At 44.5% G+C, this 71262-nt stretch overlaps 2 protein-coding genes and 1 pseudogene across 6 annotated transcripts; 1 reads left to right on the plus strand and 2 right to left on the minus strand.

The window, feature by feature from the left end:
• Positions 1–11443: 11443 nt before the first annotated feature.
• On the minus strand, positions 11444–43368 carry Syce1l (synaptonemal complex central element protein 1 like). Of its 4 annotated transcripts, none has more exons than XM_059263956.1 (11): positions 43119–43363; positions 34332–34394; positions 32563–32622; positions 32323–32397; positions 31749–31796; positions 31447–31501; positions 30791–30854; positions 29976–30045; positions 29812–29896; positions 29623–29695; positions 11460–11959 (listed from the first exon to the last, which is right to left on the minus strand). In XM_059263956.1, the coding sequence occupies exons 1-11, from the start codon at positions 43354–43356 to the stop codon at positions 11744–11746; spliced, it is 1047 nt and encodes a 348-aa protein (XP_059119939.1). In that variant the 5' UTR covers positions 43357–43363; the 3' UTR covers positions 11460–11743. The 4 variants fall into 4 exon arrangements, with proteins under 4 accessions (XP_059119940.1, XP_059119939.1, XP_059119942.1 ...); XM_059263959.1 differs by lacking the exon at positions 11460–11959 and adding an exon at positions 23313–23523 and having other exon boundaries at positions 43119–43359; XM_059263958.1 differs by lacking the exon at positions 11460–11959 and adding an exon at positions 29296–29436 and having other exon boundaries at positions 43119–43360.
• LOC131910358 (phosphatidylinositol N-acetylglucosaminyltransferase subunit P-like) lies at positions 36299–36717 on the plus strand (annotated as a pseudogene).
• Positions 43369–44016: 648 nt separating the features above from the next.
• On the minus strand, positions 44017–52490 carry Mon1b (MON1 homolog B, secretory trafficking associated). 2 transcript variants are annotated; one of them, XM_059263954.1, is made up of 6 exons: positions 52115–52490; positions 51550–51707; positions 49786–50145; positions 48443–49262; positions 48005–48152; positions 44017–44418 (listed from the first exon to the last, which is right to left on the minus strand). In XM_059263954.1, exons 2-6 carry the CDS (start codon positions 51695–51697, stop codon positions 44218–44220), a joined length of 1677 nt encoding a protein of 558 aa, XP_059119937.1. In that variant the 5' UTR covers positions 51698–51707; positions 52115–52490; the 3' UTR covers positions 44017–44217. The 2 variants fall into 2 exon arrangements, with proteins under 2 accessions (XP_059119937.1, XP_059119936.1); XM_059263953.1 differs by lacking the exon at positions 52115–52490 and having other exon boundaries at positions 51550–52096.
• Positions 52491–71262: the final 18772 nt, after the last annotated feature.

Here is a 71262-nt window from a genome sequence, read left to right on the forward strand (position 1 = left end):
TGAGCTAGAAAGTATGTGTGCAGACTCAACAGCATAATGTGTTTTCAGGCTTGAGTTGTAGGGAGTTATTTCCCATGGCATTGTCTACACCCACCCATATTCAAAGCTGACTTTTGGAGCTACCAAAGAACATCTCCCTTCCCCTTTCAGGACTTGCATCCACCAGATACTTGCTGGAGGACTTCCTGCCACTGCTTGAGCTCCTTCATGGATGAAGAGCTTTTCTTCAGGTGAAGCAACCATCAACCTGTCACTCTGAAGATCTAGATAACTCCTACAGAGCTGACAAGCTCTAGGACTGGAAGTTTTAGGGTCCAGGTGTACTAGGAAACAGATAGGATTCTGTCACCTGTCACCAGTCTTTTTGTTCTCTAGAGATGAGTAGCAGTCTTATCTGTATCCCATCAGTAGTAAATCTTTCAGATTCCCAAGCCCAGAGATTCTTATTCATTCTAATAGGGAACTGAGAAGTTGAATGGTTGAAATCATCATTTTCAGATCAAGACATAAAATTGAGCATTGGAATCACTGAAAGAAAAGCTAACCCTGCCTCAGCATCCCTACTTGAGCTTCTTTTTAAAAGAACTTAGAAAAGCATATGAAATGTAGCTAGGTTAGTGGAGTGTTTCCTTAGCACGTACAAATCCCTGGGTTTGGTCTCCAGTACCATGCAAACCAGTGAGGTGGGTAGGCTTGTATCCTTGTGGAGGCGCAAGGATCATCTTCATCTTTGTAGAGAATTTGAGACCAACCAAGGCAACGAGACCCTCTCAGACAAACCAGAACAACAAAAGGCCCTGATAGATATCCAATTCCAAGTGGTCCCCAAATTCAAATGCATATGAACAACACCAAATCAGGGTTGGAGAGAGAGAGACAGACAGACAGACAGAGAGACAGGAGAGAATTAGAAGAGGCTTTGCAATTTTTTATTGCTTTATAGTTTTGTAAATACCCCCAGAGTCAACACTGTGTTGGATCTTATGCCATCTACTTGATGGTACTCAAGTATATGTGGCTTAAAGGCTGAGGTCCCAGGATGTCTAGAATGAAGTCATAGTTAATCAGGACTTGGCACAGACCAAGCCCTGGTAGAGGAAGCCTGAGAAGCAATCCTGTTTGTATAAATCCCTCGCCTTCCAGCCCAAGGTTACAACACTTGGCAAGCATTCCAGCCTGTTAAGTGACTTGGACGTCTGTACAGTTGCTTAATCAGTAGGCTCAATCATTTGGGGGTTTTAATAACTTTCAATTATTTTTTGCATTATATGATCCCTGTAGGTCCTGCCAAGACAATTCTGAGAAGGGGGAAACAGAGTAATGGGTGCAAGATTGTGAACCAGAAAGTCACCTTGCATCTTTTCATATATGTATGGCACTAAAATTTAAGCTCCTATTTATATCAATATCATTCTGATCTTAGTCAGGCTTTTTATCTTTGAAACTTTATTTTGAAATGTGTGCCAGGCTCCTTAAGATCTAGAAATGGTCAGAGTGACCCGTTTTCAAGTCATGGCTTTATGGAAACATCTTAACTCAAATTTGGCAAGGAGTCCAGGCACCGGAGAATTTTTAGATTTGGTGCTTTGGGTACTTAACGCAGCTTCTGAACATTACAGGGACACTGGAATGGACACTTTCCACCCAGTATGGGGCATCTGTAATGGATCACTCTTTTTTCCAATGTCCCTGGTGAATCAGTGGATACTCTATCAGAGCTGAATCACAGCCTTTGGCTTACTCTGTGCACTCCTGACCTACACTGAAGCCTGAAGGATTTCCCTGCAGAAATTTTCCATCTCCTTTCTATCTTTCAGAAGCATTTCCCCAGTGAACCATCCACATTACTAACCCCATCTCAGTGCTTGCCTACCAAAGGTTTCATGTAGCATGAATTGTTAGAAGGTCTTATTAATAAAGGTTTTATTAGTAACTGCCATGGTGAGTTACTTAGACACGTTTGAGTTCAACCCCCTTGCTCTTTCAAATTACATTGCTACCATATATATCATCTGAATCTGGAGAGGTTAAATGAGGTAAAAATATCTAAAGTGAATCAGCTCATATTAGAGATTCCTGTACCTCTTTCTTTCTCTCTCTCTCTCTCTCTCTCTCTCTCTCTCTCTCTCTCTCTCTCTCTCTCTCTCTCTCTCTGTGTGTGTGTGTGTGTGTGTGTGTGTGTGTGTGTGTGTGTTTTCCTATGACTCACTGGCAGGAGCTTTTCCTTCTCCCTTTTTTAACTACTGGTATATTGAAATCAGATATATTTTCAAGCATATTCACTAACTCTGATACTGATACTATACGGGGGAGAAAGTCTAGAAATACACAATCATAATTGTCTCTGTGAGCATCTCGAGAATAGGAACTTTGGATATTGTTTTCTGAAAAAATGTAAACACAAGATCTTTGAAGATATCGTCTAACTCGGAACGTCAAGAGACATTACCTGAGGAGAAAATACCTGGTTAAGTCTCGAAGGATGACTACAGCAAGTCACCAAGCTGAAGAAGAAAGTTGTCAGGAAGAATAGAATATACCTGAAACTTTAGGACTCAGAAATCTGAGGCAGGAGGATCATGATTTCAAACTATCCTGGCCTTAACTAGACTCTGTCTGAGAGAGGATGGGGAAAGAGACTAAAGGCACCACCAAAGAGCATGGTGAAATCAGATAAAATGAAAATTGTCCATACACATTACACAGCAAACAGGAGAATAAAGAAGTGTGTCCCAGAAGAGTGGGGGTGGGGGTGTATCATGGGGAAACTTTGACCCATTTTACAGAAAAGAACACTTAGCAAGTCCCTGAGTGCTAGAAAGTCTGGCCCAAAGTCAAACAATGGTAAAAATCTTTGAGATACAACTCCTCTTTGAGTCTATTCTACCTGAAAGGGATGGAGCTTAACCCCGAGGGGTCTGAGATGATCCAGGTAAGGTCATGAGGTCTTAATTAGAGGACATCCTTTGGGAGCAGGAAGGGGATACTGGCAACAACCTCAAAATTTGGTGCTTAAGGCCTTTTCTGAGAGAGTCTCTCAGAAAGTCCATAGTTTAAGGAATGTGCGCACGCTTTGAAAGGAACAGCGGCCAATGTACACATTCACCGCCTTCAATTCCCCTGAATCAATTAGGCTTAAGTGATGTTAAGGGCCTGACAGAGCCACAAAAGAAAGAACAATCTTTAACCTCAGAATCGAAGCTGATCCCGGTACCCTAATCTAAGCCATTGTGTCTGGCCTTATTTGCAGGCCCAGGTCTGGTTCTCATTGACTTTGTGGATTTAAATAAAATCCTTCACATAACTTGAATTAGGGTTTGTGTCAATGACATTTCTTTTATTATAAAATAAAAGAAGAAAGAAAAAAACAGTCAAATCCCTACAATCCAAGCCACTGGTCTGGTGGGCACAGGCTGTCCCAATAGTTGAAGAGAATGATTACCTAAAAAAAAATGAGGGTGACATCATTGTGGGCAATGCCACTCGAGGGGTGAGGTCCAGCTCCATTTACAGAGCCAGATGGGCTTGAGCTGTTCCCACCCCCTGCTAGTGTTTGTTGGGATGAAGTCTCTAATGTGAACCACATAGGACCAGGCGGCTACTACAGGGGACTTGGTGACAAACTGCGGGACTGCTGTGGAGTCAAAGCAGGGTTTGCATGTCATTTATCTAGAAAGAAACCACATGCCACGCTGGTTGAGAACACCAAAGCTCACGCGGCTCAATGCCTTTACTTTCTACATGAAGAAATGAATGAGCAAGGTTTGATTGGACAGGTGATTCTCGGCAAATCAAGGTCGAGTTCACAGCACAGGCAGAATTTGAGTCCAGACTTTCTGGTTTCCAGGCCATTGCTCTTATTTGGCTCAGCTACTCAGAGGCAATGAAAAGCTTCTGGTTCCAAGTTTTTATTTCCATTTGGGTGAGAAAAGGGGGATAGGATTCTAAAGAATAGGCTGCCCAGGGAATCGGGGTGGGAGCAGCACTGGCTGCAATAAAAATGCTGAAAGCATGGCTTTAGATTTTTACACGGATGTCATCATTGCACACACACTGATGCATGCGTATCTTCCTCTCGTGGCTCTGGGTAACTATAGATCTGTTGGTTGCCTAGCCCTCCTTGTTAGTACTGAAGAGGCAGCTGCTGTTGACGACTGAAACTTTTCTCACGCCTGATGCTGTAGCTAGCTAAGGAAGCACTAGATACAGGTAACGATGTAGGAAGAAAAACATCAAAGTTAAAAAGACCCTCAGGAGATCAGCTCGTTCTGAGGGACAATTCATGGGAAGGAAAGAGAGCTGGTGGCCAAATGGACAAGCATGGTCTAACCCAAATGTAAAAGGACCTTGATGCAGAACATCTCAGGGGCTTTACAGGCATACTCATGATGTGCATTGAGGATTTTCAAGAGAGAAGAGAAGACATGGATTTTCTCAGACTAGGTCATCTTTCATTCAAAGGTCAATGACATGACTAATGTTTCTTAGAACATTTAAATATTGGTCATTTCCAGAATCATGCAAGGAAGATGGTCAGAGCAGTGACATCCTTTAGGTCATAGAACTCATCAGCGATGGACCCAGGACTCAAACCCAAACCTTCAGTCAAAAGCCACAGAGGCAGATTCCTCTCTCTTGCTGTCAGAGCCCTAAAGCTCTGTTTCTAGTGGACTTGCCAATCAGTGGTAAGGCTGGCACTTAAAACAGCTTGTTGTTTTACCTACATTATCTTCTATGGGCTTCTGTAGCCAAAAGCCCAAGCAGACAGTCTTTTACCTGTTTACAGATAAAAAATGAGGCCCTAATAGAGTAGCACCTTGGTCAAGAGGTAGTGCTAGGATAAAGAATAAATGAAAGAGTTGGAGAGATGGCTCAGCAGTTAAAAGGCATACTGGTCTACCAGAGGACCGGAGTTCAGATGGCAGCACTCTCATCTGGAAGCTCACAGATGTATGTTACTACTACGTCAGGGTATCTGATGCCTCCTTCTGGCCTCTGTGGACACCTTCACACATATCTGCATTTACACACACACACACACACACACACACACACACACACACACAAGAAATCTTTGAAGAAAAAAATTAAGCCAGTTCATCCATCAGGAGACTGAGGCAGGAAGATTTTTGTTTGCTATGGCCACCTGGGTTTTTTTTTTTTTTTAAGTGTCAGCCCATTCAGGAATACATAGCAAGACCCTAGAACCTGTCTCAAGAACAAAACCATCACGATTACAACAATAAAACAAAACAAAACAAAAAAAAACCTAAAAAAAAAAAGTCTAGATCTTTTATTTATTGACTTAAGCAGTTTGGTCACAAGGAATCCTGGTGGATAAAATAGTCCTTTGGAGGTGACATGATGCACCTATGCACTTAAGTTAGTGAGTTCTCCTCTGCTGTCAGGAGCCTATGAGCTAAGGATTATCATCACTATGGGCAAATGGAGTAATGAAATGACATGGGGGGTGTTTTTTCTACTACTGAGATAAATAACTAGTCCCAATGCTTTTCCAAAGAAAGGCTACAGTGACAAAGGAATAGATAACAGAGCTTTGAGGATTCCTTGTCACCACAGCAGTCATTTCTGCCAAACTGGAGCTGACATAAGACTTCCATTCACATCTCAGATCCAGGAACTCCACAGCTCAGTCCCACAGCCACACTGTGCACACATTAGTAAAGCCAGCCTCTCCCAGAGACTTCCCATCAAAGCCCATCCCCGCCATTCGGAAGGCATTAGCTCAGCCCTCCCACACTTCTATTGTCTTTTAAAAATCTGTCCTGGCACCACAGAAAACCCATCTCTTGGGATTTCAAATTGCTTGCAACCCTTGGCCTTAAATTCTCTCTTCCTGTCTCACAATAGAAACCCCCTTACAAGTTAATATTAGAGGACATGGGATTGGACTTTGGCTCTGAGCTGCACATGCTATGAGAGTCTAGGTATTACCATCAGCAACATGGTCATCATGAACATCATCACCTCCATTTCTGTGCTTATTGCTGGCTTCAACCATTGTCAGCTGTGGCAATGACTTATTATTATCAGTTGGGGCAGCTGTTACAATTGCTGATATTTTATGGATCAGAAAATATGACCCCAGAAAGACTAGCCTAGATCTTTCCATCTTTTGACTTGAGCAGATAGGAGTTTGGTCACAAGGAATCCCGATGGATAAAACAGTCCTTTGGAGGTGGCATGATGCACCTATCCCCTTAAGTGTTAGTGAGTTCTCCTCTGCTGTCAGGAGCCTCTGAGCTGAGCATTATCATCCCTATAAGATGAAGGGACCAAATCTCACATCCAGCCGAAAAGAGTGGTAGACATGAGTCTAGAACTAAGACCTGTTTGTCCCCCTAAACCCAAACTGTTTGGGCTCTACTCTGGGCATCTGTCCAGGCCACAGTCTCCTTGTTCATGAACGCAGGTAATAACAATGCTGTTCTCAAACTGACTGCAGTGAAGATCAAAGGGGACTGTGGTCTGTGAAAGATCTCATAAACCAGGTGATGATAACGGTTGCCTGTCTCATCTTGGTCTACGCAAACCTGCTTCGGGAAAGGAGTCGTCTTGGAGGAGTGCCACCTGCTGTCTGGGTTCATGTGCTGGCTGGACAACAGATTCACTCACCTCATTTTTTAGGGTCTTGTAAAAGGTATGAGGTAATTTGTCTTTGTTAGTGAAAGATTTAGTGATGAATTCACCCTGTGGTATAATCAGCCCCAGGCCTGCCTGTCCCAGAGGGGATCCCTTCCTATCTTACCAAAACACAGGCAACCTGAGGCTGAGGGGTATGTCATTCTGTGGAGTCCAGGCTAATCTGGCAGAAATGCTTTGAGTCTACAAGTCTTTACTCCTACCACCTCTGAAAGCCTGCATTTCTCCTCAAAGTCAAACAAAAGAGTACCTTGTGCCAGCATTAAGGTTGAGTGAATGACATAAACCCCAACTAATAACTTTTAAGAACTGCTAAATTCTTGATCTGTGTTCTGTGTTGCTTCCTTAGTTTGGGGAGTGGGGGAAGGAATAAAAAAAAAAAAACAAAGGGGTGTACTTAGAAAGCAGGAGGCACTTGTCATAGCCATCCTTGCCGAGGGGATGTGCCTCTACTTGATTTTCAAAACAGTCTCATCATAAAGACTAGGGGGCTGCCAGCTTACCTCAAAAGAAACGACAGACAGGAGGGTTTGCTTGAGGGAGGCTGTACTTTCCTTTTCAAACCCTGTTTTGTTCCCGACCACAGAGCAACCCAAAGTGGGAGTGAGCATTTGCTGTCCCACTCCAACCACTTAGACCATTTGACTATCAAATGACCTCAGGGCAGCTGACTGACTCCATCCTTGGCTTTGCCAAAATGTTGATTGCTCTGTACATTTTTTTTTCTATGGGTTCTTCAGTAGTAAAACATCCTTTGCCCAGTGGTTGAAGATAAATAGGAGAAAATAAAATTCTATGGGAACCTAACATGAGTGGGCTCTGATGGCTTCTTCCTTCACACGCTCAAGTTCACATAATGAGTCGCATGCTCAAATCTACTATAATGATCCTTGAAGTCACTCATTTCAGTGTTCACAATGAAGCCAAATACGGTCTTTGCAGACTATCAATTTGCAAGCAGAATCTCTCCTTTACTCCAAAGGAAACACCGTAGGAACCAGGATTCAGAGACAATGGAAGCAGAGGTCCAGCATGTACCATAATCACAGTAGTGACCAAATTCACGGGCATGAAGAAAGTCTGGGTTTACTTTCTCGAGTGCCTATGAAATGACACTTCAGATGCACAAACTCAAACCTCGCTGTCTAAATCCCATGCTGTAAACATTTTCATGCTGGACTCACATTCATCGTGATCTTACGTACAAGGATAGTAGTTCTCACCTCTGAGACAACCAAGTGTGTAGCGGGCACAGACTGGTATAGGTGTAAGCATGGTTTTCCTGTATGCCTTCTCCCATAATTTCTCCTCTGATTCTCTGATACTAATTTTTGAGAACTTCTCTGAGTAGACTAGCTATGTTCTCCCACTTCCTATCCGGAAGATATTGTGGCCCCTTCCTTCCATTCTCCCAATCCTCTTTGTCCCTCAAAAATTTACTTCTTGGATTCACTTTAAATTTACTACAGTTCTACAGTTTTTTTTTTTTTGTTTTTTTGTTTTTTTTTTTTTTTTTTGGGCGGGGAGTTACTTGTTTGTTTTTCCAGAAGAAAAAAAGTAGTAGTTTAAATGAGATGGTCATAAGATTTTCCAGAACCTATCACCGATATCATTGCAAGTTGGAGTCAGTTTCCTCTTTGGTCAGACCTGGACTAGGAACAGACTTGCCTTGAGCAATGGAAACTGTTTAATCGAAAGTTGGAATGTTCATTCTACAACCAGACTCCCCAAATGTCTTCAAACACCCTTCTTTGGCCTCTTGAAATGGTGGAGTGAGACCACAATATAAAGATACTATGTCTACCGCATTTAAGGCTAAGAACATGGGTAGGAAATAACTAAGGGACCAGGGGATTCCAACACCAACTACCAGAAACATGAAGCCACCTGGACCACACACACACATGATAGCAACTTCATCAATGATACCAGATAGATCAAAAGGAGAAACACCTGGCTGAGACTATTCCAGGCTAGGACTTTTGAGCTAACACCATCATGACTCCCAACTGCAACATTGGGCTCTCCTTAGGTAGCCACAGACAGTTTCCCTGAGTGCGCTGGAAAGTTTACAAATGTATGGCCCTTCACAGGTACTTTTGTGGTTGAGAAGGCAGATGGTTCCCATGAGAAAACCCTCTTCCCTTTGTGCTCCTTATCCAACTAATACCTACCGACTGCTGTTGAAATTTGCAGGCAGCCATTGGCGTGGACAAGGCTCCGACACTGTCCTCACCAGACCAAACCAATGCAGACTTTAATGACAGGAGCTAAGCTTTGGTTAATTGCAGGCTGCTCTGAAATCACTTACCCAATTAAGCTGTTCCCAGTTCAGGCCTCTATGCTGCACTCCCGCTCTAGATAAATGCTGTCAGCCCGTGCTTTGGTGGGAATTCACAGAACGTTCTTTTAGTTCCAGGAGCTGCATGTTTCGTGAATTACTTGGTTTTGTTTTGCTCAAATAAACTCTACCACATTTAATTGGTCTGAGGAATTTTCCCTTCTTAGTGCTATTCAGGTCTCAGATTGGACACCGTTCCTCTGGGAATTGTTCTTGCTCCTTCACCCACCCACCCACCCACCCACCCCTCACCCCCGTGAAAGTGTTCTCATGGCCCCCTCGGTGTTTTGCTCCTTCCTCTGTTTTTTTTTTCCCAACTATTATTATCACATTCATTTATATATTTTCTCTGTATCTGTCTCTCTGTGCCTTTGTTTATGTGTGTGTGTGTGTGTGTGTGTGTGTGTGTGTGTCTGTCTGTCTGTCTGTCTATCTGTGCAATAAAGTACAGTGAGCATGTGAAGGTCAGAGAACAACTTACAAGTGTCTATTATCTCCTCCCACCATGCGGGTCTTGGGGATCCAGACCAGGTAGTCAGGCTTGGCAGCAAGCTCTTTTCCCTTCTGAACCATCTCACTGGTCCTCTTTTCTCTGTAACACACCATGTGTCTCCCATCCTGAGGCTGTACTATGAGTTTCCCTCCCCAGACTGAAGGCTTGATAAAGCAAGGCCAGTACCTATCTTGACTAGTACTGTATCCCAGCATCCAGCTTAGTACAAGCCATTTGTAGAAGATTCCGTTATGTTTGCCATCAGTCCAACGCCATCAACCCTCTGATCAGGACACCAATTTGATGATGGGTTCCTACTGTGGATGTAAGGCAGTGGTTCTCAACCTTCCTAGTGCTGTGACCCTTTAATACAGTTCCTCATGTTGTGTTGACCCCCCACCATAAAATTATTTCGTTGCTACTTCATAACTGTAATTTTGCTACTTTTATGAATCGTAATATAAATATCTGATATGTGACCCCCAAAGGGGTTGGGACTCACAGTGTTAATCCCACCAATTGAAATAAGACCACTACCACAGTTTAAAGCCAAATTTGAAGCAAGCTGTAATTAAATACTGACCAGGTGAATGGGCTGTGGCCAAGTCTATACCCTGGTTCCCAGAAAAGGGCCCAGAATCACAGTTTGCAGCAACTTTAAAAAAAATAATAATAATAATTCATTGCATTTTCCATCAGGTCCAATTAGGAGCAAGCATACACCCTGACGGACCTCCAGCCTACAACCAATCAGGGGCAAGGGTACATCCTGATGAATTTCCGGCCTGTGAAACTCCCGCCCACATGTGATCAAGCACATCTGGTGCAGATGGCTCAAACGAACTTGTTTAGGGGAGTGAAAACATGTGGCTTGTTGTCTCCCATAAACAACAGCCTCCAGCATTTCAGGAACTGTCTGTCCTTGGGCAGGGGGCTTGCAGATCAGAGGCATTTTTGTTTCATGGATCCCTAAGGCATAATAATTAAAACTTAAAGTGTAACTTTGGCTCTCACAACAGGTTGAGAAGGGCTGATGTAAGGGATCTACTCCACCTCTGTGTCTACCTCTGTTCATAGGTCTGTATCTGACCAAGTCCCCCCCACACACACACACACACACACTGGAGTGCAGGTACAAGGCTCTCCCCATTACCTCTCCCCCAGCCTATAGTGTAAGGAGCAGCTGCACCCCCAGTTCGGGAGGCCTGGCCCAGAGTCTTAACCAACTGGCCTGATGCTCTTCTGATACTTTTCTGGTTGCCAAAACAGATTTTCCAAAGGTTGCAACTGAAGCTCAGCACCACCGTCAGTGGTCTGACCATGGCAGGGTAGAAAAAACTGATGGCATCTGCGACTTAGAACCCTGTCCCTTTATTAACGCCACTTGGAACCCTCACTGATTTACTAGGTAGCCTGATTTTGCTGATTTACACTGGCCTCGTTGCCAGCAATAGCCTGAGTGAGAAGAGACTTGGTATCCACTGGCATCCCACCTCAGCCAGAGGATGGATTAACATTGTAAGTAATAAGTGTGGCCATTTCATTTAGCCTTGTTTTAAAATGCATATAATTGGGCCTTTTATATATTGTTATTTTTTTTGACTATAGTATGCAAGGCTCCTGAGAATTCCATCGAGCCAGAATTCCATATCTCATTCAACTTTATTAGAACTTGCCTTTGGCATAGACATTTCTGTTCAGCTCTTGGGAAAAACTTTTATTTACTCAATGGCATTCTATTTGAAAAAGGAAAATGAGTTACAAGTGACACTAAATTCCTTTCAGATAAGTGAATATTCTCTTACGTTGTAAGGAAAGCCAGAGCCATAGAACAAATCTGGGCGTGGGTACCAAGCAAACTGGAGCTTAAATTTGTTGATGTTTTATGACATTGGGGATCCAACCCAGGGCCTCACACCTGCTATGCAAGTACACCAAGCCCTCAGCTCCACGGCTGAATCTTTTTTCTATTCTGTTTACAGTTTTATTTAGAAACAACAACAAAAAGTGTCTCGGAGGTGACATTAAAACTCACCTTATCAAAGCATAAAGAAATGAAGATATATTGCTTGTGGTGTCAATTTATATATCTACATTGATGTAAATCGATACAACCTCATTTGATACAGCATCAGGGACCACGGCCATGGTGGCAGGTACAGTGTAGGAGCAGGCATCGGATTTGTCCTCATTCTTTATTTGTTTCTTGGTTCCTGGGAGAGACAACTCCTATCCAATTTTTACTCTCAGTGCTCATGATGTCTAATAAACGCTGACACTAAAACTGGATTTGGGGACCAGGGAGACGTCTCAGTCAGTAAGAGTGTGTACTGCTCCTGAGAGGACCCAACTTTGGTTCCCAGAAGCCAGGTCAGGCAGCTTCTGACTGTCTGTGACTCCAGCTCCAGGTGTCTGATGTCCTCTTCTGTCCTCCGCAAGCACTTGCACTTATGGGCACGTACCTAAGGACAGTCACGCGCACATAATTAAAAATAAAAACAAACTTTAGGAAGAGAGAAACAGGTGTTTGGTGCAGAAAGCTTTCTCTGTATGACTACTGCAATGCAAAAGGAAAGGTGAAAATATCCTGTCTGAAAGATTAGACGTTATGTCAGGATGGAGAAGAAAGGAACATAGAGCAACGATTTCCTAAGTACAGAGTTTCTGTTTTGTGTGATGGAAAAGCCCCACAAACCAACAGTAGTATCAGGACATAATATCATGAATGTAATAAATCATATCATAAATATAGTTATTTAATGAATACTGCGAATGTAATCAATGAATACCACAAATGTAATTAATATCATGAGTGTAATTAATGAATATAATGAGTATAATTAATATCTTGAATGTAATTCATGCCACTGAAGTGTGAGCTTAAAAATGATTACAATTGCAAATATTATGTTCATTTAAAAAAATAAGGAATGTAATCACTAAAAAATAAATAAAGTGAGCAAAGATGAGGCTAGACAAAAATAAATATGGTGTCTGTCTTTTCTGTTTCCCTCTCTCTGTGTATATTTCTCTCTCCTCTCTCATCTGTCTCTCTCTCTCTCTCCTCTCTTTTTGTCTCCCTCTGTGTGTGTGTCTCTCTCTCTCTCTCAGAGCTCAGAAACTTTGTCTCAGCTTGGAAATGTTATGTGATGGCATGCACATGTGGAACAGTCACACTGATGTAGAAAACCGTAGACACAAAGGCTATTCTTACAAGAACCTCTAAACCAGCCCTTGCACCCAGTAATGGAACTTTCTCGCCCTCTGCTGTTCGTTAAACATAGTACATGGCATCCTGAGGTATTTAGGGGGGGTTTGTGTGTCTCTAGGCAGATGCTGCCATCTTCTGGTCACACTTACACTTAGCAACCCTGCAGAGGCAGACTAGAAGCTTCAAGGGTCTATGTGACCCATATCTCCAAACAGGTCTTGGAAGGTATGAAAGCTCAAGAGACAAGCAAGATGACCACTGCGAGAACTTCCAATGGCCTCAAAGTGCCTTCCTGTCTGGTGGGAGCTCTTTCCTTAGAGTTGAATGTTCCCTTTTGGAGGGAGCAGGAGGCTCATAAGACTGCATGCTCAGAAAATCATTAGTAACAAAGCCCCTCCCCCAGGTAATAGAAGCAGTAACAGCTGCAGGGGTGTGGACAGACTCCACTTGAGAGCTGCCTGCAATCTGTGCAGCTCCAGGAAGCAGCTTGCACGAGCTGTCCCCCACACTGGAGCAGGCTTTTCATTGACGCAGCTCCCTTTTTCACCCCTGCTGTTTGAAGGGACCCCAGTAAATGCATAGCTTACCAGGCTAGAACTGGGTGGAATCTTTGATCTACAATCATTGTTCTATCCTGGGTGAGGAGATGTTTGTCTACAACTCCCAGGGAAAGTCATACAACACTGCCACCCACATATCAAACTAAACTCAGCTCATAGTTTTCTGGTCTATGAAACATCTTTCTAAGGCTTACAGGGTTCTGAAGGATCAGTGTTATGGATGACGTCATTGTAGAAAGGGTAAGAGGGTAATTTTACCAATAATTAATTTTTACATGTTATCTTCACATTAAAACAAATACATGTGTATTCATATATATTCTCCTTTAATCATTGATTTTACAATATGTAGCTATTGTTTTTCTCTCTGGGTCCCACCAAACCCCGGCAGTCCCATAGCCCACTTGTAAAATTAACACACAGATGCTTATATTATTTAAACTGCTCAGCCATTAGCTCAGGCCTGCCATTGTCTAGCTCTTACACTTATACTCAGCCCATTTCTGTTAATCTATATGTCATCACGTGTTCCGTGGCTTTACCTGCTGTCTATACATGATGTTCCCTGGACGGCAGGCTGGCGTCTCCTCCAGACTTCCACCTCCCAGCCTCTCCTCTCTGTTTGTCCTGCCTATCCTATACTTCCTGCCTGGCTACTGGCCAATCAGCGTTTTATTTATTCACAACATACAGGACATCCCACAGCAACAATATATGTTATATATTATTGATTTGATAATATATACATTATATAATCAATGATTAAAGAAGAGGAGGCCATGGATTGGGGAGGGGGTAGGAAAAACATATATGGCAGGGCTAAGAGAAAGGAGAGGGAAGGGGAAAATAATATAACTATGTTTTAATTGAAATTTAAATGAGGGAAAGAAAAAGCAAATACGCATGTACTTTAGTGTATAATGTTGTCTTAGTTGGGTTTCCGTTGCTGGGATAAACACCATGACCAAAAGCAACTTCCGGAGGAGAGGGTTTATTTCATCATACAGCTCTCAGGGCATACTCCATCACTGAGAGAAACCAGGGCAAAACCTCAAGGCAGGAACCCAGAGGCAGGAGCTGATGCAGAAGCATGGAGGAGTGCTGCTTACTAGCTTGCTTTCTGTAGCTTTCTTGGCTTGTTTTCTTATACAACTCAAGACCACCTACAATGAACTGGAGTCTCCCATATTGATCATTAATCAAGAAATGCTCCACAGGCCAATCTGGTAAGGACATTTTCTCAACTGAAAGGATTTGAAATTTTTTTTTCTGTGAAGAAATGACTGGAGACACAGATATGCTTATCAAGATTTAAACATCATATACAATATATTCAGGTATCCAAACACCATGTGGCAGCACTCCATCATATGTACAAGTTTAATGTGTCAATTAAAACATTGTAAGAGACCAGTATGAAGGCACACACCTGTAACCTCAGTACTTCGGATGCCGAAACAGGGGGATTGCTGTAAGTTCAAAGTCAGCTTGGACAACACAACACATGCCAGGCCAGCTAGGACTAAACAGCAAGACCTTGTCTCAAATAAAACAAACAAATAGAAAATTGTCATATGTACATGAGTATGGTACCCAAAGTAAGCACAAATAAAAACTAATCTCTACCTTGGGAGATTTGGAGATGGGCAAGCAGGATGCAGAGCAGTGAGAGAGGCACACTTGCATAGGACTAGGAGGGAGGGCCTGGCTTTCTGGAACAAGGATTTGGGGCTGAACCCTGCAGTTCATAGGAAATCACCAATGTAATAAATTGGTATCAGTTCATTGTTTCTGGCCATGCTGTGGTTGATAAATGCTCATTTGATGAGACTAGAGGCAAAGTGAGGAATCAGATTCTTAGAGATGCCAGGCAAGGGCAATGACAGTCAGGGAGGGTGGTGGCACGAGGCGAAAGACGACAAGAAGGTAGGTGCCAGACGCACACTTGACAGACAGGAGGGGGATGGTCACTTATGCTATGAATTTTATGTCAGATTCAAACTCCTCTCCTTGCAATGAGAAATAAGAGCACTGTGACAAACAGACGGGCGGCAGACCCGAGAGCGCTCTTGAACTGCATAGCTTCCAGGACTCCACACTAACACAGCTCAACACCAGCCAAATCACCAGCCAATCAGGAAGGCTGATGGAAGGCCAGTCATCTGTGGGACCGTCTGGAAAAGACCCTCTGGTCTTTTAAAAGTCCCTCACATCGCAAAGCTAAAGGGCCATCAACCCACTCTGAAAATGGAAATGGATGCGGTAGGGTTTGCCGGACACTGCCAGCAGTACTCCACCTCCTGGATAGTTTTACAGTATGGGCAGCGCTAGCCCATTCGGATGAATGTTTCTCAGTTTCACTCTGATCCAAAGCAATCATTCAAGGGCCTAGAGGTTTATAAAGAATTAAAACTGGGCAAAGGTCATTCCTCTACATTTAGCAGACTCCCATGGGATAGTACAAGTTGCATAGCTTTTGGACTCAGGTGGACCTAGCTGGGCTTCTCTGTTCTGTTACTGGCTTTGAATAAAAAGATATAATCTCTCTGGAATTCAGATCTCATTTATCAAAAAAAAATGGGGAACTAGGACTTGTTGGTACTGTGACAGGAGGTATCAAGAAAACATAAAAAGCTGGTTGCCAAAGGAAGACAGGAATTCCCCCCACAACCCCCATGCACACCCCCAACTATGGTCTACATATAACACAGCAGAGCATGCCCAGAACAGCCCACTACCTCTTAATTTTGGTACTCACGGCATTCTATTTATGCCATCAGGGAACCCACCAATATTTAAGGTGAGTCTTCCTATCTTAATTGATATAATCTACATAATCCTCCACAGATCTGCCCAGAGGCTTGTTTCTACAAAAAATTTTAGAATCTGTCAAGTGAACAATCAAGATTAGCCATCATAATGATCTTGGGATCAACTCCTCTGGAAGGGGAGGAAGCAGGACTGAGCAGGGGGGAGAGGTTTTAATGAAAGCATCAACTAATCTCCCCCGGAATTTTGAAGATACGATGACTCTTTAAACTGCTCCAAACCAAGCAGGCCAGGTCTCTACACCTCACCTCCAGGGCTCATTTACACCTTCAGGCCAGTGACCACTAGATGTGGGCAGCCCCAGGAAATGCGCAGGATCTTAAACCAGCTCACTGCCTCACTGAGAGAACTCCTGAAAGTGGATGACAACAGAGGGTATAACACCGCATTTCAAAAGTGGGATGGGATGGTATAAGTGCAATGCTCACAACCTGCTGCACTTGTGTTAGAAATGTGTGGGTGCCTCAGCAAACAGTCTCTACTGAGTGTCCTAGGGGTGGGGAGGAAGGTGGCACTTAAATTGAAGATGACTTTTGCTAAGCCCTCAAGTTCTCTCCCATAAAAGCTGCTGGTGACTTCACCCAGAAGCCATAGGAAGGGCACACAGCTGGATGGTGTGTGCTTCTGTCTAGGTCATAACTCACAAAGAAATGGAAACTCGGAGCTGGAAGGGAAGAGGGTTTAGAAGAAGACACAACCAAGGTTGGATAAAGCACAGGGACAAATAGCCAAACGAACGGAAACACATGAACTATGAACCAATGGCTGAGGGGTCACCAACTGGATCAGGCCCTCTGAGTGGGTGAGACAGTTGATTGGCCTGATCTGTTTGGGAGGCATCCAGGCAGTGGGACCAGGTCCTGTGCTCATTGCATGAGTTGGCTGTTTGAAACCTGGGGCCTATGCAGGGTCGCTTGGCTCGGCCTGGGAGGAGGGGACTGGACCTACCTGGACTGAGTCTACCAGGTTGATCTCAGTCTGCGGGGAAGGCTTTGTCCTGGAGAAGATGGGAATGGGGGGCGGGCTGGGGGGAAGGTGAGGGTGGTGGGAAGGGGGAGAACAAGGGAATCCATGGCTGATATGTAGAACTGAATTGTATTGCAAAATAAAAATTAAAAAAAAAAAAAAAGAAGAAGACACAGCAATGGAGAAGACTAGTAGATTTGGGCTTTTATGGGCTACGGATCTTCCGGAAGTTACAAGCCTTCACAGACCTCAATATCTCAGTTTCCTCGTGGATGAGAGTATTGGCGTAGACCACATGGTGACCATTGTTGCTTGGCAAAGTTCCAGTATTTCAACTTTGCAGATCACAATTTCCAGCACCCTTTTGAAAGGATGAATGGCGCTGGTTGGTCGGTGGAAAAGCCACAAGCCATGGCCATGACTACCAGAGTTATAAAGAGCTTTATTAGAATGAAATAGGGGATAGGAGGGAGGAGCCAGGCCTGGTGGGGGAGGGAAGCAAGGAGCAGAGCAGAGAGCAGAGAGGAAACAGAAAGAAGAGGGTGGGGGTTTGAGTCCAACTTTTTAAGGCGGGGATTTCATCAGCGCCTGCTGCTGATGTAAGATGTTAGATCCAAGCTGCGCATGTACAGAATCTTAACATTCTAGACTTTTTGCTTATTATAAAAAGCAAGTGAATAGGAATAGTGGTGACATTTCTCCCAGAAAAACTGCTTCCAGCTGACTTTGTGGGCATCAGTTGGCTCTTGGGGGTAAGGAAGGGGGTCTTCCAGAGGAAGACAGGTATTCTGGGGTGATGGGCTGCCCTGCTGCCTTGGAGCTGTCCATCCCTCTTGGCTTGTCACTCTGGCTGCTTTTGTATCTGACAGGATGCTGGTGAGACAGGAGAAGCCTGAAGTAGATCTGACCTGTCCAGAAGGATTTAAGCTGTTTTCTGGAGCTTGGGAGAAATTTTGAACATGTTAAGGAGCAGCCATGAGAAAGTTAGTGACCATGGTAGCATTTAGTACTCTGTTTATATTGGTTAGTGTTAATGAGAGAGACGGAGAGATTGGAACATGTTTTAAGCTTTACCAGAGACAGATTATTTTAAAGTCTGTTTTTGTGGAACCCAGATGCTTTTGGGTCTGGGGGTGTAAATACCTTTTAGCTGTTACAGTTTCTTATTTGATGATCTCTGGACTCCAGTTCTGTGGTGGTTCTGTACCATTAGCTGAGCAGTAAGTTAGAAGTGGGAACTGGGAAGAGAAAAGCTTGTGGTGCATGAGAACTTCTTTTTTTTGGAATTAGGGACAAGGCAGAGATCAGGGCCCTGTCTGTGTACACGAGGAGAAGAAGCACAGGCAGGTGGGTCTGGAGTGAGGCACATGGAAGGAGCAATGAAATGAAAGCTCCTACCTTAGCTGGAAAATCTTTTCCCATTAAGTAACCCTGAAAGTGCAATTAAATCTGGTGAGGTGGGTAAGGCTGTCCTGTCTACCCCGACAATCAGGAAACGAGGAGAGGTGAGACCCCAAAACTCCCAAAGTGGCTCTGGTGTCCAGCAGGAAAGAAACAGACCACTTCCATGCTGCATTCTGGGTTCCTTGCACGCCTGTGGCCAAGCCTAGGTCTGCTGGAGGTCTTAGCTTGATGTTCCCATGCAATATTGGTACCAGAGGGCAGTCAGCTGACCAGTTGTCTTCCTAGGCAGCACTTTCAACAAGGCTCAGCTGATAGCCTGGCAGAGCACTCACTAGCCCGCATGGCCTTTTTCCTCACTTAAAACAGGGACCCAACAGCTTTCAGGAGCCAGCGTGTGCCAGTACTTGGCAATCTTGTTCTCAGGTTTTTAATCTCTTCCCTGATACACCTTGAATGCCACAGATGAAACTTTTGCCTGTGGGGTCAGGAGTCTTGCTCTCCAGATGCTTAAGTTTTAGTCCCATGTCTGTGCCTCTCAGGCAGCTTGAGAATGAGTGGGAGGAGTTAAGGTGAGCTAGGGTGAGAGTCAGCAGAAGCAGCCTGCCCAATACTGGAAAGCAGAAGTCAGATAGACAGAAGTGGATGCACATGGCAGGGGGCTGTAGGGGAAGGGAGAAGGGCTCAGAGCTTTGGTAGGAAGCTTGGGGATAAAGTAACTCTTTTCATTTGCCCATTTTCTCGCAGAAATTTCCATGAAGCCAATATGCAGCCAAATTTACTGGTATCTGCCCCTATGTCCCATGGCTACAGCTGAAAGAGAAAAAATAAAAGAATAAAATAACAAACCGGGATCCTAAGCTCCTATCTCAAGTGTCCTTGAGGTAGAAGGATCTAGGAATCAGCAAAGGTTACTCAAACTGTCGTCACAGTATGAGTAAAGGCTGGGAGCGTAAACAGCACATGGACCACCCAGTGGTCTGACAGCATCCTATACTTTATCAAGATAGAATGTGTCCTTGCCAGTGCAGCCCAAAGACCTCCCCCCGCCCCCCAGGTCTGGCGAAAATAACATAGGTCAGGCTGCAGCCACGGGGAACGGTGGAGGACTCACATGTGGTGGGGAGACACGGCGGTGGGCGGGAGCAGTGTGTGGGTCCAGTGGCTGGGAAAATGAAAAAGCAGATCTGGCAGTCACCGGGCAGTCGCAGGTCCTTGGCTAGGTTCCTGACATTCAGCCCCAGACGCTGAGTGCACAGAATTTCCTATCCAAGTCACAGCACCAATGAAAGGATGAACACGGTGCTGGTTGGTTGGCAGAAAAGTCATGGGCCACAGTCATGACTACCAGAGTTATAAAGAGCTTCATTAGAAGGAAATAGGGGATAGGAGGGAGGAGCCAGGCCTGGCAGGGGAGGGAAGCAGGGAGCTGAGCAGAGAGCAGAGAGGAAACAGGAAAAACAGGGTGGGGGTCCAAGTCTGACTTTTTAAGGCGGGGATTTCGTCAGCGCCTGCTGATGATGTAAGATGTTAGATCCAAGCTGCGCAGGTACAGAATCCTAATACCTTTTACTTTCATTTTTAATGATTCTCACTATTATGCCTTTTTCTTCGGGAAATTTTGTTCGGCTTTGGTGAAGGATGAAATGTGTACAATGGTAGCCCCTCTAAACAAAATAATTCTTTGGAAAAATCCCCGCCACTGGGGAACCATATAGCGCGATAACTCTACCTACTCCCACACAAGTTAATACCAAGCTGCTAGAAAATTTAGGGAAGTAACATGTACTTGATGTTTGATAATCAAGATTTATAAATTCCTATGGTCTACTGAGGTTCACAGTAGTATTTCTCTAGCTTTGTCTTTGCTCACTTTAAGCTTTAGCTGTTTGGATAAACTGAGTCATACAAGAAATGGCAATATTCTATAATGGAATTTCTGATCCCCCAAGAAAGTCCTTTCCCAAGGCCAGGCCTTTAGACAAGTCTCCATTTCCTCAGGGGCTTGAAGAATGTTCTTGCTTGCTAAAAAGGAGTCAAATTCTTATCTCTGGCAAGAGGAACTTGTTGGTCCTTCATTAACATATGACTGGTGCCTACTGTTAAGGTCACTGCTAGATTCCTGAACCCCCATCTCTAGCTACATCCCAGCTCACATTCCTCCTTTCTTCCATTTAATCCGATGTGCAACTATACAGTTTAAAAGGTGTATTCTTTTTTCAATAAACAGGATGACAGTCATCCTGATTCACCCTCAGATAGGGTCAGTCTCCTTCCCCCCACCGACTCCACACATCCTCTTTGGGACCTGAACCCCACCAAACTGGTTTCCAGCAGAGTACGTCCCATGGTGCTGGTCAAATAACCAAGAACACAACAGTTAACTTTCCATGGATGAATTTCTACACCAACTTCTATAGCACTCACACTCACTTTCACCCACCAGACCTTCACCTTAACATCCCAACTACTGCATACATCTGCTACTCACTTGTCAGCTGCTGCCTACGCAGTTACCTCTGGTAGAGGAGCTTGTCATATCCAACATGGCATCTGATTCTTCTATTGGACAGTAGTATTCATGAGCAAGTCTTCACTCACCTCTCTGCTTCCTTTATCATACGGCAGATGCCTGCGTGCAAAATACTCTCAAACCTTCAGCCTCAGCTCTCCTGGCAATTTGTTTCTAACTTTTGTTCCACTATTGACCCCATCCTACTCCCATTTGAAAATGAAGATTTTGTGAAAAGTCAACTCAAAGTGAGTTGTTAGAGTTCTATCAGTGTGTATAAAGATGATTAAATGTGGTTATAAAGGGATGCTGGGGAAGTGAACCAGGCAGTAGAGTGCTTGCTGCACAAGCATGAAGACCTAACTAAGTTCAACACCCATAACCCATGTAAAAAGCTATTTACGATGGGATGTGCTGGTGATCTTAATGCTAGGGAGGTAAAGCCAGGAGGATCCCTGGGGCTTGCTGGTCAGCTAGCCTACCCCAATAGGTGAGCTCAGGTCCCAGTAAGAGATCTTGTTTCAAAAACCAACATCTGAGAAACAGCATCTGAGCTTGATCTCTGACCTTGGACTTCCCCAGGCTCATTTACCTGTCCACATATATACACTTAAAGGAATATACATAGATAAATAAGTGTTTAATGTCATTTAAACACTGTATCTCCTTAATGAGAATGTCCAAGCTTTCTTCATACAAGACTAATCTTTTAGACTTATATAAATTATTTACATTTATCCCATGATAGGATCAGTTCTGACCTGTGTTTACAGTTCCTATAGATTCACCCTCACTTCTTTCTGACTCTGACAATTCAAGGCTGTGCTTTTTAGTCAGCTTTCCTAAGTACAGGAAATACTGTTATGCTTAGATCATGGGGACCCCAAAAGACCACCATGGAGACCAAATCCTATATGTAAAAACAAAGAGCCTTTATTTCAAGCTTGAGCTTGGTGTCTCTGTCTGTCTGATGCAGTGGTGAGAGCAGAGAGCCCTGAGCCCGGGCTGTGTAGGGGTTTTATCATAGCAGAGGTTGGGGTGAGGGGATTTTCAGGGTTCAGGACCCTGATTGGCTGGCATATGTCTAGGGGTATCTTGGTAAAAATGGGAAATAGGTGTGACTTATGCTCAGGGACATCTGGCTATCTTATCTAATCTTATCTAACCAGTGGAATGTTTGGGATGTCAGGTACTTCACCTTAGATGCTGGCCCATCCCTGGGTGGATCCCTGGGTGGTGTCAGCTTATGGCTTTTCCTGGATCCCGGGGTTGCCTGGCAGTAAGCCTGTCATGGCAGCTGTGTGGTCAAGCTGTTCTGCCCCCTCCTCCACTAACTTTCATGTCAGCCCTTCTTAGCCACAGCCATGTTGATCTCATTCATTTTATTTGAAATATTCCTTTCAAGAAACTTATTTTTAAAATATAAATTCATTAAAGGGAATGTTATTTCTAAATTTGGCTACTAATGTGAATTGGCTTTGGAAGTAGAGTACAAAAAAAAAACCCAAATAGAAGGAAAATAAATCAAATAAGTTATATTCTAGGAAAAAAAAAGAGCTGCTTGTCCATGGTTTTATTTAAAAGGGGATATTCAAAGTTTAGAGTTGTGTTTCAGGCATCTTGACCCAAAATACAGGTTTATTTCTTAAAACTTTGAAAGGAGATTAACATTAAGTTAATTAAGATAAACATTAAGTCATTCAATGTTATTGTGTCACCTGGGCCACATAGAGCATGGTAACATTTGCCCCACACTGATCTAAGTTACTCATAAAAAGACTATATTGCTGGGGTGTGAATGGAACATGTATACCTTTAATTCCAGCACTCGGCACGCAGACGTCACTTGATCCCTATGAATTCAAGGCCAGACTGGTATGCACAGCAAGTTCTAGGCCAGCTAGGGATGCATAGTGAGACTTTATCTCAAAAAGAATTCTATTTTGACAGATTTATATGTTTGTTGTTTATAACTGGGATCTAGCTTAAACACAGACATGCCTGTTATGAATTACTGTGCAGGGGAGACCCTCGAGGATATCCCATGCCTGCAAGGAAACATGCGGTAGCTGTGGCGGCAGCAGCCAGTAATTCACAACCCAGATGCTGCATCCTCATGAAGAGCTTATTATAATAGAGAGATGAAGAGAAAGATAGGAAAAGAGAAACAGAAAGAGAGAGAGAAAAGAGAGAGAGAGAAGTCAAGGTTACCACCCCTCATTGGAGGAAAAGCGGAAGGGAGAGAGGAGGGGGAGGAGTTTGTCCTTAGAATGAGGCTTTTATGTCAGAACGCAGATGGTGCCAAGGGGGTGGATTTCAAGGGGCGGGTCAGAATATTAACATTCCTCCATTTTGATTATTATTAAAAGAGGTGAGTTATGGAAGCGAGTGGGGGAACAAGGGTGCTGAACTCTCAAGGCTACTTCAGCTGACAGGGGGTAAAGTGGGGAAGGACTACTGGGAGTCACACATGGTGGGAGGCAGGAGTGAAGAAGCATTCAGTTAGCTGTCATTGTGGAAATCTCAAGTGTCTGTTCCTTGAGGTTGCTAGGAGAAAAAAAAATAGATTGTCCACGTTCATTTTTTTTTCCAAAATAAACTGAGCAGATAAGGAACAGATAAATTGAAGCATTTAAAAGTCAGTCAGAAAGAAATATAGATGGCCATATCAATCATACATTTCCATTCGCACATAGGAAATAGACTTTGTGAAAGAAAGTAGCTGTACATCCAGGCAGGAGAGAGGAAGCTGCCCCCTGGACTGTGGCATGGGGTGAGCAGCCGCAGGGCAACGAACCCAAGCCATGGGTCGGCGGCAGTGGTGGGGACAGGGAGCCACAGGTGCATTTTTTCACAATGAGGTATAAGGCCCAGAAGACTGACATACAGCATCCCAGAGGGTTAGCAAGGGCCAATAATAACGGTGCAAGATAGCCAATGGACCATCATCACAAAGGCTATGGGCCATGGAATTGAGAGGGCACAGGCTATCTCCATATACTGTCGCATAGGGATGGGGGTAAAGGGCTATGAGCCTAAAAGACATGTGGTATGAGCAAGTGAAATGAGATGAATCTGACCTCCAGCATCCCAGAGAGTCAGCGAGGACTAATGAATGGCACAAGATAGCCAATAGACCATCATAACAAAGGCTATGGTCTGTGGAATTGAGTAGCACAAACCGTCTCCGTATGCCATCACATAGGGATGGGGATTGAAGAGCTTAGAGCCCCAAAGACATGTGGTACCAGTGAGCAAAATGAGATGAATCCTCACTTGTGGGAAAATGGCCAGAAAGGAAGGGAGGAATCTTACCGATCCAGTAGAGTCCCTGATGGTGCTCCAGCCTGAAAAAATGGTGGATGGTACAGGATCTCAGAGTTCCTCAGACTGCCAGCAGGCAGGAGAAAGCAGTGGGATTGACTGGCAATGTTGGGCACCAATGATACAAATTATTGTGTGTGAGTATCCCACAGGTGCAAGGAAACATGCTGGGCAGATGCAGCGGCAGGCTGGGCATGGCGGCAGTGGTAGCAGTAGCCAGTAATTCACAACCCAGATGCTGCATCCACATGGAGAATTCATTATAATAGAGAGATGAAGAGAAAGATAGGAAAGAGAGAGACAAAGAGAAAGAGAGAGAGAGAGAGAGAGAGAGAGAGAGAGAGAGAGAGAGAGAGAGAGAGTCTGAGGGTGCACACCTTGTGGGGAGGAAAAGTGGAAGAGAGAGAGAGGGGAGGAGTGTTTCCTTAGAATGAGGCTTTTACGTCAGGGCACAGAGTGCTGCCAAGGGGTGGGATTTCAAGGGGCGGGTCAGAATATTAACAATGCCTGTCATTCACACCAAATCCCTTATGAGGAGGAGAACATTTGCACTGCAGATGAATCAGTTGGGATTGGGTACTCCACAGTCCTCTATTCTCTGTGATCAAAATGCATCCAAAAAAACCCACATATGGTTGCATGAACAAGACCTGCATAATGACAACACCAGGTTGCATACCAATGTGCACAGGGGAAATTCCACATGGCCCCATCCCTAGATGAAGAGCTATCTGTGGTCAATGGCTGCACAGAAAAAGGGATGACTACTTTTCTCTGTAGATGGGTTCCCATATAAGATGTCCAATCCCAAGTAGTCAGCCCTGGACACATGTACATATGAGCAATGCTGAATGGACTCGGTAGGTTGAATATACATGTGTGCATATACACATACATAGACACACAGGCATATGTATACACATGTAACAGTAATAATTAAAAAGAGAACATGAATTTGGGAGGGGAGACGGGTGGAATTTGGGAGGAGGGCAAAATGGAAGTGATATACAGTGCTCATGAAATAAAACTTCTTTTAAAAGAGGAAAAAGAAAACTGGCATTTTACATAACTCTACTGAAGCTATTATTTTAGTCTCCAATTTGCAGATGAGGTACAGATTATGGGTGTAAATAATTTTTCTTGGGTTGCACTTTGTTGTTTTCAGACAGATGGTTGTAGAATGTGTTATAGAACAGTTCTTACTGGCCCATGGCCAAACATCTAATCTGACAAATGACCAGTTGTTCCTTTCTCAGGAAATCTGTCTCTATGTATAATTCAGCATGGTCTCAGACTTTCAATCCTCCTGCCTCAGCTTCCCAAAAGATGGAATTATATGCATGTGTCACCATGCCTGCTCTCTTGAGTTGCACTTTATAATAAGAGGGTGCCAGGCTTGGATCAGGAATGTCTGGCTCCAAGAGCCATCTTTTGAAAAACTCTACCACAAGAATACAAATGAAAAGCAGACACCAGAAGCTCTTTTCTGGAACAGTTTGGTTCTCAAACTTGGACAGTAGAGCCACCCGGTGGGCCTGTGAAACTCAGATCTCTGAGTCCACCTGAAGTGTTCCTCTCAGTAGGTCTGGGATAGTAGCCAGCATCTTGAGTTCCCAGCCAGTTCCCAGGTGCTGCTGATGCAAGGGAGTCCATATATCACTTTTCCTGGAGCTTGACCTCAATCAATATTCTTTCTTATTTCTGGGTAAGTGCTCTGCAAGGCCAAGTGCACATCATCTACTGGAAATTTTTTAAGCAAATGCACTCATAGCTGAGATACTCTGTCCCAAAGAATCTTGCCCTTTGAAGGCAATTCTGGGCATCTCTATTCTCATCAGGCTGCTGTTGACTTCTGCCTGCAGCCCAGTTAAAAAAAATCAGTGGTTTGTGGAATATACCCATGAACACAAATATGCTTTGGGCGGCTGGTACCATGTTTTTGTCTTTGTGATATCTTTAGTAGACTGCCTGGGCTGTGGCCCCACACATTGACTTAAAGCCTATGTAATGGGAAAACTGTCTTCTTGGTTACATTTTGTGTGGAAGTCTCCTGGGTTGGCAGAGGATTTTGTTTTCACCATTTCCTCGTCAAGGTCACACAGAACTGAGTCACAAGGGAAGTGCCCCGTTGCTGATGAGGTGCTTCCCCACTGGCACGCTTGTTTCTAGTACTCAGCACATTTCCTCCTGCCTAGTCTCTAAGCTCTGTGATGGCAGAACCTGCGAGAGCAACATTTTCTATAACTTTCTCAATAACTAGCAAAGTACCAGGAATGTTGTGGGAGGTCAAAGCAGGTTGAACAACAATTCAATTGAGTTGGGACAATTAAATAATCCTGTTACCATTTGAGAGTCCAAGTTTTTATGAGCTGAAATATATCCCTTTTAGGATTGGAGGCTCAGTAGTAGTATGCTTACCTGGCACACTCAAGGGCCTAGGTTCCATCTCCAATACCACCAAATAAACAAGCTTCATTTAACTGCTGTATGAGATTTAATTGCCATCGTGAAGGGGTGAGAGGATGGACACTTGATGGGACTCTGATGCTCAGAGTCCTGGCTTTTGGAAAATAACTAGGATTCACTAAGATTGCTAGGGTGGGCTTCCCATGCTTTAAAAGAACAGGAAAAGACCAGAAGGGATACACAGGCATGCCTTGTGTCTCCAGTTATCTGAAGTCCTGTCACCTCAGGACTTTGCCAGGAAGAAGGCTATCACCAGGCATGGCTTCTCAGCCTTGTGCCTCCAGGACCATGAGCCAAAATCAACTTCTGTCTTTATAAAGTTCCCTAGCCTCTTGTGTTCTGCTTCACTGTTGAAAAACAAAATGGAGGTTACATTCACTTACAAGATGGAGAGAAAGGCTAAATGATATGAAAGGTCTTCATAATAATGATGGCTACTGCCTTCATTGTCTTTGCAATAGGCTGATAACTGTTATAAGCACTTCCCATGTGTTATCAGTCTAGGTCACTGGTTCTCAATCTTCCTAATGCGAGACCCTTTAATACAGCTGCTCATGCTGTGGTGACCCCTAACCAGAAAATTATTTCATTGCTACTTCATAACTGTAATTTTGCTCTTGTTGTGGATCATAATGTAAATATCTGACATGTCGGATATCTGATATGTGACCCCGAAAGGGGTCACAACCCATAGGCTGAGAACTGTTGGTCTAGGTCCTTCACACAATAGCTGTGTTTTACAGATGAGGAAACTGAGGTGGAGGGAAATGATTTGCTTAAAGCCAGAGAGCTTGTATGCAGCAGGGAAGACAGTCCGGCCCCAGGTTCTTTTCACTAATGTGCCCAGTCTCTGAAGAGAGGCACATTACCACCAGGGGGACTTGAATGAGAATGCTGCCCCCACCCCCATAGACCCATGTATTTGGATACGTGGGCCCTAGGCAGTGGCACTGTTTGGGAAGGTTATGGGACTTTTAGGTACTGCAGCTTTGCTGGAGGAAGCATGTCACTGGTGGTTGGCTTTGAGAGTGGATATCAGTGGGAGTCCAGCTCCCACCTTTTGAAGGGTTCTTGAGTAGAGGAAAGAGAGGTAAGAAAATAGCAGATAGAAAGACAGACCTAGATGACGAGAAGAAAGACAGAAACACAGGATAGCTTCAGGAGGGCCTAAGTCAACACCCAGTCACCCAGAGATTTATTCAAAAGGGCTTTTTATAATATGCCAAGGGGAGAGGCAAAAGACCTCCCCCTTGCAAGATCAAAGCACACTGTACAGCCAAGTGCAGACCCTTCCAAACACCTGGTAAACAAGCCCATGGCCAAATCATCTCCTTATGCAGCCCTGCTGGGTAAAGCAATCCCAGATTCTCTGACCCTGAGTATGTTAGACCTCCACAGTTCCCCCTTCTTAATAATATGTGAGGTTCAGAGCTTAACTCTATGCAGCTCCGAATCAGTGTTCCACTAAACAAATAGCTGGAATAATTATAGCAATCCTTCTCCTCCTTATGGCTGCTACACCTCCCAGTAAAAGAACAGAGGATAATAAAGATGGAATGGCCTTTTTGAATGGGTCTAAGATGATGATAGCAACAGAGACTTCGGACTCCAGCAACAGGTAAAGCAAGCCCAGATTCTCTGACCCTGAGCAAGTTGGGCCCCCGCACATATCCTGGTCACACTTGCGTTCTCTGCTTCCTGCATATGAGTAGAAATGTGATCTCTCAGCTTCCTGCTCAAGCTACCTGCTGCCACTCTGTCCCTGCCTTATGGACTCTAGCCCTCTGGAATGGTAAGGCCAAATAATCTGTTTCTTCTGTAAATTGCTTTAGTCATGGTCTCTTATCACAGCAACAAAAAGTAACTACTATATCCCTGCCCCGCTTCTAAGGAAACCCACTTTCCCAGCCTCATCCTGTCCAGTGGCTGCCTGCCGGGGCTATGCTCTGAGCACTTCCCTGACCAGCCTCCACTGGATCCTTTCCTAGTCTTCACAGTTGGTTTCTTTCTACCTTGGTTCTAATCTATATTAATTAACAGCCCTGTGGTGACTGCCAAAGCCTCCAGGAGACCCAGTGCTGTGGGCACTCCAGATGAAGCCTTGCTCTGATAGGATGTTGGCCTGGAGATCTGGACAGCAATGAAAGGCCTCTTTGGGACAAGAACCCAGCTGTGAGAGGGACCACAGGAGAAAGGGACAGGTCTGAGATGTCAAGGACCCTGCAGGGAACAATAATACCTGGGGGGGTGGGGAGCTGGGACTTTTCTGGAACACAGGAGTGCTGGCCTGGATCTCTGTTGATGAGTTGATACTTCTGTACCCCTGGGCGTGCCCAGGGAGAAGGAGTAAACTCTCATTATCTGACGTTCATTCACTGGGCTGCTCAGGAGCATTTATTGAGAATTTGCTGTATGCCTATGGCTGATGAGTGAAGTCCAGCTGATGTTGTACCCAGAGATGCCCTGGATACCTGCCCACCACATGGCTGGGGCCTCTTCCTTCCAGCAACTTCACATGCACAGACTCAGTGGACTCTAGGAATCATCTTTATTTTTTGGTAGGCCTTAAAGGGATGTGAGCACTGGTGGGTCCTCGTGGCCTAGCAAGGGCATCCTTGTCCCTGGCAGCTCTCCCAATGGCTCCAAATGATGCTGCTCCTCTTGGCCAGCCTAAGGGCAGCGGGAGCAGGTTTACTCAGACACCCACTTGTCTGCACCTGCCAGCTCCTGGTGGCTCCCTCAGCATGTCCCAGTACTGGAGCTACCTGGGCCTCTCTAAATCCCCCTTCTCAGGGGACCTCCGGGGGCCCCCACTTACTCCTCTTTAGCCTCTGCTTCTGTTCCCTGGGTGCCTACCTCTCCTCTGTTGTTCTGGGTTTCCGTGATGCTCTGTGACTGCCCCCCACATTTATTCAGTTCTGTCTTCAGCCTATGAGAAAAGCAGACAATAGAGAACGAGCAAGTGCCCAGGGTATCAGGGAGGAAGAGTCAAGACAGAGGCCTGAAGAGCTGAGGCCCAGGTTGAGGGGCATGACCTTCTCTTACCCACAGTTCTCAGGGGTCTTCTGGGCCTCCCTGGCTGTCTGCAGCCGCCTCTCCACTTCCTGCAGCTGGGTACGCAGCAAAGTCCCTGCAGGCAGTGTCTGGACATCAAGGTGGGTTCTCTGAGGCATTGGGTCCCACCACCCATCACTGCCCGAGAGCCTCACTCTCCAGCAGCAGCTGCTCTTTGCTGCCTTCCATTGCGCTGATCTCCTGGGTCAGGCGGTGGTGCAGGACCTGCGAGGAAGGAGGCCTGTCTCTCTGTCCCTTGTCCTGACTACACCTCCAGCCCACCCCTCTTTGCACTTTCGACAAAGTCCTTCCCTCCAGTAGGTCACTCACTCATTTTTTTAACTCTGCAGTTTCTGCTGCAGCTACAGACTTACTTCACACCAATGTCCCCTCATATTTCTCAGAATCTATTTCTTACAACTCTTCAGATCCTCACTCCCCAGTTGCTATTCTTTGAATGTTCCAGAAGTTCAGATCATTTCTCAAGAATGCACACTTATCTTCTGCACTCAAGTGCTCAACATGTGTGGTCAGATGCCAACAGATCAGAGACGGTGCCCCAGGCTTACAGGATCTATCTGCTTTGCCTTCTTGGCTGGAGTCTGGCTATGCATTTCCCCTGCCCCTAAGAAACTTGAGGTGGAAAGGGTCTTTTGGTATACTGCTGCCTCTCCCTGCCTGGAATGTCACCTGATGCTCCTATCTGCACTGAATGAAGGTTTTCTCAAGGTTCCCGTGGGTCACTTTGAGAAAACACAGAATCCATAAAAGCCATGACAACACCCAGCAAAGGATGCTCGGTATGGAAGTGAGGGATGGGGCAAAGCGACCAGCTGTGGGGTCAAAGGTGACAGGAGAGAGGAGTCAGGGTCTCTCCCAGAGCACTGGGCCTGAGCAGGGCTAGGGACCAGACCACTCACACACTAAAGCCGTGGGAGGAATGGAGGTTGGAAGGGACATTGTCTCTTACATGGAACTCCCAGAGGTCCTTGCGCTGACTTGTCAGATCCTCCAGTTGCTCTTTAGCATTCAACCTGTGGACAGACACCCAGCCTTGAAAAGTTAGGGTCAGGACCCACTTGGCAGTCAGGTTTGGGGTGCCTCCTGCTCAGGCCTTCGGGTCCTGCCAGTGCTTCCCTTCAGGGGTCTGTAAAAGCCTCCTCTCTTCAGCACCTTTTCTTCCAGCAAGCTCCACCAGACTTAGCTTAGCTGCCCACCAGACTCCAGGCTTAGGAATAACTCCTCAGTCTGAATGCTGACAACTGGAATGTATGCTTCCTGGGCAGGGACTGGATCATTCACAGTCAGACTCTGCCTGAGCCCTCACTCTCTCCAAGAATGCTTCTCATTCTTTTGTTACAGGTGATCCGTTATGGATCCCTATGGGGGACCACAGCCCTGTCCATCTTGTTGCCCCTACAAATGTGCCTCCCCATGAAAACTATATGAGGGTGCAGTGGGTCAAACTGTTGAATTTACTCTATCACCACCCATAATGATGAGGGAACTATCCTGTCTTGGTGCTCTGTTCCACAGAAGGGAAATACGGAGTGTGTATCTAGGACTCATTACACTAGCTCTGGCCTCTCCTCCTCAAGCTGGGGCAGAGCTGGGAAGGACTCTTACCACTGAGTCTCACTTTCCCTCTCCTGGCAATGCTTCTGGAGAAGCATCAGAGCCTCTGTGGAGAAAGCAGACAAGACAGCCTGATGAAGGACCTTGGCAGAAGAAGGTTAGGCAGAGTCCAGGGGCCCCACATGACCTTGGATGCTGGTGGGCACTCCAAAGACTTGCGTGCATCCTCCATATGAGTAGCCAGGGGAGAGAGTTGGGAGAAGCCCCATGACCCAGCTTTCAGTTGGACTCTTGTGGCTGCTCAGGAGGGTGGGCTTTGTGAAGCAGTGGGAAGAATAAAGAATGGCGAATACCTTTTTTTTTGCACAGGACCTCCTCTAGGTGTCCTTTCTCTTCATTTACTGTAAAACACGGTGACACTTTCAGCCTCTGGAGGCTACATCCCTTAACCCTACTGCAATTCCATCCAATAGGCAAAATCACACAGAAGATGGGGGAGAAGTGAGGTATCTTCTTTCTACCCCTGTCACCACCTCCCACAGGGCCCCCGATTCCTTCCTCCATACCCCCACATCCATGTTCTCTTAAGTGCCAACAGAGTCAAAGGAGTGACTATGACGAAGAAAGTACAAGTTTGTGCTGGAAAGAAGAGTGAACTACTAAAGAAGGAAATACCATGTTAGAAAGAAACTAAGCAGAAGCAGAGGGAGGGAGAAGCAAGGTGGAGAAGGGGTAGGAATCCGTTTTTAGATGAAATCATCCAAAATGGTCGTGTTAGGGCTAGCTGAGCTGTGAGCTGAAAGATAACACGATACAGTGGGCAATCTGAATTGTATGGGCGAAGGGGACTGCAGGCGAGGGCACAGCCTGGGCGAAGGCCCTGAGCCATGTTTGGAAGTGCCAGCAGCGCTCAAGGGACCCACTCACAGGAATCTAGTTCCCGATGCATGGCCTCCTGGAGAGCTTGAGCCTCTCCCAGCTCTTCAATGGATCTCTTCTTCGCTGGACCAAGGAAAGGAAGAAGGGACTGTGTGAGCGCAGCCCTGCTACTTTTCTGCGGCTTGTGACATGGCTTATTCTTTTTCAGACAGCCCTGCGTGGGAGGTACTCACAGTCCAGGCTCCTTCCTGCTGGTATCAATTGGCCAGTCTAGGTTCCCAAATTTACCTTGCTGCAGCTCATTAATTCGATGAATCAGGTCCTCAATCTGGGGTTCCAGGCTTCCCTCTGAAGAAAGAAGGCAGATTGAGCCAGAAAAGACAGGTGCTTGGCTGTCCCAGGCAGCTAGAGTAGGACTGCTATCTGATGCTGGGTTTCTCCTGTTAGCCACCCACAGGCTGTTCTGGAGCACCTGCTTTGTGTTGGAATCTGTAACAAGTCCTTGCAGGGCTTGCCTTCTGGGTGGGTGGGGGGTGGTGGTGGCTATGACTCAATCTGGTGGCAGCACCAGTTACAACGATGACACATGGTGGGGTGTTACAGAACAGATGGGTATTAGTGCTTCTTGATATGGAAAGACCCCAAATTAAGGGAGAGAAACAGACCCCATACACGGTGGGGAGGGGTGTGGGGAGTGGGAGCTACTGCAGACAGAGGGAACAAGGATGAATCTCCTACAGTGCGAGTAGGTCCATAGCCACAGAGAATGGGTATGCGAGCAGGAGGAGCAGAGAAAGCAGGAAGGGAGGATCTGCAGGACCACAGTGGAGGAGCCCTCCCATGAGCCCCACCCTCTTTGGGGGCGTAGCAGAGCAGGCTGCTTGCCATTCCTGCCTTCTTGGTCTCTAGCTGTCATGAAGGCAGCAGGGCTTTCCAGTGACAGGTGGCACCTTGCAAATTCTCAATGACTTTTTAGAGAGTCACTTCTGACCTCACAGCCCATTTTACCTCTCTACAGGGAGAAGCCTTCCTTCTGCTCTAGATCAAAGATGAGTCACAGGCATTGGAATATAAAGCTGCTTTACTGGGTCTCACTGCCAGCCCCTAAAGCAGCCTGGGGTTCATAAGCTTAGCGCTGGACTTTTCAAGATGACAGACTCCCTTTCTAGGCACTTCTAGAACAGTAACTGTCCTCCAGGGTGCTGATCGCAACTGGCAAAAATCTCTGCGGCCCAAGGGCATTATTTCAGTGGAGATGGTCGGGGTAGGTCACTACACATCTCTAGTCCTGCAGTTTCTATACAAAGTTTAGTCCAGGCAGCAGCTGCAATGAACTGTGTGAGCTAGAGGGAGATGGAAAAGGGAAGGTTCCCTTTTGTCTGACGCAAATCAGTGACTACAACAGCGAAGCTGAGAATGGGCTGGTGGGGCGGAAAGGTCTTACTTCAAACTCAGTATTTGCTCCATTGCTCCAGGGTACTCAATGCAAGCTGGCTCCCAAGCTCCTTCTCAACAAAAATGCCAAGTGTAAAATACTCTGTATTGTCCTTTGTCATTTGTGGGTTTAAAAATGACAAGAAATATATACCCATGGATGCTGTTTATTTTAAAAGAATCTCTGGAAAACACTTGATCATTTCATAACTGCTGCTATAGGAAAGTAGCTCAGTAGTACAATGGTCCTAGGTTCAAGCTGCAGAACTGACAAATAAATAAATATTGTTGCTTGTCTGTGGGTCAGGAAAATGAATAAATAGGTATGTGGTTAGATGGATGGATGGATGGATGGATGAAAAGATGAATGGGCTAATGAATGGAGTGTGTGTATGTGTGTGTGTGTCTGTGTGTCTGTGTGTGTGTCTATGTTCCCCTGTAAGTGGAGGATTTTCCATCCTCTTAAAGATTTTGAATTTTTAACTGTAGGACTTCATTTTTTGGCTCAAAGAATAAAAGCAAATAGAATAAATACATGCAATAGGATGATTTTCCAGAGTTGTGAGTTTTAGATTGTAGCCCTGTTTGTTCAAAATCCGAGACTCAGACACAGGATACCTGACCTTTCTGCAGCTTTTTTACTGTCTCCAGCAAGTCTTCAGTCTTACTCAAAGACGTGGCCTGCCCTGTAGAGATGAAAACCACAATTACAGGATCCAGTAGGAGTAAGGATAAAGCCAGGAAAGACACAGACCCTGGTAGAAGAGCAGTGAGGATTCTGTAGACACTCCCGGCTACAGCCAAGGCTGGGCTGGGGGTCAGGTTTCCACTACAGTAGGGCACCTAGGGAACCCTTTCCTCTGTATCAAAGGATCATGGTATGTATTAGATGAATCAGCTTCTCCACAAGAGGACAAGAGATCCTCCAGAACTCCCCTAGTCAAAGTCAGGGTGAGAAGAGTGTATCCTGGACTCTGCTGCTGTTCAAAGTCATCATGAATTCTAACCCATGCAACAGGAAAGGGAGGTAGATTACATACTGATGTCTTTACAATTAATTATAGCCCTAATGTGTAAATTCTAATGAACTGATGGGTCTAGATATGGCTACTCATGCTGCTAATACATATTTATTTAACTCGTGTGTGTATGTTGCAGTACATGTATAAGTACCTCTATGTGGAGCTACATTTATTTATGTGGGCAAATGTATAGGCCAGAAGTCAACTTCCCTGTCACACTCCACTGTATTTTTTGTGACAGTTTCCCACTGTCCATGGGGCTGGCCATGTCAGCTGGACTGGACAGCCAGCCTGAGTCTGAAAATCTCCAACCCTCATCCCTACTTACTCCATGCTGGGGTTACTGTGGTGATATTTCATTTGTGCTTTAATAAATAAAGCTTGCCTGGAGACCAGAGGAAAAAGAGCAGCCATTATAAGCAAATAAAGAAGTCATGCAGTAGCAGCACACGCCCTTAATCCTATCACTTAGGCAGAATCTCTGTGTGTTTAAGGCTACACTGGAAATAGAGCCAGGTGTGGTGGCACATGCCTTAATTCCAACACTAGTTAACCATGGAGATATGGAGGTCTGTACAGACAGACAGAAAGTGGCAGCGCTGTGTAGGAAGAGGAAGTAATGGAGGTGGACAGAGAGCAAATCAGATGGCAGAACAGCAAGGCATATAGAAGTGGGTAGGCAGGAAGTCGCAGCATCTGGAAGCTGCAGAGTCGGTGAGGTAAGGTTGGCTGGTGGCTTTCCCTATTTCCCTGATCTCCCTAAGGCTTTCACCCCTATATTTGGCTCGGTGTTTTTTTTTGTTTTTGTTTTTGTTTTTGTTTTTTAATAAGACCATTTAGAAATTCGTCTGCAGGTTACAGACTGACTGCTATACTTGGCGGGGGTCTAGGGATCTGAACTCAGGTCCACACTCGTGCAGCAAGCACTTTACCCACTGAACCATTTCCCAGTCCCTAATCATTTTAAGCAGAAAGAAGTGGGTGTGAGGAACCTCTTGATGTACAACCAAAACACTGTTTATGAAAGCAAAAAAGAGCCCAATGAGGTGCTTAGTCCTACCTCAACTTGATATGCCATGTTTTGTTGATATCCATGGGAGGCCTGCCCTTTTCTGAATAGAAATGGAAGAGGAATTTGGGGGGAGGGGAAGTGGGGGAGAGACTGGGAGGAAAGGAAGGAGAGGAAACTGTCAGGATGTAAAACAATAAATAAAGAAGAAAGCAAGACCCTACCAAAAAAGTGGAATTACTTTTTAGTACTAATCTAGGATACATACAAAGGACAGGTGAACATGGTAATGATGTTATTGGGAATCTACTCAATATTATGAAGACTAGGAATCAATACACACACAGACACACACACAGACACATACGCACACGTGCAGATACATCATAAAAAGATTGGGGGGGGGAAATCCGACATTAAGAAAGACTTGTGCCTACATGTCTCATGCCTCACTTGAGGCAGGGACAGACCCCTCACCAGAGGGCAGGAACCAGGGACCTCTCTGTTCAGCCCAGTCTTGTCCTCCCTTCCCCTTAGACTGTTGAAAGGCACAAGGAAGATGGTGGGATATTCACTGTTGTCCTTGCCAGAAAAGGTAACTTGTAGCTTTGTTCTGCTCTTAAACTCTCAGTTTGGTGTCACAGTTTATCTTGTGTGGGTTTTCATTCCTGAACCTTGGTTAAACTCCTTAGGTTTAACCTCTTGGCCTCAAAAATATTGAGCAATTGCATTACCTATCTCCCTCCTTATTACCACCTTGATTGGTTATATACTCTTATTTGGAGTACTTAGTGTACCTCTCCACTCAACTTCATTCATACAATTATATGTAACTACTAAAAATCAACAATGGAAAAACTACCAGCATTAAGAGATATTCTCATTGGTAAAGTTAACAGAATGTTCTTCCTTGAAGCCAAAGAATTTAACAGCCAACTCTGTTTTGGGTGTAAAGATCCTAAGACCAAACATTTGTAAGTTTTGGGTTGAATAATTTTGAACATAATTACACTGAGTGTCCCTTTAATACCCAATAGTGAGATCTAAAAACACGAACATTGATCTCTAAGATTGAGTTCAGTTAATATTGTAAATGCTTTCAAACATGAGTTTGAATGGACAGAAGAAATAAAAAAAGAGAAAGAATGACCTGTAGCCTATTTCAACGAACTACAATGGACTGAACGTACTTGGCTCCTGATTCAAGCAAATACACTTTTCTTTTCTTTTTTTTTTTTTTTTTAAAGATTTATTTATTTATTATGTACACAGAAGAGGTTGCCAGATCTTATTACAGATGGTTGTAAGCCACCATGTGGGTGCTGGGAATTGAACTCAGGACCTCTTGAAGAGCAATCGGTGCTCTTAACCTCTGAGCCATCTCTCCAGCCCCAAATACACTTTTCATGATGCATAATTCTATAGATTTTTTTTTCAAGACAGGGTTTCTCTGTGTAGCTTTGCGCCTTTCCTGGATATCACTCTGTAGACCAGTCTGGCCTCGAATTCACAAAGATCCACCTGCCTCTGCCTCCCGAGTGCTGGGATTAAAGGCATGTGCCACCACCGCCCAGCTTCTATAGATGTTTTAGCACAAGCTCATATTACTTTAAAATTCAAACAAACAAATAATGCTGATATGGACATAGTTGAGCATGTATCTTTGTGGTATGACTGAGCATTCCTTGGGTATATGCTCAAGAGTGATATAGCTGGGTCTTGAGGAAGACTTATTCTCAATTTTCTGAGAAACCGCCATACTGATTTCCAGAGTGGCTGTACAAGTTTGCATTCCCATCAACAGTGGAGGAGTATTCCCCTTGCTCCAAATCCTCTCCAACATAAGCTGTCTTCAGTGTTTTTGATCTTAGCCATTCTGATAAGTGTAAGATGGTATCTCAGAGCTGTTTTAATTTGCATTTCCCTGATGACTAAGGCCCTCTGGATATGGAAGATGGTTGTTTGGCTCGAGCTGTTTGGGGGGCACCCAGGCAGGGGGTTCAGGATCCATTCGTGGTGCATGGGCAGGCTTTTGGGAGCCTGGTGCCTGTGGTGCGATGCCTTCCACAGCCTTGGTGCAGTGGTGAGGGGCTTGGATCTGCCTAGGCTCAGTGTGCCCGGCTCTGCTGACTCCCCATGGGAGACCTTGATTTGGGGGATGTTGGGATGTGGGGTGGATTGGGAGGGAGAACTAGGGGATGGGAGGAGGGAGGAGGTGGGATCTGTGGGTGGTATGTAGAGTGAGTAGAAAATTTCTTAATAAAGAAAAATGAAAAAAAAGAAAAAAAATCAAACAAACAAACAATCAGGAAGAACGCCATAACTTCTTGAAATCAATGATAAAAGCTCAAATACTAATGACCTGCTCCTTTCTATAGAAAACTGGACAGAGAAGAAAATATAGCTCATAAACACAGACCACAGGCAGAAAATGTAATAGTAAAGAAAGTCCCTTAGCCTCAGACCCCAAGGTCCCCAGTCTCTCTTCTTCTTCTCATTCAGTGATCCAAGCTGTGGATTGACATACAGGCAAATATCCTTTCTCCACAAACAGGACACTATGTCGTACAGGATGTCACGGATCTCCTGTTTTTCTTCTGACAAGGTATACTGGTGATCAGTTTCTTCTTTTTGGTAGCTGTATAGATTTCCACTATACATATGCCATAATTTAAGAGCAGTTTCCTACTTTTTCTATAGGTTGTCCCCTTCACAGCCATAAATGATGCCATGGTTATGATTTCCTTTTCTCAGCTGCTGAGACAGAGTACTATAAAGTAGGTCTTCCCTCTGTGTAGGTCATCAAATGCTATACTGTGTATCATTGTGCCTTATATTTCCTTTGTCTTGTAAGGATATTACCACTGAATTATGGTCCATCCTAAGCCAGTATGACCTCATCTTCAGTAGTTATATCTGCAAAGATCCTATATGTTGGTTAGTTTATATTTTGTTTTGTTTTGATGTGTATAGATAAATTCCTGCATGTATGTTTGTGCACTGCATGTCTAGTGCTCAGAGGTCAGGAGTCAGACCCCCTAACTGGAGCTATAAGAGATTGTGAGCTGCTGTGTGGGTGCTGGGAATCAAACCTGGGTCATGAGGAAAAGCAGCCAAGCGCACTTAACCATTGAGCCTTCTCTCCTGCCCTGACAGTTTTAATTATTCACTTGCCACAACCTAGAATCATTGGAGAGGAAAGCCTCAACTGAAGAATTACCCAGATCAGGTTAGCCTGTGGGTATGTTGCTGGGGATCATCTTTACTGTTAATTAATGCAGGAGGGTCCAGCCAGTGTGGTGCATTCTGAGTTAGGGGTCCTGAAAAAGAGGAAAAGGCTTGCTGAGAGCAGGAGTAAGAAGGAAGCATGGCTACATCTGTTTCACTCTGCTCTTGGCTGCAGATGTGTGGTAAGACTAGCTGCTTGAGTGAGTTCCTGCCCTGACTCCCCTGTTGTGATGGACTATAACTTGGAACTGTAAGCTAAATAAATCCTTTCTCCCCTAAGTTGCTATTTATCACAATAGTTTATCACAGCAACAGAAATGAAACTAGAGCATTCTGTTTCCAAAGAGGTCACTTTTTGCATTTATTTTTTTTATTCTGTAACAATTTCATACATATGTATAATGTATTATATTTTGAGGCTCTGATGGACCCAAGCTAGGGAAAGGGTCACACTTTTAGTTCAATTAATTAATTTTGGGGATGTTGTATCAAACTTGGAGACTCACACATGTTAAGCCAGGACTCACACATGCTAGCCAAGCTACACGGCCAGCTTGAGGGCCACACTTTTACCTAGTATCCCATCCAATATGTGCTTCTGCTTTCATTGGCCTGTGCCTGCTGGACACGTCTGAATACTATTTAGAGGCTACATGCTATATCAAAGGCTGTGCCTATCATTAAATTTGACTGGCAAAACCAGTGCTATATTTCAAGCTTCCTGGTAGTTTACACCACAACATTCTTATCTCCTCTAAATCTGAAACTCCATTCCCAAGAATACATCTTAAAGAGACCATGAGGGGAGGTAGATAAGCTCTTCACTGCTTCACTGTTTACAGTGTTAACACATGGAAGTAATGTGAAGGTGCCTCAGAGAGTTAATTACAGCATTCTGGTAGGATGAAGTTCTTTACAGCCATTAACAATTACATTGTCCAGTGCTTTTTCTTTTTTGTTTGTTTTTTATCTTGAGCTCATCTTGTTGGAATGTTGGGTGCTTGCTCACCTTCTTAGCATCCTTTTGTCCCTCTGGGATCTATAATAAACTAGTATTCATTCATTTGCCTTTGCACTTTAATTTTTTTTTTAATCACTTAGACATGGACAGTGAATATGGCATTGAAAGTCTGTGGGAGGGAGAGATGGCTGAGAGGTGATAAGGGTAGAAGTACTACTCTTCCAGGGGACCCAGTTCAGTACCCAGCACCTATGTCAGATAGCTTACAACCACCTGACTCCAGCTACAGGGACCCAGTGCCTTCCTCTGGCCTTCTCTGGCACCTGAGCTCACATGTACATACCCCCCCCCCACACACACGCACACATAAACATGAAAATGTAAGTAAAATCTTTTTTAAAAAGTCTCATTTCACCAACATCCCCTTCTCAGAATTAACCACTGCCAGCAGTGACTATATTTTCACTTTTTAGAAAAAATATTTCATGTGTCACTTATTTAAAAAAATTTTAATACCCAAATAGCATTCTAAAAATCCAAACACTACAAAATCTTTGAAGAAATGAAACTTCCCCTTCTCTTTGGCCCTGAATCTCATTACCATGATACAATCATCTCTGATAAGTTGATGTATCTCCCCCTGAGACATTTTTATTATTTAAAATAATTTTAATATTTTGCAAAGAAAGAAAAGCTCATAACAGAGAAAGGTGTTTGTCTGCTTAACATTTTATGAGAAGTTTCAAACACAGAGTGTGAGAATGCCATGATGAACCCTCATACACATAGCCCAGATGCCAGGACTGTTAACATCCACCCATATTTGCTTCTTGTGTTACTATAATCACATGCAGTATGATTAGCAATCATCATGCAGTTTCTCCAATACTCAGACCACATGTAATGTTCTCTAACTAGCCCACGTGCTCTCCAGCTGGCCTTTGCAACTACTTCTGCAAAAGCTCCATCTGTGGTTTTCCTCTCTGTCTTTTAACTGCTAGTCATAAGACCCCTAGTGAGTGATAAGAGCAACTTTTAAAAAAATTTATCTTTATTTACTTTTATGTTTTAATGTTTTGCCCTGTATGTGTGTCTGTTCATCACATGTGTGCCTGATCCCTGTGGAGGTCAGAAGAGGGAGTCAGATCCCCTGGAACAGGAGTTACAGGCAGCTGTGAGCCACTGTGTGGGTGCTGGGAATTGAACTCGGTCCTCTGCAAGAGCAGCCAGTGCTCTTAAATGCTGAGCCATCTCTCAAGCCCCCAAGTGATAAGAAAATTTGAAAATTTTAATTTAAAGTCTTAAATCTAATATCTCCACGAACAACAAAAAAACCTCCTTGTTACAAAAGAAAAGAGCCTGTGGAGGATAAGTCCCCTTTTAACATTTTATTTTGAAATTATTTCAGATGTACACAAAAGTTGTAGAAATAGGCTGTGGTACTCTATCAGAGCCTCCATGTTTTGAGTGTTTTTCAACTGTAAGTTGCAGATAGGATGGCCCATTAATATTTAATATTCCAGTGCATATTTCCTATATACAGAGACTCCAAGTAACTGCACAACCGCCATTAAAATCTGGGAGTTACCATTGCTCCAATGTTAATGTATAATCCTCAGGTGCTGTTCACCTTTCCCTTTCCTTCTTATACTTTAAATTACATATTACTACCTATCTTTCTAAGTGATAAATAAAACAATGAATCACAAAAGACCTCCATTTTGCTCCCCTCCCCAATCCAAGGCCCTTAACCAGTTATCAAAGTGTGCTTACCTCGCTTTCCAAGCGGCTCTCCTTGACACCCCCTTCCTTTCTTGTTTCAATCCCAACTATTCCATAATAAAAATAAAACTTCTGGGGTCCATTTTTTTTATAAATGAACAATTATATCAACTGAAAATTGTTTCTTCGCCTCTTTAAAAAATCTACAATCTGCACGGCTATCCCTAATTTGGTCACTTTTGTGATCACTTCTTGTATCTGTCATAAGTCACCACTGCTTAACCATGTGTTTGTGTACTCAGTCTTCTGTGATTACCTAGCATGGAGGCTACAGATGTGGAAGAGCATCTGCTAAAGTCATAAGCCTCCACCAGAAGGCCTGGATGCCACTGGTGCTAAGAATTATCCCCCTACGCCCAATTCAATGGCTAAGAAATGTAACCTGATATGCCTTCCAACTTCCTCTAGTGCCAGTGAAGTCCCTCATTACTTAAACATTGAGGGATTTGAAAGGCTGATGCTAAGTTTTCAAATCTCTGTGGCACTGTATCAAATGCTTAATAAAGTGTGGCTCGTTGCTGTCTGTCTGATTTTTATTCTTTGAAAATTGGCACCCAACATGTGGCTGCAATTTAAGACAAATTCTGTTAAAATGATTTCATTATTCATCCATTTGAAAAAAGAAAAAAAAATCACTGTGTACCAAGCACCAAGCAGGTGTTTTGGGTGCCCAGGGAAACTGCAGTTCTTGAAGGTCACACCCATTGTTTTGGAATCTGAATAGACAGGTCTGGCAAGATGCCGCCTCCCATGTTTGGTCATGTAGTGACAGATCTGGTGCTCAGGAAGGGAAGGTGGGTATAGATACAAAGTTTGAACACCCGTTGAAGCAGGGTCCGGGTCACTGGTCATGCTATTTTCTCTACTGTAGAATGTTTGGGAAATTTCTATAATCAAAACAAAAACGTTCTTCGGGTGGATTTACTGTGAAAGATATTTTCAAAGAACTGCAATTTCCAGTATTTCTAGGCTGGACTCCATTGCCTTGCCCCCAGTGAGGGGAGAAGCTGTCACGACTTAAGTCACAACAAATTTGAAAACTGAGAAAAGCATTCTCAAGGGCCTGGAAAAGAATCCCTGCAGTAATCATCTAGGCTGGCCGCGAATGACATCAGGAGTTCTTCCTTCCCTCGGCTGTGTGGCAACAGGGCAGTTTTTGTGACAATGTCACTATCCCTTCCCGATTTGCTTAGTAACGGGTCCTAAAATGAACTATTTAAGTATTTAATAGGGTCAATAAAGGTGGCAAGTTAACCTACGTGATGAGAACAGGCATGTTATTTATTTCCACTGTGTGGAAGTTAAAAAATTCAATAGGCTAAAAACATTTTTTTTTCTAAAAAAATTACTCTCGATTATTTTAATGGGCCAAAGCCTCTCTCCCTTCTACCCTGTGGGCCCCCACTACCTCCGGCATCCTCAGCCTCCTCAGGTCCCAGCCACTCCGCCATCAAAGGCTCCAGCTCCGCAGCCATTTCCCAATGTGGGGCATCTGCGCATGTGCCATAGAAAAGTGGAAAACAGCGGCAGGGAAAAGCAGCACGTGCTGCGACAGCCATTGCAGAAAACCAGGGGGTGGGGCAACACAGGTATCTGCTCTGAGCAAGCGCAGAACATCTGCAACGCAACTGATAGTTAGCACGCATGCGCACAACCACAGAGCCATATTGCTGAACAAGGCTGGAAGCAGTGAGCTGTTGAGGAGGGTTGTGCGTACAAGCTCTTCAAAGGTTCTTCTCCTTTAGGTTGCTGCTGCAAGCGGCCAACGTCCAGAACAAATGGCAATGGAGTTCCAAGCCCTGTCTCCTTCACAGTTCACAGGTCTCCACTGAAAGGGCCTAAAGAAAACTCTCTCTCAAGTAGAAGCCTTAAAGGATAAGAGCATCTTCACAAAGCTGCATCCCGGCCCGCGCTGGGTGAAGTCACGTGGCATGTGTTACACAGGTGGACACTGGAGGCAACCTTCTTATTAATGTAAGAAACGGCCTGAATTGGTGGGGCTTGTTTGTTTTTTTAAAGTAGGGAAAAATGGTGGAGGAAAAAAAGGACACCAAGGACAGAAGAATGTCTTGTGGGATTCAACTTTAGGCCCTTTCTGTAGTTTTCTTCAAACATCCTTAGGCTGGTTTCAAGCATAGGCTAGCCCTGCATTCCAAATTCTAGAGCCCTTGTGGGTTACCCACCCCTACCCTGAGGAGAGCCTCGGCCCAGTCTTAGGTCTGCTTGGAAGATGCACATGGCAGCTACCTGTGCTGCCTAGAAGAGGCGTGGAGGGGACGGCCGATGACAGAGGGTGCAGTGGCAGAGGAGGCTTTCGACTTCCTTAAATGTGGAGGTGCCTGAGGGGGCTCAGAGCACAACCTGTGCCCCTTCTCCCATTTGTGGGCAAACCCTGAGATCTTGCCCACCTGCCCGGGGAAACGGGGACCAGCCCCACACAGACTTCTACCCACATTTCCAGAGTAGAGACAGAATTTAAAAACCAATGTGGTCACTCCAGCAGTCATTCAGAGTCCAGAGAACAAGCCATTGTTGGGGGCCTGCTCCACCGAGGAGGAGGGGGGTGTGGAGTACTTGGGTGGGTAACGGATGAAAAGCCGATCCTCTTCCTTCCTCACCCAGCGCAGGAGCTTCGTCACTACTAAGATGGCACCTGCCTTGGTCACCAGGGGGCTGAGGCAAGTATAGAGCTCAAATTTGGAGGTCACCTGTGGAGATGGAGGGGAGATAGTCAGATGGGCTAGAGCTGGCCATGAGCAATCCTGTGCTCCCCAACCCAACCTTGTGTGCTCGGAGACATGCTTAGCAGCAACTGGATGTGGCTTGCTAGGCTAAGGCAGGCAATCTGGGATTACCCTGTCAAGGGCAGACAAGAAGCAGCTGGACCAGTGGCCTCACCTGGGTCATTCTGACCGTGTGTGTCTGTGTGTGTGTGTGTGTGTGTGTGTGTGTGTGTGTGTGCATATCTGTGGACTAGAGATAACGGTCACACCAACACTCAATATTCAGTGAGCAGTCAGTACATACAAGGCTGTTCTCTGCTCCTGGCCCTGTGTGTTCATCATCTATAGCCTTGTACAACGTGGTCCTCGCACCAACCCAACACCTGACCCCAGAGGTCTCTGCTGTCTTTTCTATGCCACTTCCCACTGTTCTCTCTGTGTTCTCTTTCTGTCCCAGCCACTCTGGTCTTTCTTTGCTGGTCCTCAGACACAGCCAGCCTCAGCCTTGCCTCAGATCTGCAGTACTTTCTTATGCATAGGCAGTTCCTCCCCCAGGCACCCGGGCAGCTCACTACCTTCTCTACACTGGGAAGCCACCTTTTCAGCACAAAGTCTCCCAAACACCTGATTAACAACCCTGGACCTACTGTATCTTGGTTTTAAAATGTCAACTCTTTAGAAGAAGGTAGTAAGGCTCCTTGGCAAAATGGCTGAGTCCAGGAAGGATGTGGTAAGTAAAGTAAGCAAGCTGTGCTCATATGTGATAGAAACTTGCTAATGGGAAACCGGGCTCAGGCTGCCTAAATCAGGGAGTCCACTTGCTAAGTCAGAAATAACTGCAATAAATACTAGAAAATCTTTTAGACTACTGAATTCAAGAGCTATTGCATGAGGTCAGATTTCTCTAAAATATAAGATTTGGGGCCAGTGAGATGGCTCAGTGGATGAAGGCACTCACCGCTAAGCCTGGCACTCTGGTCAAAGGAGAGTATGGATTCCCACAAGCTGTCCACTGGCCTCTACACTCACCACATGTGCGCACACACATGTGCTAACTAAATAAATGTGATTTTTAATTAAAAAATCCAATAAGAAGTTTATTCTTACATCAGGTCCCAACTAGCATGTAAAAAGTAGGGCAGTTAGAAAACCACCAGCAGGCAAACACCTAGTAACTGCTGCAAGTTCAAGTCATGGAGGCCTATTAAAACGAGAGGGGGAGTGTAAGTCTAAACCCAAAATACACAGGCCACAGGGGCCACAGGGGCTTGCAAATTACAAAGGGCAAACACTAACTTTCTCGCAGAAGTGTGACAGAGTCCACCCTAACTCGGTGAGCCAAGCTTGCATCACATGCCCTTGAGACAGCGCAGAAACTGGCCCACGCCACCTGCTGCATGACCTCTCCTTCTGATCGTGGTCCAGCAGCGAAAGACCCGAGTCAAGGGGCACTCTATGAGCAAGCCCGCCGATGTCCTTTGACAGTGCCAAGGCCACAAGGCAGCAAAGCCTAGGGAACCTTTCCAGAACAAATGAGACCAGGAAACATAAAAACAGATCCACCATGTGATCCTGGACTGGGTTCTGGACCAGGAAGTTGACATGAATGGACAACTGGCAGAATGCTAATGAAGTCTGTGGACTCCATGGCAGAGCAGCGTTAACTTCCTGCTTTGGCAAGCCACTACAGTTTTGTGAAAGTTTACCTTTTTTTATGCTAATTCTTTATACTAGCTTTGCCACATCCCACTCCAAAATTACTTGAAAATTAAAATAAAAAAAAAGCTTTAGTAATGTTTCTTTTACAAATGTGGGTGCCCTTGTAATTGGGGCATAAATGTTCAGAATTGAGACTTCATCTTAATAGATTTTTCTTGTGATGAATATAAAATGTCCTTCTTCATCTCTTTTGATTAATATTTCTTTGAAGTCTGTTTTGTTAGCTATTAGGATAGCTACACCAGCTTGCTTCTTTGGTCCATTTGATTGGAAAATCTTTTCCCAACCCTTTATTCTGAGGTAGTGCCTGTCTTTAAAGTTAAGATGTGTTTCTCGTATACAGCATAAGGGATGGATCCTGTTTTTGTAACCATTTTGTTAGCCTGTGTCTTTTTATTGGGGAATTGAGTCCATTGATATTAAAAGATGTAAATGACCACTGATTGTTAATTCCTGTTATTTTTTTGTTTTGGTAGTGGTGGTGGTAGTGTGTGTGTTTCCCTTCTTTGGGTTTTGCTGTTGTGAGATTATCTATTGCCTGTTTTTGTGGGTACAGCTAACTTGAGGGAGCAGGTTGGGCGAGCTGGGTGTGGAGGTGAGATAGGGTGAGAGTAATGAAAGAGACTTGATTTCAGGGTTAGGGAGAAATCTGGTGCTAAGGAAACTCCCAGGAATCCACAAGGATAACCCCAGCTAAGACTCCTAACAATAGTGGAAAAGGTGCCTGAACTGACCATCTACTGTAATCAGATTGGTGACTGCCCTAATTGTCATCAGAGATATTCTATCCAGTAACTGATGGAAGCAGATGCAGAGATCCACAGCCAAGCACTGGGCTGAGAAAAGGGAGGAGGGGTTGTATGAGCCGGGGGGGGGGGGGGGGGGGTGGGGGTGTCTTGATGGAGGAATCCACAGAGACAGCTGATCTGAGCTTGTGGGAGCTCACAGACTCTGAACCAACAGTTAGGGAGCCTGCATGTGACTGACCTAGGCCCTCTTCATGTGTGTGACAGTTGTGTAGCTTGGTCTATTTGTAAGGCTCCTAGCAGTGAGATCAGGACCTGTCCCTGGCACTTGTCTGGCTTTTGGGAATCTTTGCCCCGTGCTGGATTACCTTGCCCAGCCTTGACATAAGGGGAGGAACTGGGTCCTGCCTCAACTTGATGTGCCCTGCTTTGTTGAAGCCCGTGGGAGGCCTGCCCCTTTCTGAATGGAGATGGAGGAGGGGAAAAGGAAGGGGAGAAGGGTAGATGGGAAGTGAAGGAGAGGACTGGGAGGAAAGGAGGGAGGGGAAACTGTGGTTGATATGTAAAATAAATGAAAAAAATGTTATTTAAATAAAACAAGAAAAAAACCCTAGCCTAGAACAATACTGGATCCATATTAATATGTACTGTTATTTAAAGAACGTGGTGGGGAAGGTTTTACTTCCTATGGAACTGCCTCCTGGCCACCAGCCTCTCTCAGTAGCTGAACTTTAACAGTCCCAGGTAGAGGGCATGGAGTGGTCCTGAACATGCAGTGGTCAAGGAGAGAGCTGGGGACTCTAGACTGGTAGACGGGGAACTGGGGAGCATAGTAATCGTTGCAGATGGGATCCCTGAAAGTCCAAGACCCTGTCCTGATTGCTCATGGGGGAAAGCAAAGGAACGTCAGGGCTAAGTTAGGGTTGCAGACAATGAGGAATCCTTCTGTAGTTTAAGACACATGTGCCCACAGGGTCCGTGGTGCAGATAAAAGGTGGGGCCTGGCAAGTTCCAGTGGGCCTATGGGGGGAGCTAAAGCCAAAGGTTCATCACAGGGAAAAAAGGCTTGTAGTAGAGAACTACTACTGACAGCCTGACCAACTCACCCAGGCCAGCAGTGTTTCCTTCTCAGCCACATGGTAAATGAGGCGCAGGGGCCGGGAGGTGCTGTGGAGGCGAGCGTGCAGGCGGTGGTACAAGTCGGACAGTCGCTGTCGCTCCTCCTCTCTGCTGTAGGGGGCCTCTAGCTCAGGACTGCAAGAGGGAGGCAGGGGCACTGTGAGTAAAGGGCCTGCCTCCCCTCGCAGTCTAGGGATTCTAATTAGGTTATGGGGCTCAGCCTCCCACATCAGACTTGAGGGTTTCCAGTGTCGTAAGCCAAGGTGCCCCCATTAAACTAGGAAGGAGCCTTTTCCCACTAGAACAGAGAAGTGTCTCTTCCCCCTTTCTAGAGCATGGCTGCCTATCTCTTTTAACTCATGTGTACAAGATGCTGACAGTCTTGGTTAGACATGTCTTCAATCACCTGTAGGGTCAGGGCTCACCTGGTAAACTGTGGCAGCTGGCGGTGTTGGTCAGGGATGTCCAGTGGCTTATAGAGGAAATGCCGGAGGCCAGGTGCTCCCACAGCCTGCACACTGTAGGCAGGGGCATTGGCTGCGGGCCCGTTAGAGAAGTTGGCAGCCTCCCCAAGGGTACGCAGGGCACCAAGGTTGTGCATCCCATCTTCAACCAAGCGCCGGCAGGCAGCCATGGCATGGAAAGCTTCTCGGTTGGTACCAAGCAACAGCAGGCAGACAGGCATGGAATCCAGACGGGCCACATAGGCATAGAAGAAACCATCTGGGTTGAAGCGAGGCAGGCACACAGGTGCCCATGCCTCACCTGCTGCAAAGGCTGGTGCACCCACCCAGTCAAGCAGTAACTGCAGATCAGCTGGGTCCAGTCGGCACTCAGCCAGCACATTCCTCTCCTGGGCTGCTGTTATCAGTCGGCCACCAACAGCCAGCACTGACAGGGCCAGGCCTGGGGCTGTACAGCGCCGCAGTAGTGAACCCAGGGCATCCCGCAGTGGACGGGCCAGAGGCACACAACGCACAGCACCCAGGAGCAGGGCACCAGGGTCTTGCTCCACACTGTCCAGGAGCCGGTCCAGTGTGCGCTCTGAGCCAGCCAGCAGACGACGTAGATCATAGTTCTGCTTATGTGCAAAGATGCGGGCCACGCTTGCACGAGTCAGTGTGCTCACAATTTGTGCGTGCACTGCAAGCAGCTCACCCCGTAGCTGTGCTGCTGATTGTGGAGTCCGGGACACAGCCACCAGCAGGAGTGGGCCTTGCTGCAGGAACACCAGCTTGTGGTCCTCTAGGGGAAGGAAAAGGGGGCAGGGGCAGAGGCAGACCAAGAATGAGCCAAGGAATGAGACAGGACACCTTTCCCAAACACTCTCCAACAGATACAGCACCGGCCCAAGTCTGCGGTCTTCCTCTGCCAGCACCAAAATTAGGGCAAGGACAAGCTAGGGGTACTGGGACATTTGTAAAGACGTGGGCTGTGGAGGAGTCGGGTAATCTAGACAGACAGCATGGAGTCAGGGTGGTGGGGATGGTGAGATGGACAAGGACTGAAACAAAGCCAGGTCATAGAGCACATGTCCTCACTCCCAGACAGCCAGGTGCTATACTGCCAACCACTTGGATGGAACCCAAAGAGAGGGACCTACATACAGTCACTCTCACTGACTCACTTCTGGTGGCTAGACAGAGACCCATGTAGGCAGGCAGACAGCTGATCTACCCATGGCCAGTTACACAGACCTCTAACCCCCAGCCATATTCCCAGCCACTAGCCACCAGCCCCCATTATGCCCCCCTTTCTCTTCACTCACCAGCATAGATGGCTCGGATGGCATCTCCTGCACTCTGTACGAAGGACACAAGGGCTGTCATCACACCCATGGTGGCAGACAGTGCCTCCACACTACCATACCGTGAGTAGATGGGCTTGCCTGCCTCACTCAGCACAAACACGTGCTTCCTTTGGCTGCGCCAGTCCTCGTCACTGGGGTCCCCATCATTGGGGTCCCCATCACTGGGGTCTTCTCCCTGGCCCTCAGAGCCACCCTCAGGTTCTCCAGTGGGACTGCCATCTGAAGCTGTAGTTTTCCAGTGCTCACAAGTGCTTGATGGGGCCTCAGCTTGAGGCAAAGGTGATAGGAGGCTGGGTGGCTGGTCCTTGGCCTTGGATCCTGAAAGGGAGCCCTGAGTGGCTCATCTCCTTCTAACCCCATGTTTCAACAATCTGTCAAAGCCTTACCAGTCCCATGAACTGCAATGACCCAGGCATGCTGACAAAGGTCTCCGTATGTCTTCCCAGCTATTCAGTGAACAATGGATGACAATGGCTAAAACCTTCCTACCTATGTCCACTAACACTAAGGTTTCAATGAGCCCCACTCTAAAACACAAATAATCCAACATGTTCTCACTGCTGTTCACTGGCCCCTCCATTATTTCCTTTCAACAGTGCCATTCCTAGGTCTTCAAAGCACCCCACTCTCCAAATAACTATTAATCTGCTTATCTGCTGGGCTCTTTATTAACTTCTCTGACCCCTTATTTATCCTATTCTGATGTGTACGTACCCCTCAATGGCCACCATTAAAATACACCCACTGACTCTAATCCTTTCATCCACATCCACTAATCCCCAGTGATGCCCATGGACTCTCTTGGTTAACCATACTCACAGCAATGGTCCTTATTTCTCCCATTATTGTGGCCATTAACAGCCACTGGCATCCAGATCACCAGGACTCCCCTAACCTTCAACCACTCCCCCTATTTACTTATCCTGCTACATTAGCACCCCAACAAGTATATATTAATATCACCAACACTTTAGTCTTCAATAACCTTACATGACAGCTCCATGCTCTTCCACTCCACCAATGGCCACCATTAACCATCACTAACACGCAAGGCTTTCATGATCTCCACCTGCTCTTCCTCCAAGATTATCATTTTGAATCCATAATGAACCCCCTTGCTTCCTTCAACACACACACTAATTCCCGCTGGCACTGCTGTCTACTGACTCACGCAATGACAATCATCGACATGCAACCTCATCTAATTTTCTCACACCCAATGTTTTCAAAGTTTCTTAATTGTGTACTGATAATTCCATGTTCCCAAATACCCAAGTAACTTGTCTCAATTCCCATTACCTGTAAAGATGACCCTTTTTGAGCCCAACCACGCCCTTCTTGATTCTTCAAGAATCTAAGCTCAGGTCAAGTACATTCTGATTTCCCTACAACAGAAGGATGTCCCGGGATGTGGGAATTCCAATGTTAAAATGAGACTTTCCGGACAAATTAGCACAGTCCATCTTCGTACCCTTGACCCCTCATGGCAGGAAACATCTTGCCCCTCCCGGACAAAAGCTGACACCCCCTGGCTTCTTTATCATTTCTCAATGATTTCAATTAAATCAGCAAGTCTGTGACCAACGACTAACCGAACTACTCCTCAGGCTACTTTCTTGGGGCCCCAAAGACTGCCCACTGGTCCCCCTTTACCTTTCCCCTTCAGCTAGCAATGACAACCCCCAGGGACTGGTTCCAAGGCTCCGTTGAGGGGAGCTATACCTGTGTCCTCCGGGTCCCCATCTCCGGGATCCGGCGTGCTCGAGTGAACCCCTTCACTGTCTCCAGCCTCCTCAATGGGGAACTGCGTGTCCACCAAGTCCTCCACGCCCCCGGGGGCTGGGACAGCACTATCTCCTCCGGCCTCCATTTGCACATCCCTGGGGAGAAGGGGAATCGAGGGTGATGGGCAGCAAGAGAAAACTTCTTAAAAGCCGTTAGGGAGCCAGGCCCCCTGGATACATTCCTAGTGCTGTGGATTCCCCTAGGGTTTTCGACAGGACGCGACATTCAAAAACATGATCAAATACTTGCACCCTCCGGCACTTTCGGAAGGGTGACGCTCCGGTGAGCCTCCGCGAACAATGACACATTAACACCTGTTTCAAGCCCGCATCTCAACTGGGTGGACAGCAACACGTCCAGGAGCCGCGGCGGCACCACACTTCCTGGTGTGGTGGGGATATGCCACACTTCCGGAAGCGACGCCTCCCGGGACACTTCCGGTTTCACAGCGGTATTTACACCCCGGTAGCGCCGATGGCCGCCTTACGCTGCGTTCCCTCACCGTAGAGATGGCGCGGGACTCTCACGAAACTCTATGGAATCTTCTCTGAGCGACCCCCTCCCGGATGCAGCCAGCGTCAGCTGTGAACTGGGACGCGGGCGGCTCACTTGTACCAAGGACTACCGGCTGAAGAGGGCGCCGCTTGCACGCTGGGCCAAGAGGGAGGGGCCTGGTTCCTTTCACCCAATCAAGCGTAGCCTTTCCCCTATGCCCCTCCCCATTCCGGTAGCTCCTCTGCAAATACTGGGCGCTAATTGGCAAATGCCACCCCTTGACTGACATCTCGCTGTCTCTAACCGAAACCTTGAGCCTGTTCCTGTCTTGACTGGAGCGAGATCACGCCGAACCAATGAACTCGCTCCCTCAGAACTGGGACAGCTTCACTCTCCTTTATTCAACAAGAGAGGCAGGGGCGGTCGTGGGCGGAGCGTATGCTTGACGGACAGTCTCTCCTTCCAATCGGAACGTCGCGCGCAGTCCAGCCAGCCTATGGGACTCGGATGCTGAAGCAAAAGGCGGGTCTCTGCTTGTGGGACTGACTCTTGAGAGTCTGGACCGCGCCAGCCTGTGTGGGAAGCGGCGCTGCGGAAGCCAAGCCAAGCTGCTTAGGGCTGGTATGTGCAGGCAACAGGAGCCCTCCCCACTGGCAAGGAGAGATTCTGTGAACCGAGCCAACTAGACCATCAGCCTAAGCCTGGGGCGGGGTGGAGAGGTGGGGCTTTCAGGGACTGCTGCGTTCTGGTTGGCTGAGGATTCGGCCGCGCTGACCTCCGCGTATCACCATTGGCTGGATGATGAGGGGAAAGCTACAGTAGTAAGGAATCTTGTGTATCTAAGCCCCTAGAAGCACTTCCTAAAGACTGCACCGATGGGGGTGTCCAAGCGACCAGAAGAAGGCGCTCCAAGATGCCAGTTTTGTTGGTTTTGTTTTTAGTCAGGAACTCCTTACATAGACCAGGCTGACCTTAAACTCGCGCTCCTCCTCCCTCAGCTTCTATCTGCCTCCTAAACTCAAGTCAGGGCAGATTACAGTTGTGCTCCAGCACCCCAGCAAAGGCATCGGGTTTAGAATGAGAGTGTGAATATACCTGCTCTGGATTCCAGGTTCTTTTTCTCTGGGTCTTTCTGTACATTGGTCTTTAAGACTGCTTGGGCCTCTCAGTTTGTGTCTCTGGGTGTTACTATATTACTCTCAGAGAAAACGGAAATCAAAATAATACCATAATGATATAAAGGTCGAAGATTTCTGTTTTTGAGACAGTGTTTCATGTATCCCAGACTGGCTTTGAACTCAGCTACGTGGCCAGGATTATTCTGCTTCCTGTCTCTGCTTCCCTAGTATTTGAAATTATAGGAGTGCCCATGACACCAGGTTTGCGTGGTGCTGGAGTTTGAACTGAAGGCTTCATGTATGCTGGGCGAACACTCTACCATCTGAGGTACATCCCCAGCTCCAAGATCAAGGAGATGTCTTCAACCAGAAGACATAACATCTCTAAATAGTTAGACACTTAAGCCGGGCGGTGGTGGCGCACGCCTTTGATCCCAGCACTCGGGAGGCAGAGCCAGGCGGATCTCTGTGAGTTCGAGGCCAGCCTGGGCTACCAAGTGAGTTCCAGGAAAGGCGCAAAAAGTTAGACACTTAAAGACAAAACTTCAAAGTACACTACTACCAAGCCGACAAAAGTCAAAGGAGAAATAGCTCATAAGGATGGGTGTTGATTCCGTGCTTAGTAAAAAGTGGTCAGAACTGGTAGGCAAAAATAAGTAGATAGATAAATATAAATAAACAAGGATACAGAAGATGTGACCAACAGTAGCTAAATTTAGTTAATTGATGTTTATGAAAAATATTACAGCAGAGTAGAGCACATGCCAGACTATAAGAATGTTAATACATCTTTAGAAACTAAATCCTTCAGAAAAAAAATTATTTGATTATGACAGAAATTGTATAAAGTGTTAACAGAGATTGGAGAATTCTTTCAGCATTAAAAATTAGGTCAATATTCATCATATGAACATATGAACCAGATATTAAATCCATGGAATATTAAGGAGTATCTTCAGCTTTAATGAAAGCAGAAACAATGGAAAAATGCAGATAATGCAAATCATTAGTGCTCACAGGAAATATATAACTTTGTATGCTGACATAGATATGAATAAAGATTCCCATAACCAGTAATCTACATGTGAACCTTAAGAAGATAGAAAACAAAGAGGACACTAAGCCTGCAGTAGAAATAAGAAAATAATAAAAATTGAATTGAGTGAGATAGAAAACAAAGTCAAAAGAAAAAATATAGAAATATTTCTTTTTTTGAAAAGTTCAGTATAGTTACTAAAATGTGTGTTTGAATGATAAAACCAATGATCAGTAGAATTGAAAGTTAACATTCTTAGAGATCTCAGACACTAGCTAGCATTACTCAGGCTTGGCTGGGAAGGACAAGTGACTGGACTAGAGGCCAACAGATATTTAGACTTTCACACCTTGTCCCAGGCTTGTACCTCATTGGAGACTTTGATTTTTTTCCTATGTCAGAGTTCTTTATCTGTGGGTTCTCAATCTGTTAGCTGTGACCCTTTTGGGGGTCAAATGACTCTTTCACAAGGGTTGCCTAACATCATCCTGCATCTTAGTTATTTACAATTCATAACAGTAGCTAACAGTTACAAAGTCGCATGAAATAATTTTATGGTTGGGGGTCACCACAACACGAAGAACTGTATTAAAGGGTGATAGCATTAGGAATATTGAGAACCTCTGCCTTATAATGTGCAAGTTGGTAAGATGCCTAGGAACCAGTGAGATTCAAGGAGAGGGTAGAAGAGTAGATACAACTTTGCTTACATTCAACATAGTTGTCTTTTGCAAGAATGGCCAGTAGATGGCAGAAAATCCACGTAATGGAGACTTTCCAAAATCAATTTACTCAAGGCCCAGTGAACACCAGGAAAACACCAGGATCTGTCATGGGCTTAGGTCCTCCTCACCTCCATGGCGAGTACTCAATTTGAAACTGTCTCAAAAGACTCTTGTTTCCCTTACACTTCTCTTCATTAAGACTCATTAGGAGGACCCAGTCTACTCTGAAAACTATTCAAAAGGGTTGAATATGCTACTTCACACTTGTTACTAGAATGTTCTAAATTATAGCAGAGATTGACAACCCAAAGTGGTGAACCTCAAATGGCTAGAGAGATGTATGGGATAACTTTGCACAAGAGAAAGTTCACCTGTCTGAAATAAGACACTATTATAATTCAGAAGTAATAAGAGCTGGTATTTGTTCAGAACTATGTAGTAGGCAAAACTGATAAACATTGAGAAGGAAAATGTGGCAACTAAGGATATAGCTTGAGGGTTAAAAGCACTTACAGAGGACCCATGTTTAATTCTTAACACCCGTGTCAGGCAATTCCAGGTCCAGGGCATCTGACATCCTCTTCTGACCTCCACATTTATGTGGCATTACATAGACAGGTAAATTAAAATAATAAAAACAAGAAGAAGAAGAAGAAGAAGAAGAAGAAGAAGAAGAAGAAGAAGAAGAAGAAGAAGAAGAAGGAGAAAAGAGGAGGAGGAGGAGGAAGATTGCTTATTGCCCTAGCATGCTTCTCTGTTGCTGTGCTAGAACACTGACCAAAAACAACATGGGGCAGGGCGGCAGGCGGGCGGGCGGGGGGGGGGGGGGGGAATGTTTGGATTACAGGTTGTGCTCATCACCCAGGGAAGTCAAGATAGAAACTTGAAGTAGAAACCACTTGGGAACAATGATTACTGGCTTACTCAGTAAACATGGCTGGCTCAGCCTGCTTTCTTATACAACCAGGTCCACCTGCCCAGGGGTGGCACTACCATGATGGCCTGGACCTTACCACATAAATCACTGATTAAGAAAATGTCCCACAGACTTGCTCTCAGGCCAACTTGATGGAGGCAATTATTCAATTAAGGTTCCCTCTTGCTAGGTGACTCCAGTTTGTTTCAAGTAAACTAACCAGCATACTGACTCTAACTTAAATATCACACAATGTATACGCACAATTTTATATCATTTAAAAATTAAATATATAGTGAACCCTTTCCCACAATTAATGAGCCTACTCCATGTACAATGGCATTAATCCATTTTAGATGGTGGATCCTCAATGCCTACCCTCTAAATACTGTCACAATGGCACTTAAATTCAACATGAGTTTTAAAAGGGACAAATCTACAAAGTGTTTATTTTGCAACAGTCACATGACATGACATTTTATACAGTTTTAACTGGGAAGCATGCTGGTACTCAGAGATCAAATACTTGCCCAAGATGACAGAGTTGGAAAATTATACATGACTATTTTCATTTGTTTATAGTATATGGAATTAGCTTAATGTTAGTAACATTGAGGCCTTATGAATTCAGATGAATAGTATTTGCTGTCTTGACCAAATTAAGCATGTGCTAAGATCTTATTAACTATACTACTTCGAAGAGTGGATGTAATTGGTCTGCCCTGAGTCAGGATGACCCTTAGTTAATTTGTTAGGAAATCATCTGGCAATAGCTATGCTGATGTGAACAGAATATTTGAACCCAGTCTCCCCTGCTGGCTTCAGGTTACATGACTCTCTTTAGTGCAAATAGATGGAGTAGTTACATCACACAAGCCACCTGCTGCACAGGACCAACTCATTACTGTTCTCTGTCTCTTTCTAAAGCAAGACATGGCTCCAGTTCTTCCCACCTGCTGTATATCTCTGGTGGCATAGCTCAGTGTTTAAGAGCTTCATGCTATAGATGAACATCTTCAGGACCAGCTTTGTTCTCTTTACAGTACGCTAAGAGCTTCTGCACCTAGGAAAGAGTATCTCACTGGTCCCTTTCCTAAAACTTAATACAGTGGTTAGGGTTCTTGGCTAAAAGTAAGAGAAGCCAATCCCAGGCAGCTCCTTGAAAGTCTGTTCAAGTATACCTGCATCGCTCCTAACAATGATGGTTGGAGCCTGGCTGGATACCATGAAAGACAGAACTGGAGACTGGAGAGAACCTGAGAACTATACATTGGGTCTCATCTATGATTTTCTCTGAGAATCTTTGTTGTGTGTCCAGGTTAACTGAAGTTCTCTAATTCCATCTAGTTTTCAGCCATACAGGAAAAGTTGACTTGCTGGGCTAGACTTCAAGTCCTTTTGAAAACATGGTGAGGTATTTTGGTGGTGGTGGTGGTAGATTTGTTTACATGTTACTGGGGATTGATCCCAGGCCTTTGTGCATATAGATCATGTACCCTACACTGGACTATACTCTTCAGCCTTTCTCTGAGTAGACTTCACAAAAAAAAAGAAAAGAAAAGAAAAAAGAAAGATGTGACAGGAAGCCCTTATGGGTATCTCCACTAGACTAGTGTGGATGATTTCTGTATGATGTCATGATTCAGCCCGCCTTGGGAAGACAATACCAAAGGGAGCAAAAGCTATGTGAGCTGTGATTCCATTCTGTGTCTTCTGAAACTACTGCACCTCAAGGGAGTATGGTGTCCATTGCCTACATAATCCTTTTGGCTCACAAATCATCAGCTCCCAGCCTTCTTTAGATTCAGTAATGGAGGACCCGAGGCATCCCAGTCCAATTAGAATACCCTAACACAGACCATATGATTAGTTTAAGGAGAGAGGAGTGACCCAACATGGACTACATGGAACAATGTACAGTTCTTCTTGGACCTTTTAACATCTGAGAAGTAACCCTAGTTCTTTACTGGGGAGATAGGTGATGTAAGAGTGGGGCTCTAAAAGCCGTCTCATCTGCTGCCTTTGTCACTGTTTACATCAAAGTGACCAAGCTACTTCTCAGAAATAAGAAAGGAAAGGTTTATTTTGGCTCATGTTTCAGGGGCAGGAAAACATAGGGAATAGCTTAGCAGCCGGGGACTTCATTTGATTTGGGCTGTACTCGCTCCTTCCTCCTAACAATGTACTTTGCTATCTAAGACACCAGACATATCAAGCTACACATTCACCCTATTACAAATAATAGGATAACTTCCTTTTCCTCTTGACAGCCATTCGTTGTGGATAGTTTCTATGTATAAAATATTTCTGGTTTACAGCTGGGTACCAGAGCAAGGAGCTGATCCATCCTGAACTTGTTTTGGATGCATACACAATAAGGTAGAGCACCTTATGCATATTCATAATTGGGTATGCATAGTAATAAAATTAGATGCAGTGTAGGAAAGGACAGTAGAGAAAAGGTTATAACTTCATAACTATATATATATATATAGTTATATATATATATATATAGTTATAGTTATATAACTATACAGTAGAGGGAAAAGTTATATAACTCATCTGTCAATTAAAATAGAGAACTACACAAATTAGACCCCTTAGTAACCAGTGTTTCTTTTAGACCCCATAAAAGAAGCTCTAGGCAATAACTTGGGGTGCCTGCATAATGTTACTCTCATGGCTCTCTGTTACTCTTGGTAGCTTACTTCTTTTTGATCTGTACTACTGATCACTTTGATTTTTAATAGTTTTCTTGCCACTTTGCAATACATGTACACCTTAATTATAATTCTTTGAATAAAGTGTCATAAAACTGTAAAAGTCTGGTCCACACACTGATCACTAGTAACAGCATCAGGGGGTTAATATACATCATGGCAGGAAAGGCAAGGTGGCTGGGGTGGCTCCTCCCATGGTGGGAGGAGCCTGAGGTGAGGCTTATTTTCATCCCAGTTTACTGCCCCAAGTGACCTACTTCTGGTAGCCAGGCCCCACCTTCTTAAGGCACCAAGTCCCAGCAAATACCGTCTGTTGACAGATATTTAATTACACTGTGTAAAGATATGTCACTCTGCTTTAATAAAAAGCGAAATGGCCAATAGCTAGGCAAGAGGTATAGGCCAGACTTCTGGAAAGAGGGAGCTAGGGGAAGAAGAAAGGTGGAGACACCAGGAGATGCAGAGCAAGCAGGATGTGCAGGAGGAAGGTAACAGTCACAAGCCATGTGGCAGAATGTACATTAATATAAATGGGTTAATTTAAGTTGTAAGAACTAGTTAGAAACAAGCCTAAGCTAAGGCCAAACTTTCATAATTAATAATAAGTCTCTGTGCCATTATTTGGGAGCTGATGAGACAGAGAAAGACTCTTTACACTTGCTAGGAAACAAGTGTTCATGAGCCTTCAATGGACACAGCAGATTTAAATCATAACATCCACCATGCAGAGGGACACTGTATAAGGAATCATGTCAAAAGAGGCAGTGGAGCTCTGAGGTGGAGTCAGACATCAGGAGTCCTAGTGTAACACTGAATCTGGGCTGCTAGGCTGGCTCAGCAGCTAAGAGTGACTCCTCATCTCGCAGACAACTGGAGCTCAGTTCCCAGCACACACATGTACATCAGGTGGCTGACAGATGCCTGTAACTCTGCTCCAAAAGAATCTGCCACTCTGACCTCTGTGAGCACCTGTACATGTGCACACACTCATGCATAAACACACACACACACACACACACACACACACACACACACACACACACAGTTAAACATAAGATAAAAACTTAAGAGCACTGAATCTTTGGGTCAAACCAGCACTGATATGAGTTGCAGTTCTGAGTCCTCCCAGCAAGAGCTCCCTTAAGTCTCTTTTGCTTAAGATACTTTATTCTGGTTTTCTGGACTTACAATCTAATGCATTAGCTTCTGTGCTTCGACCCAAAGTGGGCTCTGAACATTTCCACAGGCCCTGTTTAATCATTTCACTGATGGTAGATTATTTTCCTTGCAGAGATCTTCAAAGGAGGTCATCCACTCAGCCACAGAGCCACAGAACTCACTCCATCACTCTTCAAAGTAGTTTTCATATCTGGTATTACAATTAGCAATGTTTTCAGTTGCATCAGGCAATAATCCTTAGGTTTAGAAATATTATCTTATTCTTATCAGTCCTCTCTTAGCTGAAACACTTAGGGAGAAGACTGAGGAATAATATTTGCAAAGATAATCGCCTAACTCATGGGGGGAATATTTCAATCTTAATGTATTAGGGATTTCTGCAAAGCTAGATAAGATATATTTAGCTCTAATTACCCCCATCATGCTATATATCATATTGGCTTACAGTCAATAGTTTTCTCTTTCTGATTGCTCTTTCTAATTTAAAATTTCATGTTAGAATTCCACCATTGGCTTCTGGAAATGAATTTAACTCTTCAAACAGAATCAAAGTAGTTGGTGACTTGAAATTCTATGCAAGGGAGCTTTTTTCATTGTCCCAGGCTTCAGAAGTTGTTGTTTTTGCTTTTGTTGTTGTAATGGGGCTGTTCTTGCTTCCTTAGATAAGGCTCTATCCACACCTGTGATATGACCTGTCAGTTTCAAGGGACTTTATAAGCTGGCTGCAGTCCACATCTTCAGAATTGGGAAACATCTGTGCCTTTTGAGATAGAAAGGTTCTCATTCCCCCCCCCCTTCTTTTGGTGTTCTTTTTCTTTAATCTCCTGAAAACATGGGTTCTATAATTTCAGGTACCACATGTGTCTTTGACAATATGCAGAATGCTTTTAATGAGCAGCATCTCCCGTTGCTCAGCTGTAACAATGTATTTTTATTTTTAGGGTTCCTGGGAGCCCCTGGTGAGATATGCATTCAATCTGAATCACCCACAGTCTCCTGGTTGGTCACAGAGGATACTGTACTGTCATGGGGAGCTTACACTCCCCATTTCTCTCCATAAGTGGGCAGACAGACTTTCACCTAAAAGTGACAAGTAGATACTGTGTGTTTGTACCTGTGTTTCTTGTTTGCACTACCACTTCTCTGCATATCTATCTAAATATGAATGGAGGTTAACCCCTGGCATGTGTTTGAGAGCAGGAAAATTGCTAACTAGAACCCGAAGTTGAGAGTAAAAGATGTAGAACAAGCCATTAGGGTTGGACCCAGGCTTCCAGGAAAGCCTCTAAGGTGTTTCTGCTGTCTCTTCCGTTTTCACCTCTGCTCAGATTAGAGGAAAGGCTGCAGGAGTGGGGAGGATGTGTTTTGGCTCTTTGCTCTGCGATTTTCATCTAATCTTCCAACACTTGGGAAATTCACTGAGAGCCTAATCAAGAGTGGAACAGTGGGAGGCAGCTTATAGAGACTGCATACCTTATAGAGATGAGGGGCCTTCCAAAAGACCAAAAGACAATTTTCATGACCTAAGGGGATTCCTGCTTATCCAGGGAATTAGCTTGAAGAAAGGGAAAAGGAACTGGAGGCAGGCAGCAGGAAGGAAGGAAGATGGAATGTGGTGGCAGCCCATCATTTTGAAGCAGCGAATGTGAGCCACAGGGATCAGGAGGTGCTTACTGAGCAAGAGCTGGTCTCAGTCTTCTGTAGACTTTATATCAAAAACACCAGTCACTCTTATAAAGCCCCTGTCTTAGCTCGAGTTTCTATTGCTGCAACAAAACACCATGACCAAAAAGCAAGTTGGGGAGGAAAGGGATTGTTTGTCTTACACTTCCATATTGCTATTCATCACTGAAGGAAATCAAGACAGGAACTCAAACAGGGCAGGATCCTGGAGGCAGGAGCTGATGCAAAGACCACAGAAGGGAGCTGCTTACTGGCTTGCTCCCCCTAGCTTGTTCAGTGGATATTCTTATAGAACCCAGGACCACCTGCCCAGGGTGGCACCACCCACCATGGGCAGGGCCCTCCCTCATTGATCACTAATTGAGAAAACGCCTTACAGCTGAATCTCATGGAGACATTTCCTCAACTGAGGCTCCTTCCTCTCTGGTGACTCTAGCTTGTGTCAAGTTGACACACAAAACCAGCCAGTACAGCCCCTTTCTCAGGCTATAAAATTTAATTCTTGTTAAATTCTATACACAAATATGAAAGTAATGCCAATAAGACCTAAAGATAATTTAGGGACTGGAGAGATGGTTCGGTGGTTAAGAGCACACTGCTCAGTCTTGAGGAATAGAGATTGTATCCCAGTACCAATATTGTGCAGCACAAAATCTCTTTTAACTCTGCTCCAATAGACCACTGCCCTCTTCTAGCCTCTGTGATCCCCTCACACAAATAAGCCCATACATTTGCACAGACTCACAGATACACATAACTATAATGAAGTAAATCTTTAAAAAAAAAAAACACAATTTAGGAAAATACAGTCAGAGACTTGCGATTTCATTTTCTTTTTTCCTTTGTGGTACTGAAGATTGAAACTAGGGCCTTGCATATGTCAGGCAAATACTCTACCACTGAGCATTTCCCCAGTCTTTTATTCAGTTTAAAGAGTCTGACTAATTTGCTGAGATTGTCTTTGAACTTGCTTTGGACCAGTGGCAGGCAATGAACTTGCAAACCTCGTACCCCAGCCTCCTGTCTAGTTGAGATCACAAGCTTGAACCACTGGTTCCCCTGCCTGGCTGGCAACTTTTCAACAGAACTTACATAGAGTGACACATATAGTTGCAGGGGTCTTACACATTGAACTTTCTATTCACACAATCATATCATTTCAGAATAATACTCTACCTCTGGATCCTAGAGGATTAGAATCCAACTGGACACTGACATGAAGATGGAAGGGTAGGTATGAGACAAGGGGGGACTTTTCTATGGAAAAATAAGTAGCTGGTCGGAGGAGTTCTTATCTGAATCAAAGACAGACCTAAGTATACCAGCAGGGCAGGCCACAAAGATACTTGCATTTGAAACCCAGGTTGTTTCTAACAAAAGTCTCAAAAAATCTTGAAATGAAGAAAAACATCAGCTGTGGTAACAAAGAGAGTTCAAATTCTGTCCCAGCTACATGAGACCCTGTCTCAAAAACTAAAACCCAACCAACAACAGGACAAACAATAAAAATCCAAAACAAAGTAAGTTTAGTACTTACTTAGTATATACAGTAAGTGGGGCTGTGTTAGCTAGTTTACGTATACTGCTCTTCTCAGCCTCTATAGCTGTCCCAGGAGTAAAGGTCATTGTGACCATTTTATGAGTGACAAAGCTGATTAGCAGGATGGTGCTTGCCCATAAGCCCAGCTCATGTGGATCAGCAACCTGTGAAGACCACAAGGGCAAAGGTCCTGGTGGACACAGTATAGAGTTCAATCCCCACAGTCATTTCATTGAAGAAGCTACAAAGCTAGAAGCCATTTACACAGAAATTTTTGAGAGCACATATTGTCCACTGCTAGCCACCAGTATATGATAATTTGGATTGCTTTTCATGGAATCATGGAACTGTAGGACTTCTATAGTCCTGTTTTTCACATTCTGTGATAAGTCATTCCACCACAATGCTTGGAATGAGACTCATTTAGCCTTTGGAATTTGTGTGTGTGTGTGTGTGTGTGTGTGTGTGTGTGTGTGCGCGCGCGCGCTGCGCGCGCGCGCATAGGCACATGTGTACCCCACAGCATGCATGAGGAGGGTAGAGTCAGTTCTCTTCAGCTACCTTGTGATTAAACTCAAGTCCTCAGACATGTACAAAAATGCTTCTACCATCTGAGCCACCTCACTCCCCCAGGTTTGGAAATTTTGTTTAATGATTTAAAATAGGGCTGACGAGATGGCTCGGCAGTTAAGAGCCCTGGCTGTTCTTCAGAGGACCTGGTTTCTATTCCCAGCACCCACATGGTATAGTACATGATTCTCTGTAACTCCAGTTCCAGGGGATCTGATGGCCTCTTCTGGGCCCTTCAGGTACTAGGTACAATATGGAGCATAAACATGCATTCAGGGAAACACTCATACACATAAGATAAAAATAAATAAGTCTTAAAGATAAATAAAACCTTAAAAATACAATCTTTTTTAAAAAAATCTTCAGGAATGACTCTGCACACATGACTGAGAAGCACTGAATCAAGCTAATGGATCTTAGTAGAACCATGAATTCTGAAGCTTTGGAGGGCTGCTCCTATTCTGCACCAGCTTCCTGGCATGAACATCTGCCTGCCTGTTCTGAGTCAGTGGTTGGGCACCGGATGCTGTTCTGCTTTGTTGGGCAGGCTGATTTCCCACAGAGCAAAGAGAAATCTTTGCCCAGGAGCAATTTTGGAGACAATGGGAAAACTGTATCTCACCTAAGCTTGCAATGCTTGCTAGATCAATCAACTAGAGAATGGAACAGCAGCATGCTGGGGATGCAGTCCCTGCAAAAGCACTGAACACGCAGAGAAGAAATTAACTAAACAAAGGCACTCGTGGAGGAGGGGAGAGCAGAAGGCACAGTCACTACCACAGCATGGTGAAACTGGAAAACGCTTGATAAATACCTGACAAAAAAATAAAAAAAGTAAAATTCATGCAGGAGGAAAAAAATCACAAGGAATTCTTTGGGAGTGTATGTATGCATGGGGATGAGACATAGGGTTAGTAAGAGTGAACTTCCTAGCATTTATTATAAATACATTCAAAGAAGTCATAGAAAGTATTTTAATGAATTAAAGGAAATACCATGATGGTGAATAATAAAACAATCAGGATTATGATGATTATTTATAAAATAGATAACTATTGGGGCTGGAGAGATGTATTGCCCTTCCAGAGGACCTGAGTTCAGTTTGCATATTGGGCAACTCACAACCACCTGTAACTCCAGCTCCAGGGGATGCAGTGTCCTCTTCTGGCCTCCACAGACATCTTCTACATCTGCTCAGGGTAGAGAGCCCACAAATATTTTCTTGCATGGCAGAGGGCGGGGGACACTGACAAGTGGATGGAGCACATACATGAAGCAGGGATTGTGAGTTCTTTGTCACATCCCATAGACTCTGTTCATATCCCAACACCTTTCAAGGCCGATGAAGCAACCCTAATAATATTGGTATTTCTTTGGTAAATTCTGTCAGACAATATGAGATTCTCCTTGGGGACATGGGAGATGCCTTCAGTATCTTGTTCATTTGCATTAACATAATATAAACATGATTAATAACCCTCTGGTGGCATTAATTCCACTCTGGCTCCTGTTGCTGTGTCTTAATCTATATGCAATTTAAACACTGTTTATGCGTCATTGGTATGACTTCATTAATAGTATAATTGAAATGAATATTATAATTAGGAATGAAAAGATACTTGTAAACAGGGAGATAAATCCATATTTTAATGGGTTTTGTGCACTTTAGCAGAGGTAGGTCCTCATTTACTAAAACAATGTTAATTATTGTTAGTCATAATAAACACTACCACTGAGTAATGATAATAAATACAGCAGAAAACAGAACACACCAACCGAGTCCTCCGTCTCAAGAACTCAGGCTTCTTTCCTGTGTGAAATATTTCATCTTGCTTGTAGCCCTGTGGTGAAGGTGTGAGTCATCCACGAGACACAATTGAGGACTCTGGGGCAAAGATACAGTGGATAAACCTTCCTGAGGCATGACAGCTGTGAACAGAGAAGGCTTGAATGTTAACCCGAGTCCGAGTCCTTGAGCACAGACTCCCATCTAGTCAACCTGTGTGTCTCTCATGATAAACAGGGTACAACATGAGTATCCACATTTGGTCAGAAATGTTAACGTTATGTCAATGAGGACAGGGACTCAGAAAGGTCTTTTCCTGTCTCCAGGGCTTCCAAATGGCATGATTCCCATCAGTCTCTGCTCTGTCTCCCTCCTCCACTTTCTGCTATGTACCCAGACTGGGCTATTATTTACTGCTATTATCTGCCTAGACAGGCCTACTGTGCACTGTTACACCACCAGATGGGTTGTGTAGAGGTTGATGGGTCCGGAAGAAAGGAGAACCCTTTACCATGGACATCATGTTTCCCATTGGTTTCATTTTATATTGTTTCTTCCTTAAGGAAAAATAATTTTTGATTCCTGTTATTTTAGATTTAAAGAAAAGTTACACAGACATTGCTGATAATTTCCATATGCGTTTTACCCAACTGTTCCTAATGGTAGCTTCCTCTATAACAATGTGGAAACAGAATTAGCACTGGTGTAATACTATCAACAAAACCTCAGAACTGACATGGGTTTCTGCCATGTTCATTTTGCTGTTGTTCTGGGTCAGTACCTCATCCAGATGCCACACTGGGTTTGGTGCCATGTTTCAGAGGTAAGAGCAATTTGGGATTTCCTTCCTTCTGGATATAATTTAGTTTTGTGAAGTGTGCTTAGGTATATGTCAGCACTTGGTTTTGGTTTTGCATAATGAATAGACTGGGGTTGTGGGTTTTTGTAATGAGTTACATGGGTGAGTTGACTTCACATGACTCTATCATGTCAACATGACTTGTCATTGGGGTGTTAACATGGACTACATGGTTAAGATTGAATCTGCCAGATATTTCCATTGTAGAGCCATGATTTCCCCCCCTCCATCCTTCATCCTTTGGAAGTAAATCAGTACTAAATCTATCCAACACTCAAGAAAAAGAAAGTCAAGCTCTGTTTTCTAGGGAAGTAAATATATACATATATTATTGGGAATTTGTTTTCATAAAAAATTGTCTCTTAAATATTTTTTGTATACACGATTCGTGCTTCCATAGATATATCCTTTAAGACACAATTCAGGGGGCTGGAGAGATGGCTCAGTCAATAAAGTTCTTGCCCTATTATCATGATGAACTGAGTTCAACCATCAGTTCAGTTATCACCCATACAAAAATCCAGACACAGAGATGCCTCTTGGCAACCCCAGCACGGGGTTGGGGTGGATCCTTGAAGCTCCCTTTCCAAGCCAGGTCACTGAGCTTCAGGTTCAGTGAAAGATACTGTCTTTAAAAAAAATCAGAACTCAATATATGAGTTCTAGATGTACATTTCTTCCTTCTGTACCTCCTCCCTTCCCTCCCTGCTCTCTCTGTGCTGGGGATTGAAGAGAGTGCCTTGTGCATACTAATGAAGCACTTGTACCCAATGCTTGCTTCCACTGGCAATTTCACCAGTAGAGCTAGGGAGTATGTCACCCACAACACATAGGGTTTATCAGTGTCTTTCTATGTATGCATTTCTTGTATAACCATTACTTTATATTAACATCTCTGTCTAATCTAGAGCCACTACATCATTCAATTTTTCTCCCTTGTTTGCTCCTTGTCTTAGTTAGGGCTTCTATTGATGTGAAGAGACACCACAACCACGGCAACTCTTATAAGGAAAAATTTTAATTGGGGTGGCTCATTCACAGTTGCAGAGGTTCAGTCCATTATCATCATGGCAGGCAGCATGATAGTGTGCAGGCAGACATGGTGCTGGAGAAGTACTTGAGAGTCCTACATCTTGCATACAACGGGAAGTCAACTGTGACACTGGGCAGTATTCTGAGCATAGGAAACCTCAAAGCACACGCCCACAGTGACACACTTCCTCTAACAAGGCCATACCCACTCCAACAAAGCTGCACCTCCCAATAGTGCCATTCCCTATGAGATTATGGGGGCCAATTACAAACTACCACACTTCTTATTTCTCTGACTTTGAAAACCATAGCTCCTAATTCACATCATTTATCCCAAACTTATCTGATTTTTATTTATGTGCATTCTATGGAGGGCATATAGTTCCAGAACTGATATCTTGTACCCATGAGGAAACTAACTTTATCAACTCATCACCAATGTTACTCTTTAAAGATTTGTTTTATTTTTATTTGTGTAAATTGATGTGAGTATGCATACATGCATACAGGTGCCAATGAAGTCCAATGCATTGGGTGTCCTAGAGAAGTAGTTATAGGCCATTGTGAACTATCTAATGTAGGTGATGGAAACCAAACTTGGGTCCTCTACAGGAGCAGCAAGCTCTTACCCACTGAGCTATTTATCCATCCCTCAATATTATTATTACTACTATAATTATTTTGTTTTTTCAAAACAGGGTTTCCCTGTGTATCCTCAATATTATTTTTAATACAAACATTAAACTATTGAAAGTTAGTAGTATCAGTGTAATTATCTAAAACACTATCTCAAATTATTATATAATAGTGAAAAATGTAAGGAAGTAGGTGCAAAGACCTTCTATCATTTCATCAGCCTGATCTGTAAAATCAATAGTTTCAAGCAATCTCCCCAGTTGGCTGAAGGTAGATATGGCTGTTCTTCCACTCTGGGAAAGAGCAATCAGTGTCCTCACAGGAACATGTGACAAGGATTCAGACGTGAGCATTAGTTTCCAAGGAAGAGAAATTGGTAAACAAAACCCTACTGCCAGTGATAAGAGTGATGAGAACATGATCAACAGGAGAAGAGTTCTTAGAAGGGATTTTGTTGTTGTTGTTGTTGTTTTCTTTGAAAGAGCTAATTTCCTTAGACAAACTCTTATAATTTCCTATCCATATCCTGTCATTTTCTATATTTGTAGAAAGTACATTTTCATTTTTAAGTAAAGGAAGAAAACAAAGGTATAATTTTTTCACACCTGTGCAGGCTGCAAACTCTCTTCTCCTTCACTTCTCTATTACATTCATGGTATGTATGTACCATGTACACATGGTATCACCAATGTCTGCAGTATGTAAATAAAATGTATGGACATGGTCAATGAGAGAAATGTAGTCTTTATCTTAGGGTAGAAATTGCTTCTTCATTCTTAGAAGGTGGAAACCCAGGGCCCCTTCTCTCAATGGCACATAAACTGTTCTAGCCAACTCTGTCTGGTGAGTAGTAGCATCAACCCATAGGAACATACATGGTTCAGCATTGTAGTTTGCATGCCAACATACCTAGACAAACATCTGCTTTGCCAAGACTCTTCTAGGTTCAGTATCTCCAAGGATAGAAAAGCTAAAGCTTGTGTGCTTTTTGCTTAGGACCTTAGAAATGTGTGCTGCAAAGAAGAGAAGACTGGGCATGGATTCGCTAGATGTCAAAATCCTAGATTTTTAAGTCACTGTGTCCTCTTACCAGTGAACACTGTGCTAAGAACACATCAATTTCAGTGACACCTGTTGACTTCATTCATCCTTTCTAAGCTCTCCTTTGGATCTTCTGAGTGCTTAAGACCTTCTTATAGACCTTCTTCCTGTATGCCAGGCAAGCACTCTATTGATTTACATCCTTAGCTCTTCAAAACCTTAAACTCACATCTGAATAGGAGTGATTAGATTTTCAAAAAGGTATGACTAAGTGTTCTCTGTTATTTTAGAATATTAAAACATATACTGATTTCATAATTTAGAAAGGAAATGCAATACTCTCTAAAAGCTGAAAAAATTTAACATTTCTGATCCTTCACAAAGCATCTATTGTTGCTTTCTACAAATTGTGCCATTTAATGAACATCCTAGTATTTTTTCCCCTGTGAAGATGTTTTACATAACTTCTTTTGCTTCATATAATTTTGGCATCTGTAATATTTGTCATTTTAGGAAGAACTTTCTTTCTTTTTTAATGACAAGGTCTCATTTAGCCCATAATACCAAGGATGACCTTGAAATGCTGATCCTCCTGTCTCTACTTCCCAAGAGCTAGGATTACAGGAATGTGCCACCATACTTTATCTATGTTATGTTGGGGATCGAAACCAGGGCTTTGTGATTGCCAGGCAAGTACACTATTGACTTCCATCCTCAGCTGCTCAAAAGGTCTTTAATTTGAAAGCCAGCATGGTTCTTCTGAAGATAAGGGATTCTTCAATTTCTTGTCTTCCTTTAAAATTTAAGAGAAATTGGCTGGGATTCAAATTTTTCTCAATTATCACTATATTAATGCTGTTGAAAATATTATTACTGTTGAAAATAGTTCAGTAGATAGAATTCCAGTGTTCACTTTCTGTTCTTTGAAGAGATAAGATTTTGTGGTTAATGCCTAGGTTTTTTTTTTTTTTTTTTTTTTTGGTTTTTCGAGACAGGGTTTCTCTGTAGCTTTGCGCCTTTCCTGGGACTCAATTGGTAGCCCAGGCTGGCCTCGAACTCACAGAGATCCGCCTGCCTCTGCCTCCCGAGTGCTGGGATTAAAGGTGTGCGCCACCACCGCCCGGCAATGCCTAGTTTTTAATGCATGACAGTCACTAGGGGATTTGTCTATGACTACCTCCACATTCCTCACGTTTTAAATAAGAGAGAGTGGTAAGATCCAGACTATCGTCACAGGAGCCCTCTCTGTGCAGGAGGGCTACCTCCCCAAAGGGCTCACTCTTTACAATTGCCTCTAAGGTTTCAGGTTGCAGGAAGGAGGATGAGGTCAGGGACAACAGGCACAGGGATCATGCAGCCTCTTTGTTGCCCATGAAGCACAGCCAAGCCCACACAGAATCTCTATCCTTTGAAGCAGCTCCATCTTATTCTAGAAGTTTTACACAAGAGGACTTGCTCAATGAAAGGCTGAATTTGGGAGTGTGGGTAGGTAGGATCAGGTTGAGGGTACAAATTCCAGGCAGAGCCTTCATTCCTGACACGTTACTTACATTACTGTAGATCACCCTGCAACAAAACAGAAAGGAGGGAAGAAGGGAAGAAAAGAAATGAAAAACACTTAATAGACTCCTCCACATTCCACCCCTCTCTATATGCTGACTTAAGATGCTGGTAAGCTGGCATTACCCATGGACCAAATGGCATGTTGTCATGTACACTTTCCCTGTTGTCAGATATCCTGAAACAAAAGGAGGGCATGGCCAGAGGGTCAGCACAGCATAAGTGACTGTCCCCTGGGAGGATCAAGCTGTGATCTATGGTCAGTCAGTTACCTGAAAATCTGGAAATCCTAAAACTGACAGAATTGGCCAGTCTACCTATTCCAGCATGTTCTGAGAAAACAGCTGCCAGCTTGTAGAGAAGAGGCCCTGTGCTGGTGGAGCTGGAGAAATGTAGTTGTCCTTTGTGGGGAGCAGTGGTAGGAAGGCTGTGTGTGGATAGGGCTGCTCTACTGAAATAGGGAATTGTGCTTGGAGGGGAGGTTTCTGATGTTTAGTAGTGTGGGAGGCTTGCTCTCACTTTTTCCAGGCTTCCTATGAGAAGAAGAGAGGGATAAGAAATGATAGAAAGAGACCAAGACAATGAGAGGAAAGACAGAAACACAGGATAGCTTCGGGATGACCTGGGTCAAAACCCAGTGGCCCCTTCTGCCTCTTCAAAAGGGTGTTTTATAACAATGCCAAGGGACAGGGCAAAAGACCTCCTCTTTGCTAGATCAAAGCACACCATACAGCCAAGTATAGATCCTTCCAAA

Source organism: Peromyscus eremicus, chromosome 5 (genome assembly GCF_949786415.1).
Source record: "Peromyscus eremicus chromosome 5, PerEre_H2_v1, whole genome shotgun sequence".
Classification (NCBI taxonomy): domain Eukaryota; kingdom Metazoa; phylum Chordata; class Mammalia; order Rodentia; family Cricetidae; genus Peromyscus; species Peromyscus eremicus.

Excerpts from the sequence above, each read along its gene's own strand:
- Mon1b (XM_059263954.1), bottom strand. The coding sequence starts at position 51,697 with ATGGAGGCCGGAGGAGATAGTGCTGTCCCAGCCCCCGGGGGCGTGGAG. Across the intron at positions 48,153-48,442 it reads CAGCTGCCACAGTTTACCAG|TCCTGAGCTAGAGGCCCCCT; the intron begins GTGAGCCCTGAC and ends TCCCTCTTGCAG. Across the intron at positions 44,419-48,004 it reads AGGAAACACTGCTGGCCTGG|GTGACCTCCAAATTTGAGCT; the intron begins GTGAGTTGGTCA and ends CCATCTCCACAG.
- Syce1l (XM_059263956.1), bottom strand. The coding sequence starts at position 43,356 with ATGCGTGCTAACTATCAGTTGCGTTGCAGATGTTCTGCGCTTGCTCAG. Across the intron at positions 32,398-32,562 it reads AATTAATGAGCTGCAGCAAG|CGAAGAAGAGATCCATTGAA; the intron begins GTAAATTTGGGA and ends TCCTTGGTCCAG. Across the intron at positions 29,696-29,811 it reads AAGACCCCTGAGAACTGTGG|GCTGAAGACAGAACTGAATA; the intron begins GTAAGAGAAGGT and ends CTTTTCTCATAG.